At 38.6% G+C, this 55,941-nt stretch overlaps 6 protein-coding genes and 1 long non-coding RNA gene across 8 annotated transcripts; 2 read left to right on the top strand and 5 right to left on the bottom strand.

Moving 5' to 3' along the window:
* Nucleotides 1–2,598: 2,598 nt before the first annotated feature.
* LOC128616572 (uncharacterized) lies at nt 2,599–5,594 on the bottom strand. The gene is made up of 3 exons (XR_008387458.1): nt 4,925–5,594; nt 3,805–3,997; nt 2,599–3,009 (listed from the first exon to the last, which is right to left on the bottom strand). It is a non-coding gene; the product is annotated as an uncharacterized LOC128616572 (long non-coding RNA).
* Nucleotides 5,595–5,844: 250 nt separating this feature from the next.
* timm23a (translocase of inner mitochondrial membrane 23 homolog a (yeast)) lies at nt 5,845–11,937 on the top strand. The gene is made up of 7 exons (XM_053639176.1): nt 5,845–6,231; nt 6,987–7,045; nt 7,196–7,289; nt 7,379–7,463; nt 10,891–10,949; nt 11,057–11,167; nt 11,319–11,937. The coding sequence occupies exons 1-7, from the start codon at nt 6,126–6,128 to the stop codon at nt 11,429–11,431; spliced, it is 627 nt and encodes a 208-aa protein (XP_053495151.1). The 5' UTR covers nt 5,845–6,125; the 3' UTR covers nt 11,432–11,937.
* Nucleotides 11,938–14,751: 2,814 nt separating this feature from the next.
* Nucleotides 14,752–18,180, bottom strand: zgc:112285 (uncharacterized protein LOC561476 homolog). The gene is made up of 6 exons (XM_053639175.1): nt 17,981–18,180; nt 17,710–17,819; nt 17,525–17,598; nt 16,717–16,997; nt 16,388–16,551; nt 14,752–15,134 (listed from the first exon to the last, which is right to left on the bottom strand). The coding sequence occupies exons 1-6, from the start codon at nt 18,105–18,107 to the stop codon at nt 14,955–14,957; spliced, it is 936 nt and encodes a 311-aa protein (XP_053495150.1). The 5' UTR covers nt 18,108–18,180; the 3' UTR covers nt 14,752–14,954.
* Nucleotides 18,181–19,519: 1,339 nt separating this feature from the next.
* Nucleotides 19,520–24,166, bottom strand: LOC128616566 (GRIN2-like protein). Its single transcript, XM_053639171.1, has one exon. The coding sequence runs from the start codon at nt 24,131–24,133 to the stop codon at nt 22,871–22,873; it is 1,263 nt and encodes a 420-aa protein (XP_053495146.1). The 5' UTR covers nt 24,134–24,166; the 3' UTR covers nt 19,520–22,870.
* A 6,122-nt stretch (nt 24,167–30,288) lies between these two features.
* syt15 (synaptotagmin XV) lies at nt 30,289–36,177 on the top strand. Of its 2 annotated transcripts, XM_053639170.1 has the most exons (9): nt 30,289–30,628; nt 32,806–32,992; nt 33,111–33,250; nt 33,363–33,658; nt 34,967–35,137; nt 35,260–35,371; nt 35,478–35,515; nt 35,603–35,690; nt 36,029–36,177. In XM_053639170.1, exons 1-9 carry the CDS (start codon nt 30,622–30,624, stop codon nt 36,175–36,177), a joined length of 1,188 nt encoding a protein of 395 aa, XP_053495145.1. In that variant the 5' UTR covers nt 30,289–30,621. The 2 variants fall into 2 exon arrangements, with proteins under 2 accessions (XP_053495145.1, XP_053495144.1); XM_053639169.1 differs by having other exon boundaries at nt 30,294–30,628; nt 35,478–35,690.
* A 327-nt stretch (nt 36,178–36,504) lies between these two features.
* Nucleotides 36,505–43,070, bottom strand: si:dkey-21e13.3 (uncharacterized protein LOC100150043 homolog). The gene is made up of 5 exons (XM_053639178.1): nt 42,646–43,070; nt 42,284–42,389; nt 41,553–41,668; nt 38,775–38,900; nt 36,505–37,875 (listed from the first exon to the last, which is right to left on the bottom strand). The coding sequence occupies exons 1-5, from the start codon at nt 42,668–42,670 to the stop codon at nt 37,397–37,399; spliced, it is 852 nt and encodes a 283-aa protein (XP_053495153.1). The 5' UTR covers nt 42,671–43,070; the 3' UTR covers nt 36,505–37,396.
* Nucleotides 43,071–45,961: 2,891 nt separating this feature from the next.
* On the bottom strand, nt 45,962–49,396 carry si:ch73-127m5.2 (uncharacterized protein LOC561202 homolog). Its single transcript, XM_053639168.1, has 4 exons — nt 49,311–49,396; nt 47,698–48,639; nt 47,331–47,460; nt 45,962–47,082 (listed from the first exon to the last, which is right to left on the bottom strand). The coding sequence occupies exons 2-4, from the start codon at nt 48,476–48,478 to the stop codon at nt 46,671–46,673; spliced, it is 1,323 nt and encodes a 440-aa protein (XP_053495143.1). The 5' UTR covers nt 48,479–48,639; nt 49,311–49,396; the 3' UTR covers nt 45,962–46,670.
* Nucleotides 49,397–55,941: the final 6,545 nt, after the last annotated feature.

Here is a 55,941-nt window from a genome sequence, read left to right on the forward strand (position 1 = left end):
TAACTTTGTCGCTCTTTCTCTTGTGCTTTGTGCCAATACACATACTAATCTTACCTAGGGTTACAGCAGGCATAGTTTGTAGCTGATGGCAGTTTGAACTTTTTAGGCTGTCTTATGGGTGTATCAGCAGCTGCAAAATATCATACCCCACTGCATATTGTAGAAAATGAAAGTGGTTGGTAAAAGAAGAGAACCGAGGGAAAGAAAAACAGTATACTTGGTTAAGCTTTGCAAAAACTTACTCACATGGCACAAATCTGCTGTCCTTTACTTCTTACCACTTATCATCTGTGTGTGCTTTCCATCATTACTGTTTGCTCATTAGCTCAGTTTTAGTTACACACTAAAGAGCTGTAGGATACACTGCTCACCACAGTCAGAGACTCACTGGAGCACAGATGTGAATCAAACTGTTTCCAAGTTTTGAAGTAGGAGATTGGGGAGTAAAATAATTTCACACAGCCAGGAAACCAAAATGACATCAGCATGTATTATATTGATTTTTATATGGTAAATCCAGTACCACACCCATCATCTAGTGTTTTCCTCATATGTTCAGCTCTCTAGTACACTACATTACTTTGTAACTGTTACTTTAAATAATCCATTTCAATGACTTTCTATAAGGAAGACACGTGGAGAAAACATCTTTATTCTGTCCTCAGTTCTAGACTCTCTCCGTGAAGCCACAATCACTCTGAATTTTGGCTTTAAGTAAGTATAATCTCTCAAGGGAGAAATGGTTGTTATTATTTGTTTGTTTGTATGATTAGTGGTGCTAGCTAGCATTCTTTACTAAGCATATCCAATGGAAATGTAGGACTATTTTAAAAGATTCCTTCCATTTTCTCTGGCTTTTCTAGCACAGGTAAGTTGACAGGTTGATAAGTTTATTCTCTGCAAACTCTCTTTCCCCTAATACCACAGTGCCAGCAATTTTTAGATGTGTGTTCTTCCTTTGAGAGTCACACAAACATACTGCAAAACCCTGATCAGCAGAAAGAAATAATGGCTGCACACACAAAAAAACATTAAAAAGATTCATTAAGTCCTACAGAAAGAAACCTATTTGCTAAACATCATGCTGTGTGGCAAACGAGTCCTCTCTCACACAAATTGCTAGCTGCCATGTAAGACGTCTTTTCTGTCTTGTCTTTTCTTCCTCTTTCTCCATCTCTGTAAGCTATCATTAAAATCCCGGCTACTTCTGCTCTTGTTCAGTATCTAATGCCTCCTCCTATCCGTTTTACTCTTCAGCTCTGTATGAGACCTTTCAGCTCACCATGTCCAAGTCACACAAACACCCAAATAATGATGCACAACACAGGAGGCTAGTTTAATGAGCGGGTAATGGGCCAGGATGAAGGTTTGGGTGGTTATGTAGACACACATGCACACTTTCCCCTAGCATGTGACCTTCCTACTCACAAACATGCTCAAGAGCCTCTGACCCTCTAAATAAAAATAGAAGCTGTTTCCTTACCTCCTTCCTCTTCCTTCCTTCCTTCCCTGTCTAATGATCTGATATGACCGAGGACATCATCCCATCTCCACCCTTCACCCTTTAGCCAAACAGGAACTCTGTTTGAATTGTATTCAATTCTTTGTGCATGAAATCCTTGTACCATATATTTATATTTTTCTATTTGCATTTATGTACTGCACGTTTAAGAACTGTCACTTAAATGGACTATTTCAAATTAATCAGGTGCAAGAGCATACACTTAATGAAATATTTATTGTTTGAGTGATCCACTGTTTTAGTATCAGGAGATAGGAGTGTCTGTATGTGTGAGATTTGTGGTCTAATGGAAACGATGGTTGTTAGAACTCAAACAGTGGTTTAAAACAATGAACCCAAAGAAGACATGTCCAGCAGGAGGATATGGAGTGGGTGCGGTATGCTCTCGTGCTTCGAGGAACACTTCCTCTCTATTGTGTGAGATAGCTCTTTCCACAAGCGCGCGCGCACACACACACACACACACACACACACACACACTCTTCTCCCAGATATCTTCTGTTTTATGTAAGACAGGAAAGCATCACTATTTAATTGTCTTAGTGTTCTCAGATTCTCAAGATCTGAGAATCAAGTGCATCAATCCCCAAATTGCTGAATGTACATATATGTACTTATATACTGTATATAAAGCCATGATTCTTACAGTGAGGGCCAGGTTATCCCAGGGGTCTGTAATGTATTTCCAAAAAATCTGATAAAAATATATATATCTCGCTGTCAACTACTATTAAAATGTTGCACAGTTGTTTAGTTATTTTTAGTTATGCATGACTGGTCACTGAATGGGTTTAAATTTCAAGACAAATATAAATAATGTTAACTTGAATCTAACTGAAATTTGAATAAAAATAGGAAAATATTTACAAAAAATAACGTGATAAAAAATATATATATATTGAACAATACAAGTAGTGCTACCACGCAAGATTTATAGTTGAGTTCTAGAGAAGCAAAGTGTAGAGTAGAGGTGTAAGAGCCAGAGTCAGGTTTTTTATTTTATTTATTTTATTATTATTATTATTATTATTATTATTATTATTATTATTATTATTAAATAATTGGGTCTGGAAATTTGTTTCACATCATAAGGGCTCCTGTAACATTCATATGTCTTAGTTCTCCCTGAAACGGTTATAAACTCATTATATAAACGACATCACCCAATACTAAACAGAAAAATAGACGAGAAATGTTCTGACTGAATTCACACATTACTGAATTCTGAGGTATCCACTTATCTTTATTCCTGAATAGAATTAAAATGCATGAGATAAACACGCAGCTATAAACACATGAAACAAGATGGGTTGGAGCAGCAGGGTGCTGCTGCATGCTGGTCTATATCCCATTCCTCTCTGTATACTTCACTCCTCTTCCTCTCCTCATCTTGCACTTCCTGCCCACTCTTAGGAGGGGGGAAATCAGCAGTCTGGCTCCAGTCTGGACCCCCACACAGGCTCCTCAGTCCTGGATACTGCCCAAACCTAGTGGGAAACAAGCAACTGCAGTCAGTGTCCAATAGTCTACAGGAGCTCATGAATCACACAAAACAAGTAATGGATATTCTGTTAAAAAGTTGCATGTGCTCAATGCTGCATTATTTAAAAAATAAAATAAAATAAAAAATAAAAATTGAAAAGAAAGAAAGAAAAATTATTATAAACTGAACACTTTCAGACTCATTAAAGTGACATTTCACCTGAAATATAACTGGAAACTTGTAAAGTATATGAATTTGACCAAGTACATGTATAGTACAAATGACAATTTAGCACCTAATCATCAAGATCATCATCATCAGGAATTATGCCAGTAACAAGTATGACAGCTGCATGGCTATAACAAAATGCCCAAATGGCCATTTATTTGTGTTCATATCTTTCCCAGACATGACATAATTAAGCATGAACTACAGAAAGCTCGAAGATGTGAAGTTCTTAAAGATTTCAGATAAGCTTTGTAAAAAGCCCCTTTGTGTCTTCTTCTCATCTTGTCCAAAGCATTTTCAAGTACAGAGGCATTGCACAGCTTTCATGTCACCATGGTAACCTTGTCCCTTTGGGGTACTATTGGTGTGTGTGTGTGTGTGTGTGTGTGTGTGTGTGTGTGTGTGTGTGTGTGTGTCCATTTGTATATATCAAACAGGCTTTGTTGAGCTTGAGTTTGCACATAAAGAAGAATATCAGCAAGTAAGTACAAATTATAAAATGTGAAAAAAGAAAAACCACTGATAATGAAAAATAAATATTGTCAGATAATTATGTGTAACGGCATCACACTTGTTTCCCGCTGCAGCCATTTCCCGCAGGGAGCTGTTTCTCTATCTCCACTGCAGCGATTTAGTATGTTCAGCAGCGTGGGTGCCCATGGGAGGCCTTCCACTGGCTCTCAATGGCCTTTTTGTTGGGGAACACTGAGCCATTTCTGCTCCCACAGAAAGCCCTGGATAATTTAGTGTGGATGCCAGGAAGTCTGAGCTCACAGAATAACAACAATGGCAAATGTTATTGCTCCACCTCAAATAGTGGAAAAGAAGGAAAAAAAAAAAAAAAGCAGGACTTAAACAGCCATAGTGACTGATAGAGACTGAAGTCAAACAGACATTTCTCCCACAATGCAATGCAGCTTCCAGAGATTACCATCATTAGTCTACAGCAGAGGTTTCTAACCCTAGTCCTGGAGTTCCCTCTGTCCTGCCTATTTAAGTGTTCTTCCTGCTCCCAACACCGCTGATCACAATATTCAGCTAATTAACAGCACTTCCTGAATCGAAGTTGTTGTGTTTGAGCAGGGACAACACTCAAATATGCAGGACAAAAGTGTAGTGTTTCCTCTATAAAACCACTGTTTGTTTTTTTGGTTTTTAATATAATAAATGTAAATAATTTTGTTGTTTGAATAAACTAGATTCACCCCCCCCCTGACGTTAAACAATTTTCAGCAATCCAAAACTTTTAATTAGCTCATGACCGCCATCTAGTGTTTAACGCCAAACAAGTCTCAAGAAATGAGAAATATATTGTGGTTTTATAGATGTGCTAATATGATTAAAGGTATCACAACTATGGTAAAGTGTTAATTAATTAACATATTAATTACACCCCACTCCCAATTTGGTTATGGTATCCATAAAATCTTTGATGTTTTCATTCCCTTCTCCAGCTTGATATTTTCTGTTTTAGATCTTATATTATGCTGGTTTCCTGCTTAAAATTCTAAGCCTGTTTTACCTTTTCATTCCTTCAATACAAAACAAGAATCTTTAAGTCATTAGATGTCTAAAATTACCCACATTCCAGTAAATTAACAGAGGTTAATGAAGATGCATGCTTGTGAGATAGTAATGATAAGCAAGGGTAGTGCTAAGGTCAGTCCTGTCACCCGTGCGGAGCCACTTACCCCTGATACTGCACCCACTGTGACACAATAAACAAACTGTAGGTGTGACAGACTTGACACAGAGCTGACTGGGTTTCAGTTTACCAAATCAGTCCCAGAATACTTTGCTTTCATCCTTTAAGAGTATTTAGGAACCTACATTGACACAGCAGAGTTCATGTGAATGGCTTGTGAACTACAGTACTATAATTTGGACAAAAATATAAAAATGGTGATAAAAACAACAATAACAACAACAACAACAACAACAACAATAATAATAATAATAATAATAATAATAATAATAATAATAATAAATGCTTTCATTGTAAAAGTGCAGATAGCATATTTTGATATGCTATCTTATAACCAGAAAATGTCGCCAGTATTAAAATATATGAAAAACCGATCAACCAACCAACCAAACAAACAAACAAAAACAAACACCCCCTCCTCCAACAAATTTATGGGCGTAAGAAAGTGTAACCCCGCCCCTGAACCGCCTGCGATGACAGCTGCTGCATGATAATAACTCCTGTTTTCAGTAATAAAACACAATTAAGTTAACACGGATTTCTGTTTTATAGATCAACTGTAGAGTAAAATTTTTAAATCAGAAACCAAGAGCCTTATTTTTACTGTTTGCAGCTCAACTTTTACACGCAACTGTGGGCTACCAGCTGTAACGGTAGGTGTCTGAAGTGGGCGGTGTCGATACCTCATGTACAAACTGTCGTGAAGTGTCGTAAAATATTATGAAAGAAATAGTAATGTAACAAAAAAGCAAGCCTAGATTTCCCACAGCGACATATTTCATGAACTTCATTTCATTGTAAGACCAAAGAATGCAACTGACTAAACCTGACACAGTCGTGGAGAATTATAGAATTCTGAATTCTAGAGTGTCGCGCATCTAACCCGTATCTAAGTAAATTTACGGCAGTGTGATGTCCTTCCGTTTTCCGACAGCTCATCGTGGTGGAGGTCAGAGATGATGTTCCACACAACCGGCGAACAAAAATAACTCGTCTTTTAACTATATCATTACATATTCGGCATCTAATTTAAAAAGGAGAGTCATTGACTCTATATAAAGTCGCTGAAAGGCACTGTTGCCTCCACTTGTAAGGAGTCTGTTTTCCTCACATAGCTAGCTGTAGCTAACGTTAGCATTAGTTTCATCTCATCAGGTTAGTTTGCTTTGGCCTGTCATCGTGGGATCATGGATAACAACACTCCGGGATCAGGCGCCTATAAAGGAGGATTTGGTGGCATTTTTGGTGGTGGAGCCTCTGAGTATTCGAACACGTCGCTAGCTGGAGTACCATGTAAGTCGAGAATTGTTTATTTTTACCTTGGTTAAAACATTGGTTTAACAGGCTATGTGCGTTTATTTTGTTACATTAGATAAAGAAGCCTTAGCCTGTGTCCGAAATCGCACCATTTTCAGTCATGTCTAAAAGCATAGTGCAGAATGTTCAGTGCCTTATGAAATCCCACAATTCCTTGCTGTATGTCCACTGCAGCTTGGGGACACGAGCACCGATTATCGAATCCTGTGTGGTTTTTATTATTATAGCGTGTATCATAACCATTAAACCCACAAAAGGGAAAATTTCTTGACCAATTATTTGTTGTTAAGACCATTAAAAGCGTATTATTTTGTTGTTTGGGACTTTCCCCCCTTTTTTTGCCTAAGAGTATACTACTACTACTCCTAATAATAATAATAATAAAAATAATAATAAATTAAATGTTTGTCATCATACAACAAGTACAGAAAAAAAAATACAAAATTGGTTTGCACTCTAAGTAGTATAAAGAAGACCTAAAATACACTAAACTAGCAACCAAAGTAAAGGTGCAAAATCATGATTAATGATTAAAATGTTTGATTGACAAGGGAAACTACCTCGTGTTGCATATGTAGAGATCTGTTATGGCCATTAACACGTGATTGAACTGTAAAAGCAGTAATTTATTGGTGACATCACTTTAGTGACATCCACAACCGTACCCATGTAGACACATGGTAAAATTCAGTTTTGTATGTGTGTTTTAATCATGTCCTTTTAATTCTCAGTGACTGGAATGAACCCGATCTCGCCCTACCTTAATGTTGACCCTCGCTACCTTTTGCAGGTTTGTGCAATCAGTCATCATCATACTTTATTTATCCTGTTTTTTAATGTGACGTTTTCGTTAACATTTACATTATATTTATAGGCCTGCTAAAGTAAACACACTGACGTACAAAGTGAGAGTTTGTTTTTCTATCTGTCTATCTCTTAGGATACAGATGAATTTATATTGCCAACTGGAGCAAACAAAACTCGTGGCCGCTTTGAACTAGCCTTCTTCACCATCGGAGGGTCCTGCATGACTGGTGAAATGCTCTTTTTGTATGGCCCGTTTCTTCAGTGGTCACCTGTAGGGAGCACTGGTATTTGAAGGAGTGTGTCTAATGTCTTTTAGGTGCTGCTTTCGGAACGCTGAACGGACTTCGTCTGGGCCTGAAGGAGACCAGAGATATGGCATGGTCAAAACCCAGAAATGTACAGTAAGTGTGGAAATCTGACATTGCATACAACACATGATGTAATACTGAAATTGGCTTAACCTACTTAATCTTCTCAGTCGCTATGATGACTGATTTATTTGTGAGTTTATAAAGCTCTGAAAGTGTGGCTGATGTTTTTTTAGTGAAAGAAAAAAATCTAAATTAAATTAAAAGCTTGTTTTCATATGAAAATTTTTTGACCAGAACCACTTACTTGAGTCATGTGCCTGAGAAAGAACACATCTGAACAAAGCACTGAATGAAATAAAACATGATTTCATAAAGATACAACTGCCGTATTTACAGTGCTGTGAAAAAGTATTTCCCCAATCCTGATTTCTTCTGTTTTTGTGTACAACTACAATTCCGAAAAAGTTGGGACAGTACGACAAATGCAAAAATAGAGATTTGAAAAATTTATTTCGCTCTGTATTATGTGAATAGAATGTGGTTTGGAGTTGTCCTGCTCTGGATGGCAGCATATGTCGCTCCAAAATGTGTACATATCGTTCTGCATTAATGGTGCCCTCACAGATGTACAAGTTACCCATGCCATTGGCACTGACACACACCCATACCAAGACAGATGCCGGCTTTTGGACCTGACGCTGATAACAGCATGGATGGTCCTTTTCCTCTTTGGCCCGGAGAACATGACGGCTGGTTTGTCCAAAAACTGTTTGAAATATTGGCTCGTCGGACCACAAAACACGATTCCACTGTGCTATTGTCCATCTCAGGTGAGCCCGAGCCCAGAGAAGTCGGCGGCGCATCTGGACAGTGTTGATGTATGGCTTCTGCTTTGCATAGTAAAGCCTTAACTTGCATCTGTGGATGCAGTGGCAAATGATGTTGATGCCAAAGGTTTGCCAAAGTATTCCCGAACCCATGCCAGGATATCCATTACAGACTCATGATGGTTTTTAAGACAGTGACATCTGAGGGATCAGAGATCACACGGATTCAGTAGTGGTTTTCAGCCTTGCCCTTTACGCACAGAGATTTGATCAGATTCCTTGAATCTTGTAATTATATTGTGCACTGTAGAAGGTGAAATGTCCAAAATCCTTCAGATTTGTATTTGGGGAATGTTCTCAAAGTGTTGGATTATTCGCTGACGCATCTGTTGGCAGATTGGCGAGCCTTGACCCATCCTTGCTGTTGAAGGGCTAGGCCTTTTTTGGAGGTCCTTATATACACTATGATTAGACGATTTCCTCACCTGTTTCACATCACCTATTTATTTCAACTTCTCGCATCGCTATTGGTCCTAAACTACCCTGTCCCAATTTTTTTGTAACGTGTTGCATGGATCAGTTTCAAAATAAATGTTTACCTTCAAAAAATTATGCAGTTGATTAGATAAAAGATCAAATACCTTATCTTTATACATTTTTTGTTTAAATATTTATTTTCCATACTGTCCAAACTTTTTTGGAATTGGGGTTGTATATCTCATACTAAATTGTTTCAGAAATTAAAACAAAATCTAAGATAAAGGCAACCTGAGTAAACACAAAATTCAGTTTAAATGATTTTTATTGAAGCAAAAAAGTTATCCAATGCCAACTGGGCCTGTGTGAAAATGTATTTGTCCCTGTAGTTACTAATTCCCCAAATCTATGAAACTGCATTCATAATGGGGTTCAGCTGGACTAGACACAACCAGGCCTGATTACTGCAAACCCTGTTCAATCAAATCAACACTTAAATAGAACTTTTTCAACAGCATGAAGTTGGTTAAAAGGTCTTACCCAGTAACACACTATGCCAACATTGAAAGAAATTACAGAAATGATGAAGAAGAAGAAGGTGATTGAAATACATCAATCTGGGAAGGGTTACAAAGCTATTTCAATGGCTCTGGAATTCCAAACAACCACAGAGAGAGCCATTATTTCCAAATGGAAAAACTCTGCACAGTAGTGAACCTTCCCAGAAGTGGCCAACCTTCCAAAATTTCTCCCAAGAGCACAGCAACTACTCATCCAAGGACAGCATCAAAGGAACTACATACCTCTCTTGCATCACTAAAGGTCACTGTTCATGTCTCCACTATCAGAAAGATACTGGGCAAATGTCAATGGCATCCATGGAAGTGTAGTGAGGTGAAAACCACTGCTCACCCAGAAGGGCATTGAAGGCTCGTATGACCTTGATGATCCTCAAACCTTTTGGGAGAATGTTCTGTGGAACTGTTTGTAAGACAGGGGTCCCATAACATCTGGCGTACAGCCAAATTTCACAAAAAGAACATCATAGCATGGTGGTGGAAGTGTGATGGTGTGGGGATGCTTTGCTGCTTCAGGGCCTGGGCAACTTCCAATAATTGATGGAAACATGAATTCTGCTCTCTACCAGAAAATCCTAAAGGAAAATATACGGACTTCAGTTTGTAAATTGAAACTCAAGCACAACTGGATTATGCAGCAAGACAACGATCCAAAGCATAGGAGTAAATCCTATAAATCCTAGAAGTAACTGAAAGACTGATCTCCAGTTATCGGAAGCATTTGGATGCCATAATTGTTGTCTAAAGGTAGCACAACCAGGTTTTAAGGGAGCAATTAGTTTTTCACATTGGTGATAGATGGATAAAATTTTTGCTTCAGTAATAAATAAATCAATAAAAACTGTATTGTATGTTTACTTAGGTTGCCTTTGTTTTATGTTGTATTTTGTTTGAAGATCTAAAACTATTTATTATGAGAGACATTCATATGAAAAAATAAGTACACCCCATGGAAATTGTTGACTTTTTTGACATATTTGGACAAGCAAACATTTGAATATTTTTGAAACCATGCCTATTAATGAAGTTGATGTACTTGAACAAAACCACAAGAAAAATTAGCCTTTTCAGTCATTTATTCAACAGAAATATCAATAGATGTGATATTCTTCTGTGGAAAAAGTAAGTGCATCCTCGGCCTCAGAATCTAGTATTGTCCCCTTTAGCAGAAATAACTTCTTGTAGGTGTTTTGCATAATTGTCCACCAGGCTTGCTGGAATTCTTGATCACTCTTCCATGCAATATTCTTTCAGTTGCAAGATGTTTTTGGTTTTCTTGCATGTACTGCCCATTTCAAATCCCCCCACAACATTTAAATGGGATTCAAGTCCAGGCTTTGACTAGGCTATTTCATAACCCTCAATAGTTGCTTCTCTATTGTTTGGACATTAAATGCAAACTACTATATAACAGTTGTGTTTAAACGATTAACTGATGCAACTTTTGACAACTAAAAAAACAGATTTTCCAAAATCATTTTGAAAAGGCATTCACTTGTGTCAAAATTTGTCTTGTACTCATTTAGCAGAAAACATGTGATTAAACGTTTTAATTTAGATACATGGCATCTGTGTTCATTCAGTCAGTGCTGAGATGAAGGCATTCTTCATTAACTCGTGTGTGTTGTATTCCAGAATAATAAACATGGTCACACGGCAGGGAGCGTCATGGGCTAACACATTAGGATCAGTAGGTAAGACATGTGAAGCAATGCATTTTGAAGAGAGATAGAATACATATGACTTTCATTAGCACACGCGTAAGCTACATGACTGAAATCACCACTCTGTCTCTCCACAGCTCTGTTGTACAGCGTGTTTGGTGTAGCTATAGAAAAGGCCCGAGGAGCTGAAGATGACATTAACACAGTAGCTGCTGGCACGTTAACTGGGATGATGTTTAAATCAACAGGTGAGTGAAATTCAACTTAATGGTATCTATAGAAAAAGCTCTAGTATATACACAATGAGGTTTTTAAAAAAAATTATTTCATGTAAATATTTAGCAATTTCACTTGTATGTTTTCTCTCTTGTTTCTAATGTGTGTGTATGTTTGTGTTAGGTGGACTAAAAGGAGTTGCCAGAGGAGGCCTTCTTGGATTAGCCATGTCAGGATTATATGCCCTCTACAACAACTGGGACCACCTTAAAGGCACAGCTCCTATACGTTATTGAAGAGGACCTTGAGACCAAACCATGGACATTTTTACTCTAAGCCTATCCTTATCTCCCTTGTTCCATGTCCTATTAAAGCGAGCAAGAGAATGGCCAAAATTTTGGGATCCTTGGACCACCATATTTATTATGTGCTTCACTGAAAATGTATATGGTGTGTGATGTATTTATAATCAAAAAGAGCATTCAGCCAAGTCAAATGTAGTGAATCTTTATGACATACATGTATATGTATAATTATATCAGGCTGTGTTGTTCTGCAGGTCATCTCTGGGCTGACTGAAGCACCATTATGATTAATTTAATTTCTTCTTCCAAGGCTAGTTCTTTATATATAATTGTAATTATAAAGGATTTTTACCCTTTTGACAGATTTCACCATGCCACTGGGCTTATAGTACCGTTTATCCGGCTCAATGTTGACAGGAGAGAAAAGTGTGTATAGGTAGATCAAAATGGTCTTCAACTCTATACTCAAATAAAATATGTTATCCTGTTATGGTTACTGAAATCTAGGCTGTACTCTGAATTTCCCTTTTGAGATGTCAATAACACTTCAGCTATTGTCCTTGTAGTAGTTTATAATGTTTCTTTCCATTTTAGTGTAATAATCTTCCAAATATTAAATACAAAATTTATAAGCTGCTCCTTAAAAAAATTACTGAGGTGTGTGTGTGCTGGCATTAGGAGAAGTAGGTCAGGTTTGTCCTGAAAATCTACTAAGTTATACATCTTTTAGTCTGTAATATAATTTTGAATAACAAGTTACCTATCAAATAATATTATACATCATCTGAGATACCACGAAAGGTTGTGGTGCTAGCTATTTATTTTGTGGAATATAAAAATAGCTAAAATGTATTTAAACAAAATGTACAGTGCCCTCCACTAATGTTGGAACCCTTGGTAAATATGAGCAAAGAAGGCTGTGAAAAGTTGTCTTTATTGTTTAACCTTTTGATCTTTTGCTCAGAAAATTCACAAAAATACTCTGCTCTCATGGATATCAACAATTGCAAACACAAGTTTATTGCATGTTTATCAACAAAAAATCTTTGTTAAATATAGTTGTGCAACAAATATTGGCACCCCTATGAATTCATAAGAGACAAATATATTTGAATTATATTCCCATTGATTTTATAATTTTTTTAGTGCAGCTGGGTGACTAGGAACAGGAAATTGTTCAACCATGACTTCCTGTTTCATAGGGGTATAAATATGTGGTAACACATAGGCAAAATTCCCTTAATCATTCATAACAATCGGTAAGACCAAGGAATATAGCTGTGATGGTGGCAAAAAGTTGTTGAGCTTCACAAAATGGGAAGTGGTTATAAGAAAACAGCACAAGCATTGAAAATGCCCATTTCCACCATCAGGGCAGTAATTAAGAAGTTCCAGTCAACTGGAAATGTTCTGAATCAACCTGGAATTGGACGTGTGTCTATATTGTCTCAAGGCACTGTGAAGAGGATGGTTTGAGTGGTCAAAAATCTTCAAGGATCACAGCTGGAGAATTGCAGAAGTTAGTTGAGTCTTGGGGTCAGAAAGTCTTCAAAACTACAATCCGAAGTCACCTACATCACCACAAGTTGTTTGGAAGGATTTCAAGACAAAAGCCTATACTCTCAGACACTACTGGAACTTCAAATGGGTTCGGGTTCTATGGTCAGATGAAACCAAAATAGAGCTTTTTGGCAATAAACACCAGAGGTGGTTTTGGCGCACACAGAGAGATAGCCATATGGAAAAGTACCTCATGCCCACAGTTAAATATGGGGGTGGCTCTTTAATGTTTTGGGGCTGTTTTTCTGCCAGAGGACCTGACATTTTGTTAGGATACATGGCATCATGGACTCAAATATCAACAAATATTAAATGAAAACCTGACTGCTTCTGCCAGAAAGCTTAAAATGGGTCGTGGTTCGATCAATGCAAAAATCAATGCAAAAATGGTTTACTGACCACAAAATCAAGGTCCTGACATGGCCATCCCAGTCCCCTTAAAACTTAAAACCCATAGAAAACCTGTGGGGTGAACTGAATAGGAGAGTCCACCAGCATGGACCTGGAAATTTTAAGGATCTGGAGAGATTCTGTATGGAGGAATGTTCTCAGATCCCTTGCCATGTATTCTCCAACCTCATCAGGCATTATGGAGAAGACTCAGAGCTGTTATCTTGGCAAAGGGAGGTAGCACAAAGTATTAACTAAAAGGGTGCCAATAATTGTTGCACACCTATATTTAACAAAGATATATATATTTTTTTGATAAACCTATTTTTTGTTTGCAATTGTTTGATATCCATGAGAGCAGAAAGGTTCAACAATAAAGACAAATTTTCACAGCCTTCTTTGCTCATATTTACCAAGGGTGCCAATATTAGTGGACAGCACTTTATATGGTGCTCTCCATAAAAAGGGTGTGTTCTCACTTCTCTCCCAGCGTTCCTGGAATGCGCTCTGGATTCACTGCAATCCTGACCATTATAAAGCAGTAACAGAAGATGAAGGAATTGCTATTTATATGAACACTAGATGATGCTGTTGTTAATTATTTGTAGCCAGGATGTTTCATGGAAAACCATGTAGCTTCTTTTTTGCCAAAGAATAAAAGTTTCTTTAGTGTTCCTAAAAAGTCATTTGGGATTGTATATTGAGCTTTTTATGTACAAACCCCGAGTCCTTGCTCTTTGATCAGTCTGTATGTCTTGTATAATATAGCCTTTGCTGGCATTTTTTTAATCCACACACAATAAGCCTGAAATATATCTTTGGTCTGAGAGCAGTGTTCAGACCTGTCAATAGGTGTGATTTGTTTTTTGTTTTTTTTTCTGAAGCAGGTTAGGAAGAATACTTGTACACTTTTTTATACTTCCTGATATACTTGTAAGAGTTTAGAACATTACATTAATTATTAAATATTAATTACATTAATAACAATCCCAGCAGGCTGTTTTGGGTCAAATTCAAATCTTTTATTGACAATCGACACTAATGCCAGTTATTAATAGATTTGTGTTGAATTATGTGGTTGTTTTTTTTAAAGATAATAGAAGGTGATAGCCAACGTGCCATTAAAGGAAGCTGGTAAGGACTTGGTAGCTGCACAGTCATAAGCAATACACTGAAGTGATCCACACTGCAGCAGAAACTGTGTTAATGTCAGTGGAGGACTGACTGCTCTCCCAGAGCTCAGTACAGTGCAGGGCAGATGGATGGGTGAAAGTGTGGATCTAAACCAATGCCAGGTGTACGAATTATTTACATTTACTGCATTTGGCAGATGCTCTTATCCAGAGCGACTTAACGAAGTACTTTGAAGTCTCTATCAATAAATACATCCCGATACTAGTTCACCAGGTCGTGGACTAAGAATACCATCAGTCTAAAAACTATGTTGGGAGGTAATATAGTAAGAAAAACACACAGACAACACAACATAATTTTTTTTTTAATGGCCACTCTACAATTGTATACCCCTTAGAGTTGGACTTGGTGCTTACTGAAAACAGGAAGATCAATAGAAAAAGAAGTCCCTGATGCGAGTGGCCTCAATCCAGGGCATGTAAGCAGCAGTGCGAGTAAAGACGCTGGGCTTATTTTCCACTGTGCATCCGACGGGGCCGAAGCTCACTACTCCACGCACCTCCCAGCGATCCTCGCCCACCTGACACATTAGAGGACCACCTGAATCTCCCTGGAAGGAAAAAGAATTTAATTTTCTGAATAAGATTAAGATTGAAACTAGAGAATTTGACATTGATGGTAATTACCCATAAATCCAAATAAATTTTAAAGATTGTGTACAACCCCAATTCCAAGAAAGTTTGGACGCTGTGTAAAATGTAAATAAAAACAGAATGCAATGATTTGCAAAGATCATAAACCCATATGTTATTCACAATAGAACATATAAAACATATGAAATGTTTAAACTGAGGAAATGTGCAATTTTAAGGAAAAAATAAGGTAATTTTTAATTTGATGGCCAACAACACTTCTCAAAAAAGTTGGTATGGGGGCAACAAAAAGCTGGAAAAGTAAGTGTTACTAAAAAGCTGGAAAAGTAAGTATTACTAAAAATTACAAAATGTTTAAATGTATTTAAACATTTTGTTTAAATACATAGCAAAAAGCTGCAGGTTAATTGGCAACAGGTCAGTAACATGATTGGGTATAAAAAGAGTGTCTTAGAGATGCAGAGTCTATCTGCCTCTATTAATTAACCAAATTAGTTACAAAATATTTCTCCAGCTGTTTCTTTTTAGTAACACTTACTTTTCCAGCCCCCATCCCAACTTTTTTGAGACGGGTTGCGGTGATCAAATTCAAAATGACTATTTTTTCCTTAAAATAGTACATTTCCTCAGTTTAAACATTTAATATGTTTTCTATGCTCTATTGTGAATAACATATGGGTTTATGAGATTTGCAAATCATTGCATTCCATTTTCTTTACATTTTACACAGCATCCCAACTTTTTTGGAATTAGGGTTGTATCTTATATTATTAGATTATATTATTATAACTATATTAGTCACATCTTCATTTGATCAGAATATGCATAAATAAATAAACCTGAAATGTGTCATAAGTTCCAGTAAGCACCAAAATATAGGATAAATACAGGTCATTTAATCATTTATGGTACTTCATATAACACAAAAAGTGCAGAGGTGAAACCATGGCAACTTGGTAACTGTTCTTATACAATTCAGGTCCTGTTTACTTTCTAAATGAATCTATTTCCTCATAGTATGCAAGTACTCCAGTATGTATATGTGACAATTTTAAACAAAAATATAAAAAGTATTAGTTGCAGTAGATATAAAATGTAACAACGAATTCCATTCAGTTTTCTGAGCTCTTCAGAGCTTTAGAATTCATTTTTCATTAGAAGTTATTTTAATAACACTCCTTAACTCCCTGACATCTCCTGATCTGTTTACCTGGCAGGCAGCAGGAGGTCCCCCTGTGTCTCTAAAGCCAGCACAGATCATGGACTCCCTCACACGGTCTCCCCAAAATTTCTTCTGCCGGCATGTTTTGTGGTCGATGATGGGCAGACGGGCCTGGTTTAGTGACTCAGCCAATGACACATTATCTTTCCCACCTGAGATACACAAAAATACACAAAAGCAAACTTCAGTCAAACAGCCCAAAATCAACAGAGCAACCGCTGCCATAATATGAAACATTTATGGCCTCTGTTGAAAACTTGATTTTTTTAATGCCCTTCCTTTAATATTCTGATAGTAGTAAATGAGAGGTCAGGTACCCCGGGTGTCCCCCCAGCCAGTCACCCAGCAGTAATGGCCAGGTTTTAGACTGATCTGCTTGCGCGGCAGGCAGGCGTAGCGGATAAAGTTGCTGGGCAGGATGTCTGTGCCTGCTTTAACCAAAGCTATGTCATAGTCCAGATCACTGTGCACTGGGTAGCGAAAATGCTCGTGTCTGTAGATTCTCTTCACAGGGAAAATACGCTCGACTGCTTCACTTTTTTTCAGCTGGTGCTTCCCCAAAACAATACGCCAATTACCTGCATCTTCATCTTTACCCCTATGCAATATGATATAGAGAGGAAGAACAGATCAAGTAATTATTTATGATTATGTGTGATTATGTGTGATAGTACGATTATATGCCAGTAGTGATAGTATGATTATGTGCCAGTCATGGCTATTCAAGGTGGGGCTTTCAAACAAACAAGGGTTAACTTATTTACTTATATACTTATTTTACTTATTACTAATACTTCTTTCTGGATAAAGTTTTAATTGCTAAGATTGCATTTCTATTTTGAAACTGGAGAAATTAGAACATCCTAACATACTAACTAACCCTTACCCCAACCCTAACATGTTCATTGATTATACAGTATTAGTCATAAGTCTAAGTCTTTAAGTCTTCATTTTTCAGAATATGCCTGCATATTATGCGGGGCAGATAAGAGCTTTTATTCACTATAATTATATAAAGTAAACTGTTTTACTTTCATGACCTTGAATTGAGCCCATTGTACTGGCATGTTACTCTTTTGCATGTAGTAAATTCACTGTGTTTTAGGACACTTTGCTAATTCTTACTTCTGGAAGCAGTGGGCTGCAGTGAGCACCCAGTTTTTGTGGATCAGGGTCCCACCACACACATGGAGATAGTGCTTGCTTCCTCGAGGACGAACCTATAGCATGTGACAGATTGCAAAAGTCCGACGTTACAGTCTTATTTAATCACATCTTAATGAATTTTAGATATCTCAAAAGTCACTCACCTGCAGTGAGACCTGCCATGGCCATGAGTGGGGTCTGGCTTCATTGCCTGATACAATGCGTTCTGTGGTGTGTGGTTTGAAGTAAGCCAGGCCACACTCCTTGGGCCAGTCTATAGGTATATATATAAAAAAACATTTCCTAATTTTAAGCAAACTGCATTTAGAGGGTGAGTACCAGAATGGCACATAGTGGATATAAAATAATATAGAAACTGTTGTATATGTATTTGTATTATCTTAAGATTGTATAATGTACAACTTCACAGCTCACCCAATTGAAGGATTTTGTGCTGCTGGAGGCGTCTGTGGGTGAAGGCATGAGTGTAAGCTGTCTCCAGTGTAAGACCCAGTAAAAACAGCCACACAAGTTGTAGCAAAAACCTCCTCTCTGCCATCATCCACAGTTAAATAAACAGTGGCATTGCTCTGGAGGTCCACCATTTATACCATACCAAGGGCAGAGGCCGCACATTGTGCTGGCTCCACCACTCTGTACCTGGACAAAAAGACTCTACAATACACCTCCACACTGGATTGTTCTGGTGAGGCAGAAGGGGCTTTTGTAGCTGCCTGAGAGTTCCATCAGCACTTTCAAAACCTGAAACTCCATCACTACAGGGCAAAACAACTTGCCCAGAATACTCTGCGCTTCCTCATGTTACAACATACCATTGGATCAGAAGATCTGGTGACTTCCAAATGATCACATAATGTTTATTCACAAAGCCGAATCAGGAACCTATAGTCACATGCCTAGTCTTCTTACATAGTTCCCCAAAAATGGTGTAGAACAAAGGTCCATATATGGTGCTACAACATTCAAGTTAAGAACAATCGTACTTTTGCAAATCTTTTGGGAAATTGGTTGAGATTATAATACACTGAATCCAACTGAATGATGACCATGATGGCCAGATGATGGCCAGTGATACAAATTGTTCTTAAACAAATGTTACAGTATATTGGTTTTGGTAATACAAATGTTGCCTGGGTTTTTGGTCAAGAGCATGATATTTAAGACTAAATCATCTCTAAATTTCTATAATTTATATTATAAAGTGCTCAATGTACAAGTCAGGGGCTGAGATCTAAAGACCGCTTTCTTTACCTTTGATAAAAAAAATAATCAAGTATTATTAAAAAAGGTCACTAGCAGTTTTTTCTGTGTATAAAAATACTGTTTATTGTGCTATACAGACACAATGCCACTTGACAAGTGATGTCACAGTCCTAATACATGTCCTATGAAATCATTACAGTGACAAAGTACAAAGTGTGTAAAATTCATATGTGACTTGTGTGAGATTTCTGTAGGGGATAAAACAAATGAAGAAAATGTCCGTGTGTGTCTGCTTAAAAAACGTTGATGTCATAAGCGTTTAGAGCAGTGGTTAAAGCATTGGATTACTGATGAGTTCAAATCCTGGCACAACCAAGCAGTCAATGTTGGGTCCTTGAACAAGACCCTTAACCCTCAACTGCTCACTTGCATTCTGTTTCAACTGTAAGTCGCTTTGAATAAAATTGACAGCCAAATGAAGTCAGTGTAAATGTGCAGACAAGAACTAGGGCTCTGTGCTGGTGATGTGACACTCACAGTGCTGTACAATCATTAACGATGGATTTAATAACAAGCTGCTAGCTGCTCCTCATGTGTTTTACCAGCATATGGCATAATATACAATGAAATAGATTTATTATTATTATTATTATTATTATTATTATTATTATTATTATTATAAGAAATAGAGAAATAACAGCAAAAGTACTCCCAGGGCTCTGTCATGTATATCCTGGAGGTCTGTGGTTATTATTTTATAATTATTTTTAAACAGTGTAATCTATAATGGTGAAAATCGTGATTAACTGCTATTGTTAAAGTTGTTATATTCTGTAGTCATAAGCCTAATTGACTGGTCAATTGAATTCACCAGTCCATCACAGGACACCATGCACACACACATTTACACACTCATTCACTCCTAGAGGCAAATAAACATAGCCAACCCATCTACCTGTATGTTTTTAGGGAGGTGGGAGATGGGAAACCCGTGTAGGAATGGGGAGAACGTGAAAATTTGTAACCTGAGCACAGGATCAAAACCAGGCTCCTGGAGCTGTAAGGCAGCAAAGCTAACCATGATGCTCATGAAACTAATTTATGTTTTAAAAAAAAATAAAAATAAAAACTATGGAAAGGTATCTGAATCCTTTAACATATGTAACTAGTTCAGGATGTTACTGACTATCTGTAAACACTGTCATATTCTGAGATAAATGATATTACAGATTAGTAATAGTCTTTGGATGGCGGGTTAACTAACACTGACACACTGAGTTGTTGTTGTGTTTACCCTAAACAGTGAAACATGACACAATAAGCACACCACAAATGAAGTGAGAAGAGTTGCTCCAGTACTGCCAATACCAGAGAATGTGCCTGATCATCCAAACACGCAAAATGTCAGTGAAAGGACAATGGAAATTTCCAGAGCATTTTACCAGAACAATATTCACCATGTTTAACAGGATCCTCATCTGCTTTCCCTGTCTAATGTTTCATGCAGAAACAAACATGCTGTATCAACATGTAAAAGACAACCACATCCGCTACATATAGTACATGAGTACACAGTGATTTGACCAGATTCCTTGAATCTTTGAATTATATTGTGTACTGTAGAAGGTGAAATGTCCAAAATCCTACCGATTTGTATTTGGGGAATGTTCTCAAAGTTTTGGATTATTCGCTGACACATCTGTTGGCAGATTGGTAAGCCTCGACCCATTCTTGCTCTTGAAGGACTATGCTTTTTTTTGGAGGCTCCTTATATACTATGATTAGATGATTGCCTCACCTGTTTCACATCACCTTCTTATTATTTGTCACATAGCTATTTGTCCTAAATTACCCCTGTCCCACCTTTTCTGGAACGTGTTGCATGCATCAATTTCAAAATAAACGTTTACCTTCAAAAAACTATGCAGTTGATTAGATAAAACACCAAATACTTTGTCTTTATATGTTCTTTGTTTTAATACAAGTCAAAGTACATTTACAAATCACTACTATTTGTTTGTTTTTATAAGCATTTTCCATACTGTCCCAACTTTTTCGGAATTGGGGTTGTATTTCATGTACTCTGAACAAAAGAAACAGCATTTAGGGTTCATTTTTTCACACAATTTATTGTTACACATATTCAGACAAAAGCTATTGTTAACACTTCCATTATATAGCATAAATTAGGTTTTTGTTAGTAGACCTTTTACATTACTCTATCTACTGACAGTGAATCACAATGCTGTGGTCTAAAGAAAGGTATGATTTGCTTTGGCAAAAGATGAAAGCTGTGAGTGCACTCTGAGATTTGACCAGACTTGGCAAAATACACATACACAATACAATATGCACAAATGCATTCTCATCCATGAACTGCTATAACTTTTCACCACACAATTTATCGAACCATAATTGATTCAACAATTAAGGCTTCAGTTTACATTTCCCTTGAATCTAGATATTGACTAGAAAAATACACAGTAAGAAGACTGTGTACTGGACCAAGTTGAGGTTGGACGTTATGTACAATGTTCAATACAATACTGGCTAAATCAAGTTGGCCTGTCAGGTAGGTGTGTTTTCCAAAATTAAAAATCATAATGAAACTTTGAATAACTTCCTAGCGAGCTTAAACATTAATTATTAAGGAGGTGCATTATGGAGAAAAGAACTAAGGATCTCAGTAGACATGGTTTCCTGTATTTGTTTTTCTAAGAAATTAGGTCACATTCACTGTCCACTTTAATAGGAACACCTGTACACCTGCTCATTTATGCAGTTATCCAATAAGCCAATCATGTGACAGCAGCTCAGTGCATAAAATCATGCAGATACAGGTCAAGAGTTTCAGTTAATGTTCACATCAAACATCAGAATGGGGGGAAAATGTGATCTATTTGACTTTAATTGTGACATGGTTTTTGGTGCCAGATGGTCTGGATTGAATGTTTCAGAAACTGCTGAACTCCTGGGAATTTCACACACAACAGTCTCTAGAGTTTACACAGAATGGGGCGAAAAACAAAAAAACATTAAGTGAGCGACACTTCTGTGGGTAGAAATGCCTTGCTGATAAACCAGATTGACTTGAGCTGCCAGGAAGGATGTAGTAACTCAAAAAAGCACTCTTTACAACCATGGCGAGCAGAAAAGCATCTCAACATGCTCAACATCTCATCAAACCTTGAGGTGGATGGGCTACAACAGCAGACGATCACATCAGGTTCCACGCTTGCCAGCCAAAAACAGGAATCTGAGGCTATTATGGGCACAGACTCACCAAGCCTGTATCTACATTATGTTATGCATTGTGCTGCTGCCACATGATTGGCTTATTGGATAACAGCATAAATGAGCAGGTGTACAGGTTTTAATATTAAAGTGGACAGTGAGTGTAGAATGTCTTCATTACTTCAAAAACATAATAGTGTTTTTGTATTTTCAAACAGCATTAAAAAATTACCAAAATATCATCACCACCTTACATCTTATCAGTACGATCTTATTTTAGGTTTGAAATGAAGCATGTGCATAATTTAAATCTATACCTGCTAGCAGTTATAATGTAAAGCATAATATATATCATAATCTTATTTGTTCTGTCAAAACACAAATACTAAATTTAATCAATTAATCATAATCTGTACTTTACAATAAGGTCTTGATTGTGGACTTGTAATTGTAAATCTGAAAATGCCCTTTACTAAAGGCATGTAGGATATATACAACAATACCAAGAGCAATTTGAGAGTTTGTGATATAGCCATTTGCTATATGAAGTTACCAATTTTTTCCCCAAATACATTTACCAGGTCTAGATTTGACTCAGGTACAATGTACATGTGTCTATGTTATTTTCAAGTATTGCCTTAAAGTTTTTTCCTGAGTATAGAAGTCCAGAATGTTGCCTCTTCAAATTTTCTCAGAGAATTGATTAGTTCTCTGCTTTAAGAATAGTAACTGATTAATAAGTTGGGACTTTAAGGGATGAACAAACACATACCCTGTCAGGTGCTTGGACTTCATCTACTATATTAATTCAAAAAGTGCTTAAGAGGTAAAGAAGGCAGTTTACATGCTTATAAGCTTACAATTTCATTAATCTCCCCAGTCTTCTACAGCAGTGGAACGTGAGCAGCATGCTGGACCACACAGCAATCGTACCATACTTTCACTCTTCCTCTGTCGATTGTTTTGTTGCATTGAGGCACCATTATTCTCTGCAGTTGTTTTTTTCTGGGCAGCAGCAGCTGCTGTTTCTTTGATCTGAAGCTCTAGATGACGCTGGATGGCCAGGCCAAGCTCTTCTGGGTCTACGGCTGCGCCATAGACCTCCCATGTCATTCCCTCCGCATCCCACTCCACCTCCTTTACTGAGATCCTGGTCTCTACATCCTCTCCATCTAGATGTGTGTTTGAACCTGGACGAGATGTCATACTGATCTCAGGGAAAGCATTGGAGAGAGGAGCAATTAGGGAATCTTTTGACATGGTTTGCACACCAACATCTCTGGAGTCCTTTAGAGGTGTCATGGTGCAGGCATCTCTTACTGTCCGATGGCCAAACCCAGACTGTCTATTTTGGTCTAGTCTGAAGTTAGAAATGTTCTTCCCACATGTTTCAGATCCATCACAGTGACCCACAGTCCGATTGTTTAGTCCCGTCTCACTGACAGAGGACACCAGAGGTGGGAAACCATGCCAAGGTGAATGAAGTAGTGACCTTTCAGGTAAACAAGAACTTCCTGCACAGGCTGGTAGAGGTAATAAATGTCCAGGACAGGGCACAACATAAGTGTTTTTGAAGGAGCCAGCATTCAGTGCATTATTAACACATGCAGACCTGCATGCTGGTAAATGGTGGCTCTCACCTTTAAAGGGACTCTGTGTACAAAGGCAATCATCCATCCCTGGATGTGCAAGGCTATGTGCATTCTTAAGGCAGAGTCTGGTGCCTAGAGCAGGAGACAACATCCCATAAACCATTTTATTATGGGCTTTCAGGTTTTCCTCTGCATGGCATTGGCAACAAGACTCCCTGCTCCCTAAACAGCCCATTCTTAAATCCCTGTACATGGATGGGGAATATGGTGCACACCTTTCGGCAGTGTATACCTGCTGTGAGTCCTCAGTGATGCTAAAGGGCCGTGTGGCTCTTCTACACCAGATAACAGTCTCTGGAGTGGTATTAACACCACCTCTAGCTATACTACGTTCCTCAAGCTCCAAAGAAGAAGGCATGCCAGTGACAGATCCTCCTCGGCTGGCAGGGCTCTGAAGGTAGCCTGCATTGCTGACACTTTTGTGGAGATGTTGCCGGCACCAGGCTAGCTCCATTCGCTGAGTAGGACCACTGGCCATGTCTGACGAACTCTTTGATAAAGAGATATTTGTGTGCTCACGATCAACCTCCATCTCTGCTTGGGCAAAACCAAGATGGTTGCTAGAAGGGTAGAGTCCAGATTCAGAGTGTTTTTCCTGTGTCATATTGAAAAACCTATTGGAAAGAAAGGTTTGTTATAACTTGTTACTTGTAGCAATACCAGTTCATTCATTCATCTTCAGAGAGCCAACACTGGGCACAAAGTGTGAGAATGCACCCTAGATGGGGTGCCAGTCCATCACAGGGGACCAGCAATGTCAGCTGATAAAAAAACTAATACTTTTCTTAATTACCAGCGATTAAAGATACCAGCAATGACACTCGGACTGCTTTCCCTAAGTAAAATGGGAGTTAGTGGAGCATTAAAGAAAATCAAACATAGGCCACAATTTAAAAATTAAACACACACATACTATACATGTAAGAGAACATTTGTTCAATCAAGGTGTGTTTATGGAACTGTATGTCCTTTGGTTTTTAGAATAAATATAGAAACAAAATTATGTAAAGTTAGATGTGCACTTACTAATTGATCAGATTACATTGGTTAGGCTAAGAACAAGCTAATCTTTAGGACTAGGCACAACATGTGTACTTCTTTTACACACAAACACACACGTGGACAGATTCTGTAGACTGACAGTGAGAGTGGGTAGATCAGGATTGAAGGAATTGAAACCAAGTTCAGATATTATGTAGATTAGCTGTGTTTATATCACAGTTCAGTCTCTTGATCACAACTGTGAGTGCACAAACACACACACAAACACAGACACACACACCAGTATCTTGTTTCACTGGTCACATCACCAGTGCAATCTTAAGCACTATGAGTCTGGTGACATTCTTATGAATACCTTCTTATTGACACATGTCACAAGGGTACATCGCTTGTTCATTCATTTGTTTGTTTTCCTTCCCATTTTCCAGGTGGGAGTTGCAGTGGCAACAGGATGAGAAGAGCTTTCTATACCCAATCACTTATTCAAGCTCCTGGGATCCCCAGACGTTTCCAAGCAGACTATGAGCTGTAATCTCTCTAGCAGGTCCTGGGTCTGCCACGGGACTTGCTGGAGATTTGGACTGCTCACAAATATCTGTTCCTAAATAACTGTGTATAAAACATGGTAAACACTTAATGCTGTAATGCACTATAACACAGATCCTGGTATAGTATGTGTACCACAGGTTATAATGCATTAGAACAAAAAACACTTGATCTTTCTCAAATTGTACTCAGTGGCAGTGTTCACAAAGAAAATTTATGAAGTGAAATCACGTTTAACTGCTGATTCCAAAACAAGTACGGTATCTCACAAAAGTGAGTACACCCCTCACATTTTTGTAAATATTTGATTATATCTTTTAATGTGACAACACTGAAGAAATGACACTTTGCTACAATGTAAAGTAGTGAGTGTACAGCTTGTGTAACAGTGTAAATTTGCTGTCCCCTCAAAATAACTCAACACACAGCCATTAATGTCTAAACCGCTGGCAACAAAAGTGAGTACACCCCTAAGTGAAAATGTCCAAATTGGGCCCAATTAGCCATTTTCCCTCCCTGGTGTCATGTGACTTGTTAGTGTTACAAGGTCTCAGGTGTGAATGGGGAGCAGGTGTGTTAAATTTGGTGTCATCGCTCTCACACTCCCTCATACTGGTTACTGGAAGTTCAACATGGCACCTCATGGCAAAGAACTCTCTGAGGATCTGAATAAAAGAATTGTTGCTCTACATAAAGATGGCCTGGGTGAGGGGTCAGCCTGTCAGTGCTCAGACCATACGCCGCACACTGCATCAAATTGGTCTGCATGGATGTCATCCCAGAAGGAAGCCTCTTCTAAGGATGATGCACAAGAAAACCTGCAAACAGTTTGCTGAAGACCAGCAGACTAAGGACATGGATTACTGGAACCATGTCCTGTGGTCTGATGAGACCAAGATAAACTTATTTGGTTCAGATGGTGTTGAGCGTGTGTGGTGGCAACAAGGTTAGGAGTACAAAGACAAGTGTGTCTTGCCTATAGTCAAGCATGGTGGTGGGAGTGTCATGGTCTGAGGCTGCATGAGTGCTACCGGCACTGGGGAGCTACAGTTCATTGAGGGAACCATGAATGCCAACATGTACTGTGACATACTGAAGCAGAGCTTGATCAGTATGCAGTATTCCAGCATGATAACAACCCAAAACACACCTCCAAGACGACCACTGCCTTGCTAAAGAAGCTGAGGGTGAAGGTGATGGACTGGCCAAGCATGTCTCCAGACCAAAACCCTATTGAGCATCTGTGGGGCATCCTCAAACGGAAGGTGGAGGAGCACAAGGTCACTAACATCCACCAGCTCTGTGATGTAGCCATGGAGGAGTGGAAGAGGACTCCAGTGGCAACCTGTGAAGCTTTGGTGAACTCCATGCCCAAGAGGGTTAAGGCAGTGCTGGGAAATAATAGTGGCCACACAAAATATTACACTTTGGGCCCAATTTGGACATTTTCACTTAGGGGTGTACTCACTTTTGTTGCCAGCGGTTTAGACATTAATGGCTGTGTGTTGAGTTATTTTGAGGGGACAGCAAATTTACACTGTTACACGAGCTGTACACTCACTGCTTTACATTGTAGCAAAGTGTTATTTCTTTAGTGTTGTCACATTAAAAGATATAATCAAATATTTACAAAAATGTGAGGGGTGTACTCACTTTTGTGAGATACTGTATCATACACTGAAATTAAATTAGAATTCACATTAAAAATATGCTTTATAACTAACTTCACTTAAAGCCTGTAATGTCTTGGCACAATACTCCAAAATAAAAAAAAATAAAAAATATTTGATTCATACTTATATAAAAGACAAAGTTGAGTATAATTACTGCAATGTGTAAATTATATAATGCATTATAATGGGCAGTACACGTACTACAAGGACGAGTACCAGACCTGTGTTATACGGCATTACAACATTAGCGTGTGTGTGTGTGTGTGTGTGTGTGTGTGTGTGTGTGTGTGTGTGTGTGTGTGCATATATGTATATTGTTCTAAATGCTGGATTCATGAGAAGTGTGAATTACTATGACTTTCCTGGTTGAACAGTTTATTGGCATCATAAATCACAAAATTAATTCAATTCTGAGCCAAAAGTTTATCACTCGTTATAAACACATGAACTTCTCTAAATCAATATGTGTGTATTCATAAACATTATTTGCTGCTGTTTAATCAGGTAGAACTTAAACAGGAGACGACTCAACTTGTGGAGTCATGAGATTATTTTGTAAACACAAATGCTACCAACATGACTGAACACACTTTCTCCATCCAAGGTCCTTATGGAAAGATGTAACAGTTGTCCTTCAGCTAGATCTAAAAATATAATGTTAAATGTTTTATATCAACTCACCACATACCTGCATCATAAAACACATCCTCTGACTGACCTCTAAACCATAAACCTGTCTTCTTAGTCACAGTCTGAACACATAGACTCAAAACACACACATTAGACTAGACTTACAAATCACAAAAAGAAAAAAAGAAAGGTTTCTTCTCCTCACCTTTATTCTTTCCTTCTCCTTTGCATACACTCCTTATTTCCCTTTACCTTCTGTCAAGTCACCCTACAGTCTGTATTTCCAGCTGGTAGCGAAACCCTTGCACAGGTAAATCCACATCCACTCTCCTGTCTCACACACATACACACTTCACATATACACACCTCCCACATTCTGTGGTCCAACTGTCTGGAAAGCTTTCACCTCAGTCTCTCTTTCCCCTCCTCCTTCGTTCCTCTTCTTCTCCTGCGTGCTCTTGAAGAAGTGTACGAAATGTAGTACGAGTGAGTGTACTGTTGGATTTTCTGCCTGTGAGAGACAAATCCTCGGTGGAGGGAGGAGGACTTGAGGTGGGGATGAGAGGGCGGTGTTCAGGGTGAGGATGGGGGTGGGAGGTCACACTAGAGAGGGTGGAGGTGTCACAGGAAAACACTAGTTTAAGGACAGATGTCAAAGCAAATCAGTCAGCCCCCTGTCTCGTCTACAACCACTGTCTTTCAGCTCACTGTCTTTTCTTCCTTCCTTACTAAATCCAATAGAAAGAAGCACAGACAGTTGGGTAATAGTGCAATGCCTTGTTCATGTGCTACAACCTTCTTTTTTCCCTTTAATCCTTTCTTTATTTTTGCTTTTTCTCTGTCCCTTTCCCACATACCATGCACACACATGCACAGTTGCTGTCTCTTACTCATCCAGTTTCAGCCAATCTCTCTTCTCGTTGCTATAGAAACAGCCATGCTCAATGGGAGCCCAATGAATTTTCATTATGACATTTTTAAGGTTGCCGTGGGAACAATGAAAACAGCACCTCAGAAAACAGGTTTTGAAAATAGAATGGTGCCTGTCACGAAAACATTATGCTCCACATCATTAATGCCAGAGTGCAAGTATCCTCATGTGCCCAGAGAAGATGAATACCATAAAGCCCTAAATGTGCTTTTTAGGCATTTACACTGCATGTTTAAGATATTTTTATTTTCCATATCATCAGTCTAATATTGCTACCTTTTTTGGGGAAAAAAACTATTTAACTCTATTTAAAAGCGCCATTTATATGTCTTCCACAAGTCCAAAGATATGTATTGTAGGCTGATTGGCATTTCCAAATTGTCTGTTGTGTCAGATTGTGCCCTACAATGGGTTGGGACCCCGTGCCTCGTGTTCCCAGGGATAGGCTCCAGGCTCCCCCGACCCTGTGTAGGAAAAATGGATGGATGGATAGATGGATGGATCAAACTCTTTATCCTTCAGTCTTATTACTTCAGCTGAAGCCTGTGTTTCGATGATTAACATGGATCCTCAGTTTTTCCACAATAACTTTTGGAGTCCATATTAGCTCGATTGCACATGGTCATTAAAGCAAACTGAGGACATCCAAAATATACAAAAGAAATTCTGTCAGTCAGTCAGTCCCTCTCTATCAGGTCCAGAGACCTCTGGAAAGAGACCTCTATAGGACCACTTTTTAGGCACTGTGTAAACATACTGGTCACCTCATTAGACACACCTTCCTTGTTAATCCAAAGTGTAGGTGCACAGTTACAGACTATGGCTCCACAGTGCATGTCAATGGCCAACATTCTGATGTCAGATTCTGACCACAGGACTGCTTTTAGCAGGAGTTTTGGTGGATGGAGATGGACTCTCAACTCAGCAGTGACAATGAGGTGGTTATAAACCCCAGCAACATTCCTGCACTTAATGAGTACCAGTGAGACACACACTATCATAGCACTATCACTGCTGTGGTGAAAAAGAGAGTGATCACCCAAGTAGTGAGAAGAGGTGGGTTGTGCATAGTAACAGATGGACTGCTGTCAGTAAACAAAGTGCACACACATGGTAGATTTACAGGAAATGTAGGTATAAGGCAGCTGACTATAAGGCAGTGAAAAATAAACAATACAGTAATTTGTTTCTTACCAGTTTTTTATCAAACGCACTGTGGGAAAAACTGACAAATGCACTGATTAAAATCCTGATAAGTGTTCTACCAGTATCCCCATATGCCAGAGTTGATCATTAACCTTCCATGAATGTAACCGACTGGCTCGAGCAAGATATTATAGAAGCAGTAACAATGTTGGTCTGCATGTAATAATTAAACCCTGTACAGGAATAATGGTGTCACTGAGGCATCTTAATGCTATAGTCATTGTATAACATGCCAGTTTTGATATATTACACAATAATACAAATTAATTAGGGTCTAACTGAAAAGGTGGCATGTAAATTCTAACAAGTTTACATTGTGGTAAGATTGTATTAGAAAGTTTGTGCAAGTGTTGGAGTAGTTTTTATAAAATTAAGATAGTTGATATTTGAGGTTAGTATAAATAACAAGATGAATTGACTTGGTTTAGATTGTTCCTGATACATGGAAATCATTTTGTATCACTATTTTGTATGCATTTGAGTCCACAAACTCCAAAGACCTAACTGATTCTGAAATGTGTGGCATTAATGGTCACATGTTTTACCAAAACTTACTTTATGACCTGCTTTGCACAGAATCCTTTCTTTATACTGAGTTGAAGGACATGACAAAAAAAACAGTGTGGGTGAGAACACAGCAGATGACACTAATCTACATACAAAATTTTGAGTGCAAGATTAGATTAGAGTGTTCATAGACTGGCCAATTGTTTTATCTTGGTTGGTGTACAGAAAATGCCAGTTTTAGCTTGACTCAAGGCTGGTGTGTAATGTAGCCTCTGGATGTGTGTGTTGATTAACCAAGTAGAGCAGCTTCGGGAACACTGTGGGTGATTAGATTGATTTGTGGCCAGGCTCAGAGACAAGAGAGCTGCTGAAGAAATGCATGGAAGTAGCAGCAATATGGGACGATGCAACTCATAACCACACAGAGAGGGATAAAAACAAACTGGAAGTTGGTGTTGGCTTTGGCTATCCATGGCTGGTAAGTAAATATTTGGGAAAGGTTTTATCGCTAACAATATTTTTTTTATCTGCTTTTGCATTTTCTCTATAAATATATAAAAATTCACGTAGTTTCTAGCTACAAAAACACTACTACAAGAGTGAAATAATGGGGCTCACAATCAAAAAAGGGATAAGAACAACCTGCAATAAGGTATTGGCATTGGTCATTCATTACTGCTAAATAAGATAAAGACTTTATCTCTTATATGGGATCACAAATACAACAGGACAGTGTCTGTGAACCTGAACTATTAATGTTAATATGAGGCATTATTTTTTACTGACTTAAAATGAAACATTATTTTAATTCTACTTTGTCGATTTGTCGGATCTTTTATAAAAGCTTGCTAGGCATACCTGTGAGAGATTTGGTAGAAATTTGTGATTTATGTTCAATACTGAAGCGAAAGAAGGTGATTTCTGACATGTCTGTCAAACCCTAAATTTTAAAATGATCTCTGATTGGGTGGTGATAGAATATGATGATATAATTTTTTTACTGTACTGTTCTTATATTTACTTGTGATTGTCACAAACCCAATTGTGACCTTATATACTTCAGCAATCCTGTTTGGCTTTTATACCATTGTTTTTCATACTAAATATCTTTTGGGAGGGAAAAATCCAGCTTGGCTTTGTTTCTGATTTGGATAAGTCCATTTCTGTATGACTCCTTAGCTATATTTGATGCAACATGTTTTACTTTCATCATTAGGGATAACTTTACACATCAGTAGTTAGAGAATTACTCAGTATGGGTTAGAAACAAGCTTTAACATATTAAATGAGTAATATTCAGAAGTCTGTCTCTGAGTCACTGGTAGCCACTCCAGATATAATGAGTGTCTTACTAACACCATGTGTCTGGTAGTGCAACCTTCAAAGAAAAGCAACTGGGTGGTGTCACTGTGACAAAAATAAAGAGACACCACACTCAAAATCATGTTTCTGACAGTTTCTCCCTCAGTGCATGTATTGAGACGTCTGTTATACAGGGTTTCTGTCTTACCAAAGAAGCCAACAACGATAGCCCAGGCTATTCTCAGAGCAACCAACATCAGAGCACAATGTCAATTTGAAAAGTGGTGGACACTAATGATATCTGGTAATTTAAAGTATGGTCATTATTGTGCTCTGGTCTCATTCCCATATGGTACAGTTATGAAATCTTTAGAAGAAATTGTTATTGAGTTTTTGACCGTGTAAATTATGTCCAGAACTAAACATGGGGCAGCACTTTCAATACATTTCTGGTACATTTGGACCTCACTAATGCCAGGAAAGGGTCATTCTCGTTTCTAGAAATTTGGTCAATAGTCACTGTAGTAAGAAGGGCCCAGGTTAGTAGGCAGATACACTGGCTAAACTGGTCAGCTGTTCATTGCCTTGAGATGTCACATATTCCTATAAGTAGAGGCAGTGTCTGTCTCCCGCACTGGCAAGTACAATATGGGGGAAGAGAGTAATTAACAGAAATCCCAGAGCCATATCATCCTGCAGGTCTTGCCTGGTTTCCCACTGAAGCTAAACAGGGCTGAGTCTGGCCAGTATCTGGATGGGAGACCTCCTGGGGAAGGTTGCTGCTGGAAGTGGTATTAGGTAGGGCAGCAGGGTGTGTTCACCCTGTGGTCTGTCTGGGGCCTAATACCCCAGTATAGTGACGGGACACTATACTCTGAAAACTGCACGGTCTTTTGGATGAGATGTTCTTGACTCTCTGTGCTCATAAAAAAATCCCACTTCTCATAAAATGTTCTGGCAAAATTCCCCCATTGGCCCTTACCTTTCATGGCCCCCTAATAATCTCCATCCCTGAATTGGCTACATCACTCTCCTCTCCACTCCACAAATAGCTGGTGTGTGGTGGGTGTTCTGGCATCCAGGTGGATGCGACACACTGATGGTGGTTGAGGAGACCCCCCCCCCCCCCCCATACAAAGTAAAGCACTTTGAGTGCCTAGAAAAGTGCTATACAAATCTAAGGAATTATTAATTAACACACCAATACTAATAATAAGTATTGTTAGTAATAGTATAATGATAATAAAAAATAATACTAGTAATAGTAAGCATCGGGCTTCTAAATTATAAACCCCATTACACCCAAAGGGACACTGGAAATAAAGCAACAATATTCATCTTCTGTGCCATCAGATCCCATGGTAGCATTGGCCACTGGTCTAGCTGCTGTACTTCTCTTTCTTTTACTGATTGGCCTGACAGCATATCTCTTATGGAAGAAGAGACAGGACCAGAGACGGGACACACAACTGATCAGCACTAACCCATTTATTCTGCCATGCACACCTGTGTTCCAAACATCACAAGGTAGCAGCTATGGGTGTGTATCTGATCTTACTTTAAACCATCCCAATCACAGTTACGCAGGGAGATGAAAAGTAAAATAAAATATGCCTTAAATTAGAGTGAAGATTTAACTCTGCTCCCATGCATCATAGCTTGGGTGAAGTTCCCTTCTTTCTGCCTCCGAGTTTCAAGAGTTCATCCCATTCAGCAGTGCCTGAAGGGAGGGAGGAAGAGGAGCAATGGGAACAGCACCCACATCTGCATACCCAGCGTGGCTCTCTAACAATAGGCAGTAGGTCATTCTGAGACCTGTGAAGAACAACATGAGAATGATGTTAATCACTTTATTGTTGGATTTCTCTCTATTCTCATTTCTTTATCTCTCTGACTGTATGTTACTTGAGGCTGGTTCCCTCTGGGCAGCCTGAGGCCAGACCTGTACCAGCTTCCCGAAGAGCCAAGTGAGTGGGCACAGCCCAGTGGGTCCACTGTACGCCTGTGTTTTGCTGTGCAGTATCAGCAGGAACAAGAGCAGCTGGTGGTCTCCCTGCTCCAAGCTGCCAACCTGCCGGCCCAATGCCAAAGCAATGCCACACTGGTCAAACTACAGCTCTTGCCATCTGAAGACCGACACCTTCGTCAGGCCAAGGCCCGGTCCAAAGGCATCCAACCACAATTCAATGACACCTTTGTGTTTCAGGTATACCAGGAGATGAGTATACTGTGTCTTGAGTTGCTTTAAAGGAATACTCCAGAGTTTTTTATTTAATTAATCTCTATCCATTGCATTTGAAGCACATGGGCACATGAAGCACATGAAGCACATGAATACATAGCAATATAAGACAAATTTAAAACTACAACTGTTATAAAACAAATGTGTTAGGATGGGACAGATATGAATGAATGCTTTATCAAACTGGTGTGTGAATTGATTCATCCAGCTATTCAACACTGAAGCAACTGAGTAAATGTTTTGTAGTAACTGTGATTAGGTGGAAAACTGAAGCACTTCTGTGTTTACTTTGAGCTATATTGACTTCTTTGTTAATGCATAACTACAAATTCTTCTTTAGTTCTTCTTGCTTTTTTTTTTTTTTTTTTTTTTAACTTAGGGAGATTAGACTGACGAACACTATGAACAAAATGTGTCTTATTTACTCCTGGAGCAATTGTCCATAGACTTATACTGAATGAAATCCATAACAAGAATAGATTTTTCGTTCTTTTCTTAGTACAGAGAAATATGTTGAAATTATTGTCTGTATAGGATAGGTAGGAATAGGTAGGAAAACAATGGAATATCAATAACAATTTTAGATATCTATTAGTCATTAGTGTTATATTAAAGGTCATGACAGCAAGATGTATGATTCCCCATGTTAATCAAGGAAATCAAAATCCCAAGGAAACCTTGTGAGACGTAACAGTGCAATATTATTGCCACCATCTAACTACAATAAAATGTTAAACTGGCATGTGATTATGATTAGCTCAGGACTCAGCATTAACTTATGAATCATTTGGAAGTCATATCTATATAATGTCTACTTTTACAAATGTTTAATGATTTATATCTATACAGTCATGTGAAAAAATAAGTACACCCCACGGAAATTGTTGCATTTTTTGTCATACTTGGACAAGCAAACATTTGATTACCTATATTATATTAATGAAGTTGATATACTTGAACAAAACCACAAGGAAAATGAGCTTTTTCAATCATTTATATATAACTGAATTAATGATTGAATATTTGAAGGTGTGATAAATGAAGGGGTGTACTGATCTTTTTTTAGGTCAATTTAAATTGTGAAAATTTAAATTGTAAATTTTATAAAATGTCAATTTTATGAGTCATTTGATAGTGTATCAACTTTATTAATAGGCACTGTTTCAAAAAGGATCAAATGTTTGCTTGTCCAAATATATATATTATATATACACACACATAATATATAGCCGATGTGTAAAGAGAAACTGTTTAATTGTACTGTATATTAAGGTGTCTAATAACAATGTGGACCAGTTCACTCTGCGCATGAGTTTGTACAGTGTGGACAGACTGAAGAAGCACCACCTGGTGGGCCATGTTCTGTTCCCTCTCAGACACTCTGAACTGCGAGAGGCGGCGGGCAAAATCCTGTGGAGAGACCTTGAGACTGAGAGTGATCTGGTAGATAAGAGCCAATGTTTACATGCAATATTTGTCTTTCCTTCTTATCTTATTTAAGATTTGGGCTGCTAAATTGTGTAGATTGAAGTTTTTGTGCCATACTGTTCTATGTTAATATGCAGCCCCTTTCAAAACACGGCAATATCCAAGTGTCTCTGAACTACAGCCAGTCTCTACAGCGCCTCACTGTGGTTGTGCTTAGAGCCCAAGGACTTCAATGTCCCAGCAATGCTGGTGAGATGCAGTAGTCAGTTATTCAATAGAACTTACATTTAGAACAATATCATCATATACATTTCATTCTTTGTGCAAATGTTTCACCAGTAAATGGCTTGGACAGATGTCTCTGTCCAGGTTTCTCTGCAGATACACACTCAGGTAGTGAAAACAAAGCGGACACCAGTAACCAGAGGCAGTAATCCAACTTTTAATGAGAAGCTGACATTCAGGCTTCTCCCTCTGCAGCTAGATGCAGCCTGTCTGAGCCTGGAAGTTCAGCAGTTACCGCCTGAAGAGCCTGCTGAAGTGCCAAGCACCAGGACCAAGGCACCAAGTAAGTCATGATGTCACTCAATGCTTGGTTGTGGCACTGTTCTTCCTCTAACTATGCTGAATTTGTTTCTAGTCAACTGGTGAAAACATAATTTGACAAGACTTATATTATTGCAGCCGACTCATACATTTTGGGCCCTATTTAACAGTTAAATTAATATAATTAAATGAATGTCACACCAATTAAATGAATGTAAATAAGATAAGATAATGATAAGATAATACTTTATTAAACCCCAGATGGAGAAATTAGGGATGTTATTATAAGTATTATATACCATAAAGTACAGAGCCTGTGTTTTAATCAAGTCAATCTCTTTCATTTCAACCTCCCCACAGTATCACTTGGACTCGTGGTCATTGGGCCGTTTATGTATGCCAGAGGTAGGGAGCTGGAGCATTGGAATGAGATGATCAGTAAATCACAGGAGCTGGTCAAGCAGTGGCATGGACTGGGAGCAGCTAACAATACTCATAGACCAACCTGAACAACACCACACCCTGAAGTTCTCTTCAGGAAAAAGGACAACATTCTCTTAAAATATTTCATATATTTAACCTTAAATATTTCACAGCGGTCATAAACAAATGGTAAGAGAATTGTAATAATAAGAGAAGTAAAAGCTGACAAGTTGGAAAAGCTACAGCAGAAGTGACTTGAGAAACATACTTGCATGTCAGTTCTGAAATGTTATACATAACACATAAGAAAGGTCATACTTAACAAAATTATGAAATGTCATTCTTAACACATAAAAAAGCTATATTTCTGATTATTATTTATACATTTTCAGATATGTGTTCAAAACCACAAAGGTTACACAATGGTAGAATGGGGGGGGGGGGGGGCGACTGCATTTTATTTCTGTAATCATTTGACATATTGATGAAATAGAAGTGAATTTGCCTGTAACCTCTGGCCATATTATGATGAAGAAAACCAATTACGATTTTTGTCCAGTTTTTTTTTCAGTCACGCTTCAGAATTTGCATTAAATAATGAACAAAAGGCTCTGAAAGCAGTGCATTCACACAATACAGTTAGTTTTTAAATACACGAATACTTTTTGTAAATACAAAAAAGTGAATTTGGTTAAGCGTCTGTCTGCAGTTGATCCTGTAGTGTAAGTCCTCTTAGATACAGACAGACTGATGCAAAAAACAGATTGCGCCTCAATCACTTCTTATGCTTAGTGCAATCAAAAAAACAAAACAAAAAAAACAAACAAACAAACACCTTAAGGTGTCAGGATACCTCAACATGCAACAAAATGAGCAGTGAACAGTCTGTCAACTCTCGACTTTGCATATATTATATACTAAGTACTATATATAAGCATATCGTTTTTCCCTACTTACATAGGGAGACCTAATGGTATAGTTTTTGATTTCAGTGAAAGTTAGCTGATGCCGTTTTGAAACTAGTCAAATTCATACAAATACATGGTTACCTAGGTTAAATGCTTTCTGAATTGACAGGAAACATGACTGACAAGCAGATAGAGGTGTCTCCTTATCCTGGTTGTTTGGATGCTGGTGGTCAACATCTTTTTCTCTCTATTTTTCCTCCATCATCTGTTTCACCAAATATTCTTGCTTAAAGTCAGCAACAGTTTTAAGTTTTTCAACGTTTGATACATTTTTTCCTCAAATAAACACTTGAGCTAATATTTTTCCTCAAACTTATACCTGAGATGTGATCTATCCTTACAAGAAAGTGTGAAACACTGCAGTCTTCAGACGACTCCTGTTCTTCGGAATGTTCCTGACAGAGTACTTTATAAACTTGTAGAGCTTGGGGAAAAAGCCCAAGCATGTGAAACTTAGCAGACGCCATCCAGTCTGTCGTCTGTTGTGTTCCTTCCACAAGAGAGTGGAGCATTTCTGAACCACTTCCACTCTTACTGAGTACTGCCCCTGAGACCACTGGTTTAACTGGACCACAGTCGCTGTTGACACAAAGCCAAATGAGTGCTGCAAGGTGCCATGGAACACATGCACTTCCTCATCAAAATGGCCTCTCCTCTCCCAAACAAGTGTAGAGCCATCCTCTTCACCCATATCAGCCAGATTACACAGAGCCAACAGACAGGAACTCAGCAAGGCCTCATTCTCACAATACTGCAGCAGCACAGACACCAGTCTGGGGACAGCTCCCAGTCTCAGCAGCCTATTCTGCTGCAGATCTGCACAGTAATCAAACACCAGTCAAGGACCAGGGCCTGTCTGCTCAAGAACTACAATGTAGTGGTCAAAATAATTATGAGGTTGATAATAATAATAAAAAAATTTGGGCTCATATTGCATTGATAAAATACAGGAGTACTCAATCATTTTGCACCAAGGGACACATATGAATTTTTTTATTGCCTCCCTTTTTTCGCAGTTTCAAGTGAACTATTTAAACATTAATATTATTAAGCAAATATGTGCCATTGGGTTTATTTAGTGGAGCTTTCCACCAAAAGTACCCAAACCAGTTCCATTATGTTACAATATTTAAAACATTACTGTTAACATATAAACAACACTTTTCCTAGTTTTATTCAAACTAAAACAGGTGTTAACATTATTGATGTGTGTTTTAAGTTTAACTTTATTGATCTTAGGTAATTATTCAGTTCTATCTTCCTAATGCATATTATTCAGTAACTTATTAATTATTTAGCAATTACAGTGAAACTAAACAGGAAAAGAATCTAGTTATAGCAGGGAGAAGTATAAGTACAGAAATTGTGAGACTGTGTTGTTGTTACTGGCATAATTTGAAACTTATTTGATTCACTCAATCAGTCGTATACGCTTATGACAACAAAATAATTGAAAACAGCTAAAACAATAGTAGTTTAAGCAAGTTATAAAATGGCATATTCCAAGGCTTACTTTAGTGCCTTAATGAAGTACATTTCATGCAACAGGAAATGCTTGAATGAGCTTGAAGAAGTAAAATAGCATTGATATCTATAACCCATCAACAGTGTCTAAAATTTGTGGTAAGAAAAGACTTTCGCTTCTCTCAAATTAAAATGAAAGAGACTTTATATTTGTAGTGAAGAACACTGTTCAGATCAACAAGTTCACTCACTGCTGTCACAGCAGATTCTCCCCATGGCTCGGCTAGCATGCAGCAGTAGCTCCTGGTTTTCACTGAGCAACAGAGTCATAAGAGCAGATACAATTCCAGTCTCAAAACAGCTGTCTCTGAAGGGAGCTGAGAGAGTACACCACAGAATAAAAAAGTATTAGTACCCAGCAAGGAACTAAAGGAATAATCTAGTGGGTCCCCCCAACCTAATCCAAACCTATCCATCACATCCGCAGCATATCACAGACAATCATTTTGAAATGAAAAAGAAAAAGTTTAAATTCACATATAACAGAAATCTAAGGGCATTGTAAAGGTATCAATCAAATGTTATACAAAACACAGAGTTTTGTAGGATTTTTGTAAATTGTATAGAATTGGAACAGCAATAGAATTGGAACAGCAAGGCCAAATTGGCCAATTCTTCTGTTTTTGCTATACACTGCAGAAGCTTGGGTTTGAGATCAAAAGCTGAATATGAGACGACACATCAGAATTTCAGCTTTCATTTCCTGATATTTTCACATAGATGTAAATTTTAGTGGAAGACCACCCAATTTTTAGGTGAGCAAAAGTATTTGAACAGATTGTTTTAATGTAAATTAAAGTAAATGACACTTAATATTTGGTTGCATATCCTTTGCTTGCAATAACTTCAGCATGCTGGTGACTCATTGACATCACCAAACTGTTACATTCTTCTTTTGTGATGTTTTTCTAGGTTTGTACCGCAGCTTCTTTCAGTTGTTGTTTGTTTGTTTGTTTGGGGGGCGGGGGGTGTATCTTCATTCAGTCTCCTCTTTAGGAGATGAACTGCTGCTCAATTGGGTTAAAGTCTGGTGATTGACTTGGCCAGTAAAAACCTTCCACTTTTTCCCCTGATGAAGTCTTTTGTTGTGTTGGCAGTGTACATTGTCTTGCGCATGATGAAATAGCTCCCAATTAGATTGAATACATTTCTCAGTAATTTGGCAGACAAAATGTTTCTGTAGACTTCTGAATTAATTCTGCTATTACCATCATGAGTTACATCATCAATAAAGATTAGTGAGCCTGTTCCAGAAGCAACCATGAAAGCCCAAGCAATGACACTACCTCCACCATGCTTGACCGATGAGCTTGTATGTTTTGGATCATGGGCAGATCCCTTCTTTCTCTACACTTTTGCCTTTCCATCACTTTGGTAGAGGTTCATCTTGGTTCCAGAACTTTTGTCAATCATCTCTGTATTTCTTTATGAGTTCTAATCTGGTTTTCTGACTCTTACTGCTGATGAGTGGTTTGCATCTTGTGGCATGGTCTCTATATTTCTGCTCTCAAAGTTGTCTTCAAATGGTGGATTGTGATACCTTCACCCCTGCCCTGTGGAGGTTGTTGGTGATGTCACTGACTGCTGTTTTGGGTTTTTCTTCACAGCCCTCACAATGTTTCTGTCATCAACTGCTGTTGTTTTCTTTGGCCAAACGGTTCAATGTCTTTTTTGTCAGTACACCAATGGTTTCTTTCTTTTTCATAACATTCCAAATTGTTGTATTGGGTATGCCCAATGCTCTGATAGATTTTCGGATCAATTTTCCCATAGACCACTCTTTAGGTTTCTACTTTTAACAACAAATGCAGTCTACACAGGCAAAACCCAGTGCTCAAAACCAAGAGTAGACATTCAGAGCCATTATTTGTTTAAACAGTCAATCTAACAGGGCACACCTGAGCAACATCTGTGAGTCACCTGTTCCAATAATTTTGATCATGAAAGATGCCATATTCTAAGTTGTTTAACGCATCTATATTTAAATATCAGGAACTGGAAACTGAAATTCTGATCTATAGTCTCATATTCATCTTTTGATCTCAAACCCACATATCTTCAGTGTACAGAAAAAAAACAAAAAATTAGCCTTGCCATTCCAATACTGTCGGAGTAGACTGTATATTTATAAATAAGCGTGATATCTGTATAATGTGTATTAAATGAGGGGACTACTTCTTTTTTTTTTTACAGGAAAGAATGAGTGGTTGTGTAATACCAAAAGAAACATGTAAAGACATTGTTACCCCAGTTTCAGCATGATTACCCCTGGCTTCCACAGAACTTCCAGGAGAGCGTGTGTAACTGGATTTACTTGCTCCAGTGTTCAAAAGTGGAATAAAACTGATTAAGAACTCCTTTAGTATGACTCACCTCTGTCTCTTAATTTGCGTTATATTGTGTTATTTGTTACACACTTATTGATGGAATTCATCAACAGCCCTTAAACTTCCATTACAAGTGGGTTGCTAGCAAACATTGCCTTTGCTATGGTTACCAAACATATACAACATATTCAGTAGATAGAAATTATGTTGAAATTCATCAAGCAAGAATGGAAGAATTAGTAATGATGGACAGTCTGTAGTGCAAATCGCTTCAACGCTGTGAGAACATTTTTTAATAACCATAACTATGCAGTCTGCTAGTGACTCATTTGTTCAGATGGAAAGGGGAGGTTCATACTATTACCTGGGAGCCAGTACAGAGACGAATATTGATCCATGTCTTCTTTGTATTTTGAGAAATGATGGGTCAAACCATGCTAGAGGTTTGACTGGAACGTACAGCAGAGCATTCCCTTTGGGCTTCTATCATGGCATGATTTTAGCAGGGCAGGAGTATGACAATCAACTGCAGTAAATAATATAATCGGCTAATTTCCCTGCAGTTTATACAACATTTCTTGTTACACCTACTGTATCACATTCCAAATATGCACATGTCTGAAGCACTGGTTCTATGCTCACCCTCCCTGGAGAGCTCAGCCACCAGTCTGGCTGTGAGTATAGTGAGGGTGCTTTTTCTCCTCAAGGCCTGAGCCAGGACCGGCAGAATGCCACCCTCTACCACCTGCTCAGCTATGCTGCTCTCTGACAGGGAAGAGTGCACATACACGCACATGCACACACACACACACACACACACACACACACACACACACACACACACACACACACATGCACGCACATGCACATGCACACTGTTATTGAGTAAAACTCCATGGATTATCATGACCAACAGATTTCATTAGGTTTTCTACACCAACACAAATGAACAAGTTTAGTCATAAACTATGTACCTTTAAAACATATCAAACCTGTCAAACTATTCACACTTAACCTGAACAAACAGGGGAAATTAATGACATGGCTGGATCATGTTTACACAGGTGCTGTCGTCGCCAACAGCTGGCCATCTGGTCGTTTGAGTGCTAATCAGTCTTGTCACTCAATGCCTTGAGCAGATACAATGCAGATTAAAGTGTCTCTTTGCTTTCCACATATGTCATAACTCCACTTTTAGCCTCTTGCACAGCCATTATACACCCAGTATGGTTCAGAGGATATGTAAATAACAACGTTCACATTTCAGCAATATGTCCTTCGGAAATGCAGCAAATAAGTATTTACATTCCCCCTCCATGTTTGAAGTTAACAAGCCATGAAAGACATTATATATATATATATATATGGGTCACCCACTCTTTACTGCTGCAGTCAGCAGTGTTTCTATGTGAGGTTCAAGTTCCTCCACAACCAGCTCTGTGGTCACACTGATAGCACTCAAAGCAATACTGATTGAATCTGGAGGAAAGAAACCGACAAAATCAGGCAAAAAATATACTCAGAAATATTAACATGCACCAAGTTAAATAGGGCAATTTATATGACTCAACTATATACTGAATCAAATACGTCATAATCTGTAAGTGGAAACATAGGTCTCTGACACCTTTATATGATATAAATATGAAACATTAAGCCATTAGTAGTGCAAATTCTATCTAATTTCTTTTTATGTTTGTACATCCTGCAGATTGTTAACAATTATTTTACTCACCCATGCTGTGCTGGGAAGAGGGCATCTAACAGTTCTCCTGTCCATGTGTGTATAACAGAGTCTCAGCATGGGCCCTGGTCTGTGCTACACACAACATTCAGGCATTCTGATCTCAGACCTTATTCTCAGTCTTCTCATTAACAAGAAGTAGTTCTCCTGGTCACAGTACATCCTGATTAACAAATTTATCCTGGAATAAGCTAGTCCTGCCACCCTGTTTTCCTGTGTATGAGCTGTTCTGTTTTTTTTCCATGTGGTTTCTTTTCTCAATCCCTCCTCACCCCCTGCTGTAATACACTCCAAATCCTAAATCTCCTTAAAGCTTCTTGCCTGATAAGTAGTCACTATGTTACTACAATGCAATACACAGTGAATGGTCAGAAAACAAGTTCATCTTTAAATTTGCAAGTTTAAAATACTCTGTAATGTTGTGCAGACTCATTTGCATATAAACACACGTAAACAATGAACAGCCATAACATTAAATCCACTGACAGGTGACATAAATAACATCTCGTTACAGTGGCACCTGCCAAGGGGAGGGATATATTAGGCGGAAAGTGAACAGTCAGTTCTTGAAGTTGATGTGTTTGAAGCAGGAAAAATGGGTAAGTGTAAGGATCTGAGTGACTTTGACAAGGGCCAAACTGTGATGGCTAGACAGTCAGAGCATCTCCAAACCTGTAGGTCTTGTGTGGTGTTCCCAGTATGCACTGGTTAGTACCTACCAAAAGTGATTCATGGAAGGACAACCAGTGAACAGGCAACAGGGTCCTGGGTGCCCAAGGCTCACTGATGTGTGTGGGGAGCAAAGGCTAGCCAGTCTGGTCCAATCCCATGCTGGCTATATTAGGAAGGTGTCAGAACACACATTGCATCGCAGCTTGCTGCGTATGAGGCTGTGTAGCTTCAGACTGGTCAGAGTGCCCATACTGACCCCTGTTCACCACCGAAAGCACCTACAATGGGCAAGTTAGCATCAGAACTGGACCATGAAGCAATGGAAGAAGGTGGCCCAGTCTGATGGATCTTTGTCTTTTACATCATGTGGATGGCCAGGAACGTGTGAGTCGCTGACCTGGGGAAGTGATGGCATCAGGAGGCACTATGGGAAGAAGGCAAGCCAGCAGAGGAAGTGTGATGCTCTGGGCAATGTTCTGCTGGGAAACCTTGGGCCATGGCATTCTTGTGGCTGTTACATTGACGCGTACTAAGTACACCCTTCATGGAATGGTATTCCCTAATGGTAGTGGCCCAGCATAATGCTCCCTGCCACACTGCAAAAGTTTTCCAGGAATGGTTTGTGGAACAAGACAAAGAGCTCAAGGTGTTGTGGGATGTGCTGGACAAACTAGTCCGATCAATGGAAGCCCCACCTTGCAAATTACAGGACTTAAAGGATCTGCTGTTAACGTCTTGGTGCCAGATACCACAGCACACCTTCAGAGTTATTGTGGAGTCCATGCCTCGAAGTGTCAGAACTGTTTTAGTGACACAAGGGGGACCAACACAATATTAGGAAGGTGGTTTTTAATGTTATGGCTGATTAGTCAGAGAGAGAGCGCGAGAGAGAAACTTTTTTTGACTTTTAAAACGCCTTTAATGTATCAGTGTGGTATATTTACATATTTATATTTTTTTCAAAGGGAACCCATCAGACACCCGACACCCTCCACCCAGGAACCCCAAACTCCTTCAGTCTTACTGTAAATCCATTATAGTCATAGATCGGTATAAAAGTCCACAGCCCTGTTTATAGTAAGGCTTTTCTTGCGGCTGATGTCCATTTTCTCAGTCTGAACCATCTCCGTGATGACAGCACGTTCAGGTTTTCTTTTTTTGTTGCATGTTGTGCAGATTTGATGATATTTTTTTGTCCGTGAAGTAGTTTGTCAGCGATATGTTCAGTTTTCCTTCAGTCAGTTCTAAAAACCAGTTTAACTGTTCTGTGGTGTAAAGTTGTTCAGGTTTTTCTAAAAAGTTAAAAGTATTTAGCTGATCTGGGTTGACCTCTACCTCCTCCATGTCTGTGAGCGGTTCCTCTCCTGTAGCTCCTGCGCTGCACTCTGGGTCCTGGTTCTTCTGCATCACAACACTGTGCTGTGGCTGTCTGAACGATCCCACCACCTTGTCCATCTTCTCTCTCGTTGTTTTCAGCTCCGCTTTATTTTTCTCAGTAGTGTTGCTCAGTGCCTGTGGGTTCTTCTGTTGTATGGAGTTGTTTTCATCCTCAGTGTGGACATGAGGGCCGGGGTCACTGCTGGCTCTGATGCCCATAACGGTATAAGGGGTTTACAATTAAATCTTTCTTCGGTGTTGGTTTAGAGTTAGCATCGGCAAGGGTGTCAGTGCTATCACTGGGTGCTGTGTTTGTTTCAGTGTTGTTGTGTTCCTCACTGACCTCTTTCAGCTCTGACTCGACTGTGGCTGGCTCTCATCTGCCCCAGGCTCCTGTTCTCCGGTGTTCTCCCGCTGACTGTCTACGCGCTACTGCTGTACCCCGGCCGTGTCGCCCCCGGAGCTCCCCGGCTGCACAGCTCTGCGTGGGCCGTTTATGCCCGATTTCCCCACACCAAAAACATCTCAGGCATTCGGTGGTGGCAAAGACGGTGTAGCTGCTGTCGCCGTCGTTGCACTTGAAATTTACCTCCAGTTGTCCTCGCGGTTGTTTATAAACATGTAAACTTGTCTGCGGAAAGACAGGACGTGTTTCACTGCAGAGTTCTTAGCCGTCATGGTGCTGGCGAACTTTCCGAAGCGGGCCAGCTCGTTTTTGATGAATGGGGGCACGTTGGAAATTACGACACGCGTTGTAGGGGCAGATAGAGGAGTAACGTGTATCATGACACCTTTTAGCCATATTCCTCTTTCAATTAGCGTGTTAACAAACCATTCCTTTTTTTTTTATTTAGGAGAACCACCACCGCTTTGTTCATTCGGGAGGCAGAGTATATGTTCTCACACCCGACCTGCTCTCCCACCGCTAGCAGAACCTCCTTCACCTGTTCTCCATTCTCCGGCACACCCCTGACGCCATGGCGGAGAAACAGCGTCTCCCCGCCGGCGTCAGGGGCCATGGCGTCCCGCTCCCTCTCACCCGCTCTCAACTTTTACTGGTAACTCACATAACTTAAACGGTCAGTAATTATATAATAGAAAAGCAAAAAGACAAACTCGCAGAAAACTTTGGCAAGATGCCAAACTGCTCTCGAGCGCTCTGTACGCCACGCTCGTTTGTCCACTGCGCACGCGCAGAGAGAGAGCGCGCGCGCGCGCGCGCGCGAGAGAGAGAGAGAGAGAGAGAGAGAGAGAGAGATTGATTATGTCTGGAATGCAGTGAGAGTCAAAACAAATATAGCTATCCAAAGTGAATCAAATAAAGCAGCAGAGTTAACTGAATTAATCTAAAATCCATGATAGAGACTACAAGATGCTATTAAATATGAAGGCAGCGAAATAAATCTACTAAAGATTTATTACACACATATAAGCAGTCTAAAGTACTTTCTAAATACAAGCTGCAGGTGATCACTAATTCCTAAAATATACATGTACAATGAAAAAGGATACGCAATACCCCTCTTCAATTCAAAGTTAAGGTAATATTCCAAATAAAATGTTTTGTGATGATGACAATAGAAGGGTGAATACATTACATCTCATATATCAATGACTTTTCAGACATTTTTTTTTTATTCATCTGAACCACACTCTGCACTTCACAAAACATCAGTTTGATTTCTTTCAAGGTTATAGAGCCTCCTTGTGTGTTTGTTCTTCATTAAAATAAAAAACAGGAATCTAACAAATAATGCTTGAAAAAAAAAAAGCTGATTTCTTATTAAAACATCTTGGATGATATAAACCACTCACCCTTCCTAATGAAACCTTTTAGACACCCAAAAGAAATACAGAACATTTAGACGAAGGCATTTAAACAAAATCTAAAAACATCAAAGTTAAAATGTGCTTTAATTCAACACTCAGCATGCACACAGTGCTGTCAGCGTCCATCAGTCTCAACACTATGATAAACCTGTGCTTGTGGCACTGAGACCACTCGATATCGTCTCATATCCTACAGACACCAGAGTCAATACACTGCTCTCTATGTCTGTAGACTGTGGAACCTGTGGGTCAACAGTGTCCAATCGAATCTGTTTGTCTTTCTTCCTGCTTCTTTTTGCCTTCTCCTTGGGTTTGCCATCCTCCATGGTAGTCTTGGGTTTGCGCGTGCGTTTTCGGATCCTTCTGACAGGTGGCTCAGGTTTGGGATCCGTGTTCCCTGAGAGGATGCGAATCTGCCGGTCAATGACAGTATCAATAATGTCAAGGGCAACATCCATCATGCCATTACCGAGGCCATGTGTGACATTGGAGAACAGGCGGCTGTTAATGGGGTCTTTGAAAACTTTTCGCATCTCTTCCAGATAATTCCTGAGAGACAAAACCAACAAATAATTTATTTCTCCAACAATTTTATTTACCAAAGGCAATATCACCAAGACATAGCCCAGTAACTTATCAAAACCATTTTCAGGATCAAAGCATCTACATTTAAAACTAGTATATCCTGATTTCTGTAAAAAAAATAAAAAAATAAAAAAAATAAAAAATAATAATCCTATAAATATAGGACAAAAAAAATCCGTTAGCTGCACACATTGTAGTATACAAAAATTTACCTTGTCTCAATTATTTTTGACCAGTGCTGAACCTGGTTTGTCTCTGGCAGTAACTGTTTTGCCATATTTTCATAATCCACATACTGTAAGGAAAAGTCCTTCATGTCTTTACATAGTGCTGCTGTGTCACCTGTATAAAAAAAAATATATAAAAAGTTTCAAAATGAACACAAGGCAATGATAAGATATATTGTAGTAAGTTATTAATTATTTAGTATATTATGTATGTGCATTATGCATTTAGTGTACCTTAACTATAAATTACATAGTTGATGTTAACTGTGTCAATCAGTAAACATGTTATTGATCTAAATAAAGCCATTTTAAAATCAGAGTTTCCTTCATTGTTGTAATAGGTGAACCTCACCCTCAGTGAGTTTGGAGAAAGTACTAGATACTGCCGTGTTGGTGCTTGGTGACAGGCCAAAGACATTCAGCGATTCCAGGAGGGTTTTTTTACTGGCTGGACCCCGACTCACTCTAGTATAGGCAGCCAGAGATCTGAGGGACATTTTCTCAGGTGGTTCCAGCCTCCGTTTTACTTCCTCATAATGGATTTCGTACTTTCTGGCTTTTGAGCTCTTCATGTTAGGATCCAGCAGAGAAGCGACCTCTGCAAAGGGGACCTGCAGTGATGATCTGGCACTGTCCTGAGACACTGCGACACTCTCGCTTTGTGATGAGCCTTGTGGAACATGAACTTGTGATGGCGCATGGCTTTGAGACTGCACATGACTCTGTGATTGTCCATGACTTTGAGACTGCATGTGACTCTGTGATTGTACATGACTTTGAGACTGCATGTGACTCTGTGATTGGCCATGGCTTTGAGACTGCATGTGGCTCTGTGATTGTACATGACTTTGAGACTGCATGTGACTCTGTGATTGGCCATGGCTTTGAGATTGGCCCCGTCCTTGACCATGGCCATGCATTGAAGCCTGTACTTGTGATGCTATCTGAACTGTATGTGGTACACTTTGACAGGTAACATCTTGTGGCAGGACATGTTGCGTAATGATCTGCGCAATGTTGGGGGCCTGTGGCGGAGTCTGATACATTGTTATGATAGGATTCCCAACGGTCACATGGACCACCTCACTGTTTGGGGGAACAGAGGCCATGTGCATTCCAGAAGATGGATCCATTTTGCAAAGTCTCTTCTGAAACAGAGTTTTGCTTAGTTTCAACAAAATAGTTTTAATTATTTCTTGTCTCTTCTTGCAAAATTACAGTAACTAGAACAGTCATTTGGAGGGCTTTTGCTGCAATGTGATATCAAAACAGTGTCTGGTTCCCCCATAAAACACTAGAAATAAGAAAGAAAAAAAAACCCGTTAGTTTTACCACATTCTCACATCTTTATAACTCACTTTCACTTATTTCAAAATAACTAACTACAGTACAGTGTTAACCGCAAGAGCAAATGACTACCGTCACTGCACGCGCGTACGTGAACTTTGGAGAAGGCGCGTGCGATTACAAAAATTCTTCCTTCAGCAGCGTCGTCTGTGCGCCGAATCAATTTTGGAGTCGACTCTTGATTCGCCTAGACTCAGAGAATCAGTTCTTTAGGGGAGCGACTCCCAGGTCTACATATAATTAGGCTTGAGGGCTTTCGGTAACTAGGGAAATGCTGAAACCCGACCTGTCTATTAAACCAGTTCCCTTAGAGGAAATACAGTAGCTAGACTGCTACATATGACAGCCTGCTAAACAAACCCTGATTTTTTTTTCCAAGTACAAAAATAGCTCACTCAGCAATGCAAGGCCACAGGGGCACATTTTAAAGAGACGGATAGTCCACTTGTTTTTATGAACACTGCCCGAGCAGGCCAAAGCCTCTTGCAGGGAAGGGGGGGGGTCATGTTGAAATGTAATGTAGCCGGGTTTCCTATCAACCACACAATCCCGCATTACTTATGATTTACACCGCTAGGCTTGAATCGGATGAAAGTTACCGACGGTATTCTTACTCACCGCGCTACTGTTATAGTCCTATTTAAACGGTACTGATCCTGGAACAGTCCATGGCGAACCGACCGAAGGCCTCCTTCTTCCTCGATGCTGTTTCGGCGGGTTGCAAATCAGCAGACGGACCACTGTCGCCATAGCTGTTTGATCTCGAGTGCTCATTGGTCGATGTTACTGTCAATCAAGGGCCACTCGTACGTTGTGTTGTTGAGTCCAATGTCAATCATTGCGTTATTATAAAATGGGCGGAACATCCGGAGCTTTGCCTGGTCCGACAACAAAGACAGAGGAGCGATTTAGTGGTTTTAGCTTCATCAAATTCTTATGAATTGTATTGAATCCGTATTATTTAGCTTTACACCTCGCTAAATAATTATTGATTTAAGGTTATATTTTAATTACGATTATATTCTAAACATTAAAGCTCAATGGTAAACCAAAAACCCTATCTTGTATATCCGTTTGTCTGATTGAACGTTAATGTTATTTATGTATAAATTTTGCCGGGTGTGAATAGACTAAACTGTCCGATCAAAATATGCAGTGCTTCTGTATGTAAATCAGGAACATTCCGATCCTTTGTATTCACCCCAAAGTTGTTTTTTTTTTTTTAATTATTTATACAACCCGCTAGATGGCGCCCTGTGACTGCATCTCTCTCTCTCTCTCTCTCTCTCTCTCTCTCTCTCTCTCTCTCTCTCTCTCTCTCCCCCTGAACGACAGCAGGGTCAGGTGTAGATTTGCTAGAAAAGCATAAATGAACACTACTTCAGCAGTCTGGAAACGCACTGTGTTTGGCAGACTGATAAACAGGTCAGTGAGTCCACTGCAATTCTCTTTCAGCCAAGAAATACTTTTGCATGTCTGGAAATGCTGGAAAAACATGCAATTTAAGGGGAAAATCTTTTTTGTTGTTGTTGTTAAAAAAGCATGGATAATCCTTCATTCCTCTCCAGTGACCGATCAGACAGTAGTGCTGGCTGCCAGGCAAATCACAGGTTTATATTAATGCACTGGTTCTAATATCTTATCATTTCCATAGTAACAGCTCATTCACAGGGACTTGTACAACAGACACTACACATAACCTAACACTAATAATAAACAAATTAAATTTTTTAAAACAAATAAATATATATGTAATCTTTGAGAAGGTTAAGCTTGGACACAGTTTATTCATTTATGGAGGAACATTTCTGGAGTCTCCTGTGGCAGCACTTTGCAGCCCTGAGGTAAAGCTGTCCCTGTTCTGTTTTATGTTTTTTTGTTTGTTTGTTTGTTTGTTTGTTTTTTGTTTTTATAGCTGCTGTAATGTAAGTGATAACAAGAACTTGTTTTATGGATGTTCACATTATCAACATTAAATATAACCATAAACAGTTAAAAAGTATTAATAAATAAAAACATATATTTGGTAAATTGCTGTAGTATAAAAGGAATAAAAGACTTCTGGATGTGCTGTTATAGGAAAGTAATCAGCTTTAGGGTGGTAACATCACACCACCCTGTCTCTGGCAATTTTCCTCTAACACAGTGGTCTCCAAACCTCTTCCTTCAGATCTACCTTCCTGCAGGTTTCATCTCCAATCAAAATCAAACCTGTTTTAGTTGATAAACAACTTCTTAAGGCAATGATTAGATGGTCAGCGGGGCATGATTATGGTTGGAGCTAAAGTCTTCAGGAAGGTTGGTCTCCAGGAACAGAGTTGGTAACTACTGCTCTAACAGCACATGCTGATGTGTTTTATTCTTTAAATATCACTTAATATCATAATGATCAGATCACAAATATCAAAAGAAAGGTAAGGAAACAGTGTGAAAAAACTGAGATTTTTTTTTCCAACATTTGCTCACAATATTTATTAACATTTAGAAATCTGGTCCTGGTAAGTAAAGCATGTACAGTCAATTGTTGTTTCCAGTTTGAACCTTAAAAATATGTTTCGTTGTCATGGTTATTTGCTTATATGTATGTTGGCTAAAAAGAACTATAATAATATTTTCAGTTTGTTGAAAGAGAAACCATAAAGTGTTTTGTGAAATATAGATAATCTTTTCACAACTGTGTTTAGGAAAAGGTCTAAACCTTGTCATGACAGTTGGAAATTAGCAAGTTAATCACCCTGTATTAATGAATTCTGATGCTTTAAATGTATAAATGCTATTATTTCCCCCCTGATATTTTCATCATTTAAGCACTATGAACCTCTTCTCTATATTGGACATCATGATTGGTTAAGGACATTAATGCAGTGGTAATCACATGGGTGGTGAGATTAAAAACAGAAAAAAATCCATGAAGCCTCCTGTGTTTTCCACAGCCCACCCCACTTGAAACACTATCACACAACAACATTCAGAGCCCCTGTGGCTGCTGATGATAAATGATCTGCCTCTCAACTGCCTCCACATTCGGAACAGATAAGGATAATGAAAGCTATGGCACAAACTTCACACTTAGGAGTTTGTAGATTTTAAAGGATTCTGATTTAAAAAGAAACATTCACTCACATTTTAACATTTTTACAAGAAGAGTTTATGTATTTTAAAAAAGCATGTCAATGTTCAAAAAGCATGTTAACCCTTTACTACATGGTGTTACCATATGGCAAAAATTAATTTATCTCCAATTTTTTGACAGGCAGTAATAGAAAACTACTATTTTCCTATGTAATTGGGAAAAGTGGGTTTAACTTTGACATTAAAAAGTGCCATCTCAAGCATTTGGTGTTATTTTTTTACTATTATGCTATACTATTTGACTGTATATACTATATAATTTACTTTCCACTAATGCACATTGTTGCCATATGGCAACAATTTACCAACTTACCCCTCTAAAAAAATGTCACATTTTTTAAGTATATTTTTTTCTTGAACTAATTCAAGTAATAAAAATCCATAAAAAACCATATTTTGATATAAAAGTAACAATTCATGCAGTAGAGGGTTAATACTTCTGTGAATGTTAATTTCAATGGAGGTCAATTTGGATATGGTTTTTGAAAGTCCTGCTATAATTATCTATATCATTTATAATCCATTAGACAACATATGTGAGAATGAGTGTTTAATGTATTTATGTAATGTATGTATTTAATGTATATATGTCTCTCTGGCTTTGTCTGTTTAAGCCTATATGCCTATAAGTCTAAGTTGTGTTCAGTCAACACTGATGAAGATTGATAATGCTATAATTGAGGTAAAGCATTAGAGAACAATGATACCTTGTCATAAACATGTGTAGGTCCTGGGAGATTCTTCATGACTCTATATTAGGAATTAGCTTCGGTTGGAATTAGTTTCAACAGAAGGAGTTAATAGGATTGGGAACTGGTTCCTTTCTGGCCTGGGACTTCATATGAGTGATAAAAACATCACTCATATATGTACACGTGTACATGTTAGTGTGAACCTGCATGTTTGAGTGCATAGAAAAGCTTTGATCTTGTGAACAAGGACTAAGAATATTAACTGTATTACCCACTGGTCTTAAGCGATTCACTGAGATTTTCAGTGACTAAATACAGTTTCCTGCTGCTTCGTTTAAAACCTTTCGACATGTTTTAACATTTAGCTTCCTAAACTCCTGCCGGGTATTTTTTTGTTATTGTCACGACTGTACCGGCAGCACAAAGACTGTTGTGTCTGTAAGGTCCTTAAATTTGCAATGAGAGTTGGAGGGGCTGCCAGCAATTTAACCATTGTGTTGCCATGACAACAGCAGTATCTGTAGAAAATGTAGAAGATTCTGTCTCCTCCATTAAAGGCAATGTTTATCGAGGGAGCAGATTACTGGCAATGATGAGTGTATAATGCAGTATATTAAAGAAGAGGTCAAATGTGTGGGGGGATGAATGCATGATCTGAGAGTGGAATATATGCATGGTGGTGTGGGAGCACTGTTTCAATCGGCCAGTGTGAATGCCACTAGCAGAAAGGTCACCTATGGGCTTCCAGCTGTTGTTTGTACTATTATATGCCAGCATGCTATGTCAGTTATTTGTGAATAGCACTAACTGAAAGATAGTGTAAAATTTTGCAAAATGCTTTTGTATAATTACTAGAGGATTTGAAAAATCTAAATTGGATTCTGCCCTGTGAAAGTTGCCTGAAGAGAATAACAGCACTGAGTCTCTAACAAGATTGGAGATATTTGTAGAGCATTCATAACATTTTAATTTCTTTTAATATTTATATAGATTTTTATAGTATACAGTATTTAGCTTTGTGCATGTGAACTTCCCTCTGACTGGTCATTGATTTTGTGTCTCTTTGCCTATTTCTGTGTTGATTTGAAGGTATGTTTCACTTATCATCTTGTTGAAAGCAGTTGATTTTGAAATTTGAAGCAACTAAATTCTACAATTATGACATTTGGGCTCCTTTCTTTACTATCCTCCTCACTGTGCAGGGAGACTATGTGCTCATGGGTCCAAATATAATGCTATTTTTGTGCTTATGTATTTTTTATATCCATATCTTGATGTATCCAGGTTAACAAATATTTAACTCTCTTGGGTTGAAAGCTCTTTGCTTTTCCATAGTAATGGATGACAAAGGTATTTTGCATGTGTGGAACCTCATATTTATACTCTAGGAAACAGGACATTAAAAACAACAGTGTGTTTTTTATATCTAGACACACAGTTGTTGTCTTGGGGGCATGGTGGCTCCAAAATTCCTCCAAGTGCATAGCAACTACTCATCCAGCAAGTCACAAAAGAGCCAAGGACAACATCAAAGGACCTACAGGCCTCTCTTGGATCAATAGAGGTTACTGTTCATGACTCCGCTATCAGAAAAACACTTGGCAAAAATGACATCCATGGAAGAGGTGAGGTGAAAACCACTCCTAATTCGTCAAACTCATCTGAATTTTGCCAAAACACACCTTGATGATCTTAAACCTTATGTTCTGTGGATTAAGTGGAACTGTTTGGAAGACAGGTCCTGTTAAATCTGGCGTAAAGCAAACACTGAATTCCACAAAAAAAACATCATACCTACGGTCAAGCGTGGTGGTGAAAGTGTGATGGTGTGGGGATGCTTTGCTGCTTCAGGGTCTGGGCAACTTGCAGTAATTGAGGGAAACATGAATTCTGCTCTCTACCAGAAAATCCTAAAGGAGAATGTCTGGTCTTCAGTTTGTAAGTTGAAACTCAAGCACAACTGGATTATGCAGTAAGACAATGATCCAAAGCAGAGGAGTAAATCCTAGTCGTAGAAGTAAGTGAAAGACTGATCTCCAGTTATTGTTTGGTTGCAATTATTGCTGCTAAAGGTGTCACAACCAGATTTTAAGTTTAAGGGGGCAGTTAGTTTTTCACATTGGTGATAGGTATTGGATAATTTTTTTTGCATCAGTAAAATAAATAAATAAATAAAAACTGTATTGTGTGTTTACTCAGCTTGCCTTTTTTTATGTTGTATTTTATTTGAAAATCTAAAACTATTTGCAGTAGTCTGAGATATACACAAAAACAGAAGAAATTACTTTCTCACAGCACTGTATTCTTTTGCTTTATGGGAGTACACTGGAAGTTCTGAAGTGAACAAATGTTGAAAATAAATTAATTTTATAATCTTCAGAGGAAAGTAAGCTGGATTATTAATTGCCATGAACAAGGATCCTTTGAGGTGATTAAGCTTTACTTAGAATAGTTTTCATTAGAATAGTTGCAAATGCAAATAATACACCATTAAACAGACCACAAAAAAAAGCTTTATTATTTTGTTCAAATTTACACTCTTACAAAGGGTTTGTCAAGTTTTTAGCTTCTCTCTAATAGGGAAACACTCTGTGGGCTTTTATATAGAACTTTTTTGAGTTCCTTCAAAGGGACAATTTATTGTACTTTTTCAGGGTTATGGATTTAACCTTTTTTCAATATTTTAATTTGGTGTAATCATAGGACTGTGTGTTTTCCTCCGTAGGATTATAAGTCTGTGGTATAACCAACCAATATAATTAGACCAAAAAAAAAAAAAAAGGAGTAACAAAATTTCCTGGAACACATTTTCAGGGTTCTTCAGGTTTTCTCCCTGCAGAAGCCTTTAACGTCCTTCAAGAAACCTTGTTTCAAAGGTCCTATGAAGGTCTTATGGGGTCATTTATTGAAACATCCATCTTCTCCAGGTTCACGTTCTTGGCTGATGAGATTAAATTCTCCTCTAATATTTCCCTGTACATCGCTCCATTCATGATTTATTTTATGATGTGTAATGCCGCAGTACTGTTTGCAGAGAAGCAGCCCCACATCATGATGCTCCTACGTCCGGACTTAATTTTAGATATGGTGCTCCTGGGATCATATGCATAACTCTTCTTTGTCCAAACATGACTAGCTGAATTATTGCCAAAGGATTTGATTGTGATGCAGTTCATTGCTTATTGTTATTGTGTATATCTGTTGTTCCTGCTGCTTTTAGGTTGTCCTGCAACTCTTTTGAGTGTCTGCTGGCTCTTACCTCTCACCTTACCTGGCACACCTGACAGGGTGACTATTAGTTGTGGTTCCATAAACTACATATTATCAAACAAACTGTCCCTTATAACCCGAGTAATCATGATTGCTACTTGTGTAAAATCTTCCTAAGCAATGTCAATGTCTAATGACACCAGATTCATAGGTGT

Source organism: Ictalurus furcatus, chromosome 13 (genome assembly GCF_023375685.1).
Source record: "Ictalurus furcatus strain D&B chromosome 13, Billie_1.0, whole genome shotgun sequence".
NCBI classification, from domain to species: domain Eukaryota; kingdom Metazoa; phylum Chordata; class Actinopteri; order Siluriformes; family Ictaluridae; genus Ictalurus; species Ictalurus furcatus.

Bases quoted from the DNA above. Each gene is read 5' to 3' on its own strand.
- syt15 (XM_053639169.1), top strand. The intron at 35,138-35,259 runs GTAGATAAGAGC...GTTAATATGCAG, and splicing joins TTGAGACTGAGAGTGATCTG to CCCCTTTCAAAACACGGCAA. The intron at 35,691-36,028 runs GTAAGTCATGAT...ACCTCCCCACAG, and splicing joins CACCAGGACCAAGGCACCAA to TATCACTTGGACTCGTGGTC.
- zgc:112285 (XM_053639175.1), bottom strand. From the start codon at position 18,107: ATGATGGCAGAGAGGAGGTTTTTGCTACAACTTGTGTGGCTGTTTTTA. The intron at 17,820-17,980 runs GTGAGCTGTGAA...ATATACCTATAG, and splicing joins GCACAAAATCCTTCAATTGG to ACTGGCCCAAGGAGTGTGGC. The intron at 16,998-17,524 runs GTAAGAATTAGC...CATATTGCATAG, and splicing joins GCAGCCCACTGCTTCCAGAA to GGGTAAAGATGAAGATGCAG.
- si:ch73-127m5.2 (XM_053639168.1), bottom strand. From the start codon at position 48,478: ATGGATCCATCTTCTGGAATGCACATGGCCTCTGTTCCCCCAAACAGT. The intron at 47,461-47,697 runs GTGAGGTTCACC...TTTTTTATACAG, and splicing joins TTTCTCCAAACTCACTGAGG to GTGACACAGCAGCACTATGT. The intron at 47,083-47,330 runs GTAAATTTTTGT...TTTGTCTCTCAG, and splicing joins TCAAAAATAATTGAGACAAG to GAATTATCTGGAAGAGATGC.
- si:dkey-21e13.3 (XM_053639178.1), bottom strand. From the start codon at position 42,670: ATGCCCTCTTCCCAGCACAGCATGG. The intron at 38,901-41,552 runs GTGAGCATAGAA...GTACTCTCTCAG, and splicing joins GGCTGAGCTCTCCAGGGAGG to CTCCCTTCAGAGACAGCTGT. The intron at 37,876-38,774 runs GTGAGTGAACTT...ATTACTGTGCAG, and splicing joins GAGAATCTGCTGTGACAGCA to ATCTGCAGCAGAATAGGCTG.
- timm23a (XM_053639176.1), top strand. From the start codon at position 6,126: ATGGATAACAACACTCCGGGATCAGGCGCCTATAAAGGAGGATTTGGT. The intron at 7,046-7,195 runs GTTTGTGCAATC...TCTATCTCTTAG, and splicing joins ACCCTCGCTACCTTTTGCAG to GATACAGATGAATTTATATT. The intron at 7,290-7,378 runs GTGAAATGCTCT...AATGTCTTTTAG, and splicing joins CGGAGGGTCCTGCATGACTG to GTGCTGCTTTCGGAACGCTG.
- LOC128616566 (XM_053639171.1), bottom strand. From the start codon at position 24,133: ATGGCCAGTGGTCCTACTCAGCGAATGGAGCTAGCCTGGTGCCGGCAA.